The 60307-nt window shown below is 38.3% G+C and overlaps 3 protein-coding genes across 3 annotated transcripts; 2 read left to right on the forward strand and 1 right to left on the reverse strand.

The window, feature by feature from the left end:
* The first annotated feature begins 9075 nt into the window (after positions 1-9075).
* Positions 9076-12018, forward strand: LOC121303078 (homeobox protein Nkx-2.5-like). The gene is made up of 2 exons (XM_041233497.1): positions 9076-9649; positions 10631-12018. The coding sequence occupies exons 1-2, from the start codon at positions 9334-9336 to the stop codon at positions 11212-11214; spliced, it is 900 nt and encodes a 299-aa protein (XP_041089431.1). The 5' UTR covers positions 9076-9333; the 3' UTR covers positions 11215-12018.
* A 16510-nt stretch (positions 12019-28528) lies between these two features.
* LOC121303206 (homeobox protein Nkx-3.1-like) lies at positions 28529-30328 on the forward strand. The gene is made up of 2 exons (XM_041233761.1): positions 28529-28905; positions 29353-30328. Exons 1-2 carry the CDS (start codon positions 28605-28607, stop codon positions 29751-29753), a joined length of 702 nt encoding a protein of 233 aa, XP_041089695.1. The 5' UTR covers positions 28529-28604; the 3' UTR covers positions 29754-30328.
* Positions 30329-47808: 17480 nt separating this feature from the next.
* On the reverse strand, positions 47809-58812 carry LOC121303132 (mitoferrin-1-like). Its single transcript, XM_041233622.1, has 4 exons — positions 58494-58812; positions 51644-51872; positions 49700-49756; positions 47809-49456 (listed from the first exon to the last, which is right to left on the reverse strand). Exons 1-4 carry the CDS (start codon positions 58686-58688, stop codon positions 48930-48932), a joined length of 1008 nt encoding a protein of 335 aa, XP_041089556.1. The 5' UTR covers positions 58689-58812; the 3' UTR covers positions 47809-48929.
* Between the last annotated feature and the right edge of the window lie 1495 nt (positions 58813-60307).

A 60307-nucleotide genomic window follows, 5' to 3' on the forward strand; every position in this document is an offset into this window, starting at 1 on the left:
CAAGCTTACAAGAGTTTCAAAAGAAACAAAAATCACACCAACAACAAAAAAAATAAATGATCGAACCTTATAGATAAGCACAGCGCTGTCCAGCTCGAACGTCAAGCCCCACGTTCATAACATTTAAAACAGCAGAAGAATCTGGAACTGGAAGGCATGCTTTACATGTCAAGATCAGCATTCTGCTTTAAACTTATCTGCAATGTGAGGAGCCACAAAATAAAAATTGAAAAATTATTTTAAAACTATATAAAAAAAAAAAAAAAACAACATTACAACATTATTTTAACTGGTTTGCAGCTGTCTGCATCAGACTGACTGTATGCAACAGGCATCCAACAGTGAATACTCCTGAAGACTAGTGAACACTCATGTGGGAACAAATGCTTGCGTGCATTGCTTTTGTCAATGTCTTGTATTTTCGAAACGCAGAGCAGTTGGGTGTTATGTGTAAAATATCCCCAGTTTCAGGATGCTGGTTTCATCACTAGCTAAGCAACAAAATGGTTGCTGATTAAAACAGAAAGCAAAGCTGTGCACTTCAGTTAACCACGTTCCTCTCTTTACTTGGTTAGTGGCTTCCAAAGAGTACATGAAAATGACAGTGTGTGTCTAGTGGGCAATTGAAATACACTCGGCTTAGTGTTTAAAGAACCCTACTAGTATAATATTCTCTTTGCAAAATAGCATTAAACCTGGTACTGTATGTATCAGTTCTCCTTGTGCAATGTAAAAACATTGAATACAAAAGAATCAATGTGTGCATGATGGGTTATTATTACATTTATGATGTAATGTTGGCATTAATTACAAACATTTCATTGGCTCCTCTGGAGCGTTTCTGCGGCGTTGAAACGTTACTGTTGATTAAACTAGCTTTTGACAGCAGCTAAAGATGCAAGTATCATTTTGAGGGGCAGGACACTTATTCAAAAGCTTCATATTTCTGAGTGTGAGACTAGATACCTCTGGTAATGGAGGTGTACTTTGAGACGTGAGAAACCTGACACCCCTCCGGTGATCTGTTTGAGACCCAACACCATGGCATCGGTTCAGCCCAGCTCAAGGGCATGTAAGCTGTCAATACAGGGACTCATCCTTGCCAGCCAGATGGAACAAAATTAGCTTAACTGACAAGGTTTTCTCTCTTTATAAATGACCCAGTACAGGAACCAAACAATAAGCAGCTCATGCACGCAACCTGAACAACAGACACACCTAAATGAAACTTTGCACAATGCTGCAGCTGCACCTGCCAAACTGCCTTCTTGCATTCTCACAACACACGATTCCTCACGCGTCCAACTAGAAATTCCTATTGCATTGCTTGAATTTGAATTAAATACAATATGTAAAGTATTTTACTGTAGCTACATATCTCATAATCTGATCCTTTTCTGTTGTTGTTAATGATTTACACAGTGTTGTTACTTTGTGAAGGTTCATTATGTATGTGGTTAAAACCACGTTAAGACATGTCGCGTGTGAAATAACATCACTTCGATGATTCATTATTACTGTAGCTAGAATAAAAAAGTACAGAAAAGTCAGCATTTGCTGTGTGTCCTTGAGGTTAAGTGCATGGTACGGTTTTCTATTACCTATCAATTTGTTTGTCTGATCTTTTAAAATACCTATTCCAGATACGGAAATAAGACTTCCTAACAAACTGATTAATTGATGTAATTTATTTTATTTTCTGCAACATAACTGGATGGCTTCGGGCACATATATCTGGAATGTGCACCTCCAGCCTCTCTTCAGTGACTCATACACATTGATCACTTTTTATGGCTCTAAATCAATTGTTTGGGGACCTTTTGCCCCAGTTTATTCTAAACAAAACCAAAGTGGCTGTAGCTCCTGAGGAAATGTCAATCCCATACAAACGAGTCAAGCTGTTTATTCTGTTTGCGGATTATCCATTGGGTAATAACCATCCTGGAGTGCTATGCGCTCTCCAATAAAGCAGTATATTTTACAAAACAGAAATGTCCGTTTAAGATGGTACTTCCCTTACAAGCTGATAAGGGGCGACATGCTCACACAAAGTTACTGAAAACAGAATTCTGCAATCCACTTGGAATGAACGTGTAGACATATATTGCATCTGGTAAATTAACACATTGCTAGACACCACACGTTAATTAAATGTGTCTTTTGGAGCCTACAAACATGCATGAGGAAGATTATGCAGTTTTCAATTGAGTTTATGCTTTGATCCAATGCTTACAGAAAAGTATTTAGATAGGTAGATAGATAGATATATAGATAGATAGAGATAGATAGAGAGTGGTATTTTATTTTTTAGCTTTACTGAGAATGTAAAATGTTTATTTTAATTTAGAGCTGTGAACATTAATATACTTCAAATATTTAAATTATAAAGTAATTTTTTCTACAATTCATTTTTTTTTTTTTTTTTGTATAGTGCTTTTGATCTTAAACCTTTTATTATTATTTGTATAACAGTGTTTAAAACAGAACCATCACCCCTGCATCACACCCATAAGGCAATAGAAACGCATTGTATATGGCTAGCTACAGGTCTTGTGTTGTAATTTAAGAATACCGCAGAACAAAGGCCGACGCGTTTAATGCTTTCTTCTTTTAAAAGCTTAATGGGCAATAACAAGGATTGCTGGTCTGACAGCAACGTTTATACAACGCCACTGCAAATAAATGTTAAGCAACTAAACATTTAGTCTGGAAAAACACAAGCGCCGCAGCTGGGCAGTAAATCTGCTATTAAAGACGCAGAAAAAGAATTTACGGTTATTGGTTAGATGCGTTCCTTCGGTCGTTACCAAAATATCTTTCGTACTTAAGGGAATTTTCCATACAGCAGAATGCTTTATTTAAACATTGTATTATTATTATTAACAATACAGTGGTAGAAAAGACCACACTTAAATAAGCAGGCCAATGTTGTTGCAGTTCCGTTGGTATATATAGGCTACACACATATACACACACACTGTATAGGCCTATAGTATAGGCTATACAATAATTTCTAAACTGGTTATGACGTCATTTTTGTTAATTGGTGTTATTATTGTATCGTTGGCAGACTACATTAATAGTTAGTTGTTTGAATAAAACAAATATGATTCATTATATTATTACTGTTTTATGTTATTTGGAGAGCACAAGGCCGCTCTAGTTAATTGGAAACAGGATTCTGCTGGTAAGCACGCTGGTTCAGCCACCTGAACCTGTATATCGAAAGAGATCAATTAAAGTTAGCAAGATAACTAATAGGAAAAATCCATCTGCCTGCTGTAAAGCTCCCAGACTGTTAATGCAATGTGCTTTTACCTTAATAGCACGAAAACCGCATCCAGAAAACTGTATTTCACATCTAAAGAAACCAGCCTTTCTTCCAATTATATTATCTTAACATGCCAACCTTACAAATCCAATGTACATCTCTTCACTCGCTTGGTCTTTTTTTTTTTTTTTTTTGTTGCCCTCAGCCGTCTATTATTTGTGATGTTATAAATGAAAGAAATAAATTAGTATAATTACTCACGGATTGTGACATTTATTAAAGGTTTGCTTTTCTAAAAAATACAGAAATATACGACACATGTAGTTACATTACTATTATTGCTATGATTATCCCGTCATTACTCCAGTTCTATAGCTGACTTTATGATAAGTTAACCACTTTTAAAATTTAAAAAAGAAAACCTAAAAATCCAAAATAAAGCGCATAGCCGACAATCGCACAGTTGCTGTTTTCAATGAATACATACACAGCGTTGACCGTGTGTGGCCAATGAGAATATACTACGTTTTTATTTTTTTTTGGTTTTGTTTTTACTCGGTCGATACTCGATATTTCTCTCAACAGAACCTCTGAAGATATGACATTCTAATTCTATGCCGATCTTTAAAAGTAGGCCTATGTATTAGAAGCTTAGCTAGCACTACGATTAATGTCATTTATAAATAGTGTGTTTTCCACAGTACTGCACTCATTAACCGATCCCATGTTTATCACTTACAGCTAGCGTCTGAGTAGCTTGGACTGTGACCAATCCACGACACTCTTACCAATGCACTACTTTGTTGCTTTTCTGTTAAAGGCCTAGCCCTTTAAGAAGAGCCTTTGTTGGAAACGTCCTGATATAAACCCTTTTTAAAATCATTTAAACCTTGTGTACAGCCACGTTTTTCTTATTTTACTTGTTTGTTTTCATTTATTTGTGTGCACAAGAGTTATACCTCCTTTCAAACCTATCTATCTAAGGAATACGAATATAGTTTAATAAGATATTATTATTATTATTATTATTATTATTATTATTATTATTATTATTATGCAGTTGCATGAGAAAAGGTGACACAGTGCCCACTTATTTTCGAAATAAGATTTTGTTTAATGACTATGAATACAAACAATATAGAAACAAAATACAATAATAATAATAATAATAATAATAATGTTTATCTTAATATCTATACAAAAAAATGCATTGGATAAGAGCAGATTATATTCTGTTTATTTCAGTTAATAGAAAAATGCATTGATCTTCAAAAGAAGCCATATACATTTAACATATTATATTCTACACAATATACCTGACATCAAAAAAGATAAACCCTGTAAACAATTATACATCTTCCATTGGGTTCACCTCCACTAAGCAATATACCCGCAAAGCCCCACACAGTTACTTAGTTTGATAGTCAAAACTGAAGGACTGTATTAAGGATCCCAACATTTGCATTAAAATCAAACTATACTTAATGGATCACAACATGATTGAAAACAGTCTTTAAATAGCTTTGTGAATATAAACAATAGACAATATATACAAATGAATTATAAAAAAAAAAAAAAATGAGCTTTTTAAAAACAGCTAAATGTATTTATAAATACATAAAACATTGTTCACAAGGATACAAAACTGACACTTGAACAATATGTAATGAACACGCCCACCTCGCCTGTAATCTCAGATTACTTCCCATATCCTAATCCATGACTTAATACACTCATTCCTGATATCAGTCAAGTGTCTGTGAGCAGTTTTGATCCATTTTGCAAAGGGCAACGAATAGTATCTTCAATATTTTCCATTCCCTTTCCTTATACATAAAGACAACCCTAAAAATAGCAGCCTATACTTAACAAAAGCATACTCTATACAATACAGTTTGAGAGAAGATGTACAAAAGGGCATTATAGTGTGGTTGGTGCTGTCTCGCGTGTCCTATACTCAATTCTTCCATGTGTTGTCCAGGTAGGAAGGCAATAAGAAATGGCCTGCAATAGGGGGGCCTTTATTGAGTGGGGCAGGATTTTATCATGAAGTTGGATCCTTAATCTCAATAGGATAGAGCTCATTAAGAGAGGATAAAGGTACTCATCCCATCCCTTCCTGTTCAGCAGCCCCAGCCAAGCATTTCACCTTGGCGCCAACTGCCTCTTCACACCCATCAGATAAGGTGTAATGTTACTGTTTGTTGTTGCTTTGCACACTAATAGTCTAGTGAACTGAGAATCAATGTAAATGCGTGTACAAAAAAAAAAAAAAAAAAAGTACACCCTGGACATCACAGGGCTAATCAACTGTATGAAGGAATAGAAAACACATTTGCCACATTGTGTGCTAATGTGGCAGGGTACGACAAACTAAAAGAGAAATAACTGCAAGGTATTGTTTTTTTTTTTTGGTAGCAGTCTCCTTTTCCTTCTCAAAATAGTTACATGTTTCTTTTTATTTCTCATACAGGAATGCATCTGTATTGGAAAACTCTGTTGACAGGTATCCACACTAATTACAACAGCAGATTCCTGGCACCTGCTCTTTTCAAAAATCCCTAAACATTTTCAGTACAAATTCTACAGTAAAAGTTCTCCATTACCAGTGGCAATGCCAGTCTAATTGTCTCCCAGTATTCCTGACACTTAAACAATGTAAATCCAGTATGATAAACTTAAATCAAAATGAAGATAACAATGATGTCACCTGATAATATATTGATGATATCACATGTGAGCTCCCACTGACATCATAAGCATGGGTCACTGGAATCCTAGAATATGAAATGCATGCTATTTGTACACATGCTTATTTCACAAGCATGTAAAACTGCTCAATTCAACATAATGTTTACCATATGGTCTGTTCTCTATAACCACTGCAATAATACTCCTCAGAACAAGACTACAGAATTACATGGGTTGTTGTCGTATTAAATATAAAACAGTTACACACAAGGTATAGCTGTTGTTCAAGATATGATAAACTTGTGTCCTGTGTTGTCAAAGTTATGGTAAAATGTATGATCACATTCTGCATTTATATATATATATATATATATATATATATATATATATATATATATATATATATATATATATATATATATATATATATATATATATATATATATAGATATAGAGAGAGAGAGAGAGAGAGAGAGAGAGAGAGAGAGAGAGAGAACTGGCATATACTATATTATTTCATTCCATTTCAATCTCAGTCATAAGCCCTGTTTAGACCCTTGGAATATATAATTAATGTTTGCATCTAAAAAGATTGCAATATGCAAACAAATTAATAGTAGATGAAACATTAAGTTCCCTATGTAAAAAATAAAAATAAAAAGATAAAAATGAAATACAAATATTGTGGGGGAATCTGGTCTTCTGAAGATCACCCCTGAAGGATACATTTAAAATATTTGTTTTGGTCAAAGTATGATGAAAAAAATAAATAAATAAACTGGATGTTCCCATCAAATACTTAAAATCCCACCAACCACCCATAACTATAGATCTTTTGAAGACACTGCGCTGGAAGAACGTATTTGTTGTGATCAGTAATATTAGTGTAGGCAGAGTCCCTTACACTGTACAGTACAAACAAATACAGCTTCAGCCGACTTTATTTTCAGATATTTTATTATAGTGCTACTGTCTAAATGCGTTTCAAATATAACATTTACCACCAATATAAAAACAATGGTCGAGGAAGTCCTAATGCTAAACGCCTTTGTTTTAGTTTACCACATACACAGGACTGTGTTTTTGTCGCTGCCTTATCACTACCACCCAGTTACAAAAATAAAGGAATCCGTAAAAGTACGCTTGTAATCTATGGTAAATCCTGGTATTTCATGTTTAAAATACATTTGTTGAATGGATTAATATATATATAATATATATAATATATATATATATTAGATTATATATATATATACCAAAGACTCGGCGATTGGAACCTGAAAAAAAATTATTTTTAAATACAAATTTCGATTAGCGTTTTTCGTTTTCCAATATGTTTTTATATATATATATATATATATACCATATACACACACACACACACATATATGCAAAGACTCCCCAAAATGTATTTCCCAATCTTCCTGTCTTTTCTGCGGTTTTTGTTTTTCCCGGAGCAGGTCTGGCGATGGCTATGTTGTCACCGCTGACAGCAGACACCAGTCCAGAGTTCATGCCAATGAATTTTAATTGAAATGTATGTACTGCTTCAAGATATAAAAGCAAAACAGAGGAATAAAACAGATAAGGAAACAAACTTTTTAAAAGAAGCGTTCGCGTCTGAACCAGTTAAATTGTCGATTTGTGCAAAAGATCGCTCTAAACCCCCCCCCCCCCCCCCCCCTTTGATCATGTAAAATACAGTACAGTAAAAATAGCATAATTTGTGATATCGTTTTATTTAATTACACATGTCTGAGCAAATTAAGTATAACAAGTTCAGGAAGGCACGCTTTCCTCCTCAATCTGGATAACAGCGTCAGCTTAACTGAAGCTATTTTATTTTTATTTTTTTTGCCTGCTGAAAATCAAACAATATGCCAATCTGAACGCATTGCTCTCACAAGAATCCACAAAAAAAGGTCATTATTATTATTATTATTATTATTATTATTATTATTATTATTATTATTATAGGTTGTTTCCTTTAAATTCCAGTTCAAATAGTTCTGTTACTTCAATTCCATGATTTAATATACTGTAAATATGTCTGTGAAAAAAGACGTTTTCTCTGAAACGTCCTGAAATACCTGGTTGTATAATCATTTAAACAGTTTGGTTTAATTTGTGTACACTGCAGTTATTATACTGGCTTTCAACCCTCTCTCTCTCTCTCTCACACAGGGAGAATATTGCAAGAAATGGTACGAGTATACTAATTAAAAAGAATCTGCAGACCTGTTTTCATTGGCATTACGGCGGCACTGCGCTTGTATGGTTCGCGTTGCTGTGTATTCCACGCCGATATTTATTTACTATGCGCTCTAGCTGTTAAAAGCAGCAATTTCACTAAACGAATGCGCTTGCCGTCGTTGTAACTCTGAGAACCTGCGAGGTGGTCCTTATCCCCTTTCTTATCTGCGAAGTTTAGCGTCTATAGTAGGCCCTAATGTGATAATAATGGGGGTTACACCACTAAGATTGGGGTTATTGCCCTCCCCCTCCATCTTTCAATTTCTCGCCTATTGTTTTCTTGCGAAGTAGTCTGGCTCCTTCTCTATCTGCCCGGGCTGTCAGATAGAAGAGCCCTCGATAAGTAAAACAAACACTGATCAAATCAGGGGGCGCACAGACAGCCAGGCATCCCAGCCTAACACAATCCTGCGGAGATGGGAATCGGAAGTAATGCTTCTGCTTCATTGTTTTAAGCGATTTTGGATACGGTCCAGAATTCCAGGCACATTCGCATTTGCACATTTGGACGAAACACTGCATTCAACTTTGCACAATGCATTACACGTTATAGAATATAGTCAGCAAATAAAAAAAACTATTAAAACACATATAAGCTTGGACCATTTTTAATGTGTCAAAAAAATGTACAGTGCATTTATATATACTATCGCTCAATCTTTCATGAAAGTCATGTGGTAGTTTTGCAGCAGCTAAGAGCCTAGGTTTCTTTATATTTTCTACCTGCGGACCACAACCAAATATTATAAAAGGGCGTGGTGGGAGCGAGATACAGAATTAGAATTGATGACATCACGTGCTCCCCAGCCAACCAATGCCCACCTGAGGAAGGTACTTCAATGAGACCGGAAAGGTACGCGCAGACCTCATTATGGGGCACTACACAAAGCTTGTTGGGAAAGTTAATGAACGGGCAGGAGATCCACATTGCTTGAGGAGCAGTACAAAAAAAACAAACAAACAAAAAAAACAAGCATATTTACCCTCCAAAAAGCTTGGCACATGTACCCTAGGTGGAGCGGGTTACAAAACAAGAAGGTTCTACTTTGGGCATAAACAAAACCACACAAAAACCGAGTCCTTCGTTTTATTATTTACTTTCCTTCTCTACCTTTGCGATGCTTCCGAGTCCGATCACTTCGACTCCTTTCTCGGTTAAGGATATTTTGAAACTGGAGCAACAGCACAATTTACGTGACGCTTTCCAGCCCCAACAGTTTCTTGTGAAGGACTCGGACCTGTCTTCCGCGCAGTCGCCTTACTGCGCACACGCCGCAATTACACACTCGGACGCGCTCCTTCACAGCCCGGACAGGCTCGATTACACTGCCGAAGAGAATCGTGTGAAACGAGACTTCAGTTCAGACGAGTTTGACATTTTTAGGGGTACCTGTGGCTCTCCAGCAGAAGAAATGGATGCGAACGAGGAGCCGGGTAAATGTGTTACTTTAATTGCATGCGGTTTCATCGCGAATCTGAAATTATTTTAATCTGAAACTGACATGTAAACATTCCAGATAAATAAAACACAACGACTACATCACAGCAATAATAATAATAATAATAATAATAATAATAATCAGTATAACTTATTAAAGGGCGTTATTGAAAAGAATAAAACAATATAGGCCTATCCCCAAAATGGAAATTGTATTATTTTCGATAGGAACCTCTTAAACTTTCAACCAACTAGTGTGTAACTTTGTTGACCATTTCATACAGGGTAGTGTTAAACTTTTTTTAAAATCACCAATGGTTGGAACTGTATTTTTGTTCCAATCTAAAACGACGGTGGTAAAAAAGTATACATTAGCTCCATAACTAAACGCTTAACATATTACAGTTTACACTTAAAAATCACTTTAAAAAAAATTAAAAATACTACCGTGAACCCGCGTAACAAAACACATTATAAACTGGCATATTTACAGAAAGTTATCAGTTAAAAAAAAAAAAAAAAAAAAAAAAAAAAACAGAAAAAAAACACATTGCTGCATTACGACATTTTTTCCCCCACATGAATGTATAAATAAGAGATATTTAAGATACAACCAAAATAAACAACATTTGAGTTTAGGATAATACTATATGCCCTTATTACAAACCGTTTTAGAACCGTCTGTTTTTATTGCATGCTTCATATACAATGATACAACCAACAAAAAGCAGATCTATTAACACCATGGACGCAATATGGAAGAATAAATCCATAAATATGAGAAGTCCGATATATTAAATTGTATGAAAAGTATGATTGGAGGTTAAATAGAGTCGTAATGGCTTATAGTTTATTTTCAAAATGTATAATTCACCATTTAGCGAGCATGTGAATAACAATATTTATTAACGTGCTTGAAAATGTCTGCTGCCAGCTACACAGCATGTTTCTTACATGTCTTGTATTAATTGCTATAGGAAGTTGCGGCCTGGGTGATTCTCCAAGCAGCGGCGCCAAAAAAGAGGATGACTTGGCCGACCGGCCCCAGCACAGACAGAGAAGGAAACCCCGAGTTCTGTTCTCTCAAGCGCAAGTCTTCGAACTGGAGCGGAGGTTCAGACAGCAGCGGTACCTGTCGGCTCCGGAACGGGAGCACCTGGCCAACATGCTGAAACTCACCTCGACCCAAGTCAAAATCTGGTTCCAGAACAGGAGATACAAGTGCAAGAGGCAGCGGCAAGACAAGAGCCTGGAGCTGGCGGGGCACCCGCTTCCACCGCGAAGGGTCGCCGTGCCAGTCTTGGTTCGAGACGGTAAACCCTGCCTCGGAGGGTCCCAGACATACAATGGCCCTTACAACGTGACAGTCAGCCCCTGTCCTTACAACACTTACTGTGGCAGCTATAGCAGCAACCCGTACAGTTGTAGTTACGCAGGGGTGCCCACGGTGCCAAGCGCGGCACCATCTGCGGGCCATTTAATGAACATGAATGTAAACATGGGAAGTATTGCGCACCATCAGGGGCAACAGGCGTATCTGCAAGGGATCCGGGCCTGGTGAGGTGCGCTTAATCACAGAACAAGAAAGAAGTGTTCTTTAACAAGAGTATAAAATATATTTCACGGCGAACCAACTCGCAGTTGATTTGAAGGTTCAGACAAAAAAAAAAAAAAAAAAAAAACACACAGCAATTTGACCGCACTGACTTCCAGTTTAGACCACGTGGATTTCTATGTCATGTCGTGGTAGTAATAGATGTATATGTTGTGAAAGTGCACGCGTTACGGTGGTGCTGTCGTGACATGAGACGTTTATATTCACACAAGCTCGTGGGAATTGTCTTCTGAGTTGAAGAATTGCTACAAACTGTTTTGATGGCGCTTAAGGTCCACTCCGCCCATTTAAAACAAGGACCGGCAAGAACCTTTGAACATATACAGATATTCTTGCAGTAAAAGTGAATTACATCCAGTTTTATAGCCGTTGAAAGTAGCGACATTTTCCTTCCTTTTTTATATTATGCTACCCATATAATTGAGTGAGCATCGCTTTTCGATATGGTAAATGCTGTAAAGACGGCCTGGGTTTTTTGTGTTTATTTTAACAATTGTATACTTCACCATGCCACAGAATCCAATCGATCTTCTCGTTTTCAAATGTAAAACTGTATTATTTATCTACTCTTTGTAAAGAAAAAATGTAAATACTTTTTTTTTTGGTGACATTTGTACTTTTCTATAAAGAAGTCTTGTCAGTTTACATGTTGCTGGTTCAATATACTCCCATTCTGCAAAGTAAAAAACAGAACACAAATGTTAAACACTTAGTATATGTATCTACGGGAAAAAAAATGGTTTCAAAGTCTGATTTTTTTTTTATATACAAGATCATGATATGCAAATATTAATGTTAAATAAAATACATTGTAATTATAATTGATTTGCCTTTTGCCCTTCTTGCCGTCAAAGGTGTACAGGAAACCTATTATTCAAACTTGATATATTTTGACCCTAGACAGTAGCGCTGTCCTGCACTGACATTTCAGCAAGACGGCTTTACTGTCAACTTTAAACATGAAAGTATCCAGCAGATAGCACTTGAATATATAGCATAGCCTTTGCTATTTTAAACACTAATGTTCTTTGGAATACACGTGTTTCTTGTGAAATACTGAACAGGAACCCTATAGGCAACGCTGGGGTTCACGCCACAAAACATTAGACTAATCCGGGATCACATAAAATACATCCTAAATCAATAATTAAAAACAAATCATTTAAAAAAAAAAGACAATTTGCGTTTAATGTCCGAAAATATTCGCTTAGTGTCGGATTATTATTATTATTATTATTATTATTATAATAATAATAATAATAATAATAATAATAATAATAATAATAATAATAATAATAAAATCAAATGCAATTTCTTTTAGTGTAGGCTTTTGTTTACTGTATGTAACCTAAAAACCTAATGAAAAAAATATGACTTGCAAACCTAAATTAAATTCTCAATTGGTTTTAACTTCATGGTTCACTGTTCAAATGCGCTCATTCAACAAAATTAAGAAAAGCTGAAAATTAAAATGTCCACGTGATCACTCTAGCCCTATATCAACAAAAGCCTAAAGCAACCGATACAAGTTTGCAATTTCTGGCAGGGAATTGTGTTTAATTTTCACATCACGGTATAATTATGTTAAACACACAGTGAGTTGACAGATAGCTTTTGATTTGTAAACTGGTTAGACGCCCGGTTCTCCTGGTTTGAGTTAATGCTTCACTGGCGCTCTACAGGTCTACTGATATGCTGGGTTTAGTTTGCAAGCTCAGATGAAAATGGATAAAGCCAACATTGCATATTTGAAGAAAAAATAAATAAACAAATAAAACTATCAAACAACCATTGCTGTTCCAACGTGTTAAAAAAATACAGCTGGGCAAAGTTGCAACTCGGCAGAATTAGTGATACAGAATTAAAAATGATACCGCAGAATTAGTGATACAGAACTAAAAATGATACCGCAGAAGTCTACCAGAATCCAGAATAGTACAGTGTTTCATGTTAGATTTCAGTTTCTCATCTGTTATTGGAACATTACAAAGCTGTGTGCAATTCAATACGTTAACGTAACATTACTCAACCGGTTTCATTCGACCTTAATGAAGCTAAATCAGTTAATTCTATAGTGGAGTGTATATGGCTTGTTTATTAATGTTAGTTGCGGTGTATGTGTTAGCGTGAGGAAGTGCAGGCACAGATGGCTGATAGGCCTCCAGCAGACTATATTCTTTAATTCAGAACGATTCGTTGGATAATTTTGAAAACAAAACAAAACAAAAAAAAAAGATACACAAATTAAAAGTAGCGTTTATGAAGCAAACTGATTAGGAAAATAAAGCAGGAGTTTTGTTTTTCAGTCGATACTGACCGTAATTTCATTATTTTTATATCCAATGTTCTGTTAAATAAAATAACAAAAATCAATTACTAGAAAATATTTATGGCTCGTAAGGTTTTGTAAATGTAGGCTTAACCAACAGTGAGTTCTATCTAATACAGAGAGTAGGGGGCTGTGCGATTATTCATGTGTTACTATATATATATATATATATATATATATATATATATATATATAATATATAATTTACGCAATGCGTGACTTGATGTATAGCAACGATGTTGCACAAACCGTGAATCCTAGGTCCACCGTACAAGTAGTTCATTAATAGATGTTTATAATATGAAATGTAATTCGATTAATAAAGTTATATTATAGGCTATTTGTTTCCCTTAGTTACCTTATCCGAATCGTCCAAAAGCGGTTTTAGAACACCTGTCCACGGGGCCACATCTGAAAAAAAAAACAATGCCCACAACAATAATATCATGACTAATTGCTAATTAAAGATAATTATTGCTTTGGTGTATATATGAACAGAGCATTAAAAAAAATGTATGCTTTAGTGCCAGAGGTCCCGGGTTCACGCCCGCCTATGTGTGGATTCCCTCGCCCTGTGTGATGCGCCTGCCTGCCTTGACTTACATAGATACAGTATGAATGCATTTCGATATTTTATGTATCTGCATGTTTATTTAGGCTTTAACATGTTCACTAAGTTTTAAGAATGAAATGCTAAAATATAAATAGCGCAAGTGTGATATCACGAACACAACGCGCCGAGCCGATGAAGAACCTCGCACAACACGCGTGGTTGAAGTAGTTTAACACTGCAATTCAAATGGAAGACTTTTTTTTTTTTCAATGCTTACCCCATTACCGTTAAAGACTGCTCAGTATTTATCAAGATTACCCATGACTTCACGTTAATGTTGCATTTTACCCCCTGAAAAAATAACATTTTACTCTTCGTGCTAGTTTGAGAGCACGCTATTCCCAGACCTAACCCCGTATCTGGAGGCTGGTTGACAGGGTATAGCATATCATGACTCTAGCCTTGGCGTGAATCACCTGTAAACACCACCTGAAAATTCGGTAATTTTGGGTTCGCGTATTATCAATTGTCGAGTTTAAGTACATATGTTATAGCGTCTAAAAAGGGATATGCTATGCTAAATCAATTTGTTCTTCAAACCTGGATGTTGAAATTTAAATGTGATACAAAATACAAAAAACACAGGCATTTACATAGCCATGAGCATTAGTAATATAAATGTGTGTGTGTATTATATATATATATATGTATATAATATTATATATATATATATATCTATATAAACAACGACACACACACACACACACACACACACACACACACACACACACACACACACACACAGTGGCTTGCAAAAGTATTCAGACCCCTGACCAATTCTCTCAGATTACGGAATTACAAATGGTAAATTGAAATTTCGTTCTGTTTGATATTTTATTTTAAAACACTGAATCTCAGAATCAATTATTGTAAGGTGACATTGGTTTTATGTTGGGAAATATTTTTAAGAAAAATAAAAAACTGAAATATCTTGCTTGCATAAGTATTCAACCCCTGTGCTGTGGAAGCTCCCAGTTTCAACCGATGAAAGAAATTGCCCAAACGAGGACAGAATTACTTTACCATTGGCCTCCACCTGTGAACCATTAAAGTTGCTGTCACATTTTCTGGATAAAAACCCCACTGTTGAAGGATCATTGGTAAGGCTGTGAATCTGAAGGAAAATGAAGACCAAAGAGCATTCTACAGAAGTTAGAGATAAAGTAATACAAATGCATAGATTAGGGAAAGGGTACAAAATAATATCCAAGTGTTTGGATATCCCAGTGAGCACAGTTGGATCAATAATTAAGAAGTGGAAGCTGCATCACACCACCCAGGCACTGCCAAGAAAAGGCCATCCCTCAAAACTCAGCACTCAAACAAGAAGGAGACTTGTGAGAAAAGCCACAGAGAGGCCAACAATCACTTTGAAGGAGCTACAGAGTTCAGTGGCTGGGAGTGGAGTAATGGTGCACCAGTCAACCATATCAAGAGCTCTGCATAACACTGGCCTGTATGGGAGGGTGGCAAGAAAGAAGCCGTTACTCAAAAAGTACCACCTGAAAGCACGTCTGGAGTTTGCCAGAAAGCATGAGAGTGACCCAGCTGTGATGTGGGAAAAGGTTTTGTGGTCAGATGAGGCAAAGATAGAGCTTTTTGGCCAAAACTCAAAGCGCTATGTGGAGTGTAAACCTAACACTGCCCATGCCTCAAGACACACCATCCCTACAGTGAAGTATGGTGGTGGCAGCATCATGCTGTGGGGATGCTTCTCATCAGCAGGGACTGGGCATCTTGTTACAATTGAAGGAAGAATGGATGGAGCAAAATATAGGAAAATACTGCAAGAGAATCTGCTTCAGTCCGCTAAAAAACTGAAGCTTGGGAGGAAATTTACCTTTCAGCAGGACAATGATCCCAAGCACCAAAGCAACACTGGAGTGGCTCAAGAACAAAAAGGTGAATGTCCTACAGTGGCCCAGTCAAAGTCCTGATCTCAATCCCATTGAGAATCTGTGGGACTATTTGAAAATTGAGGTCCACAAGCGTCGTCCAACCAACCTGAACAACCTGGAGCAAATCTGCCAAGAAGAATGGGCCAAAATCACTCCGACACTGTGTGCAAAGCTGGTACATACTTACCCCAAAAGACTTAAAGCTGTTATTGCAGCGAAAGGTGGCTCTACCAAATATTAAAGTGTGGGGGTTGAATACTTATGCAAGCAAGATATTTCAGTTTTTTATTTTTCTTATATAAAACCAGTGTCACCTTACAATAATTGATTTTGAGTTTCAGTGTTTTAAAATAAAATATCGAACAGAACGAAATTTCAATGTACCATTTGTAATTCAGTAATATGAGAGAATTGGTCAGGGGTCTGAATAGTTTTGCAAGGCACTGTATGTATATATATATATATATATATATATATATATATATATATATATAATATATATATATATATATATATACACACACACACACACACACAATATATGTATATACACATATATACATACATATACATTTTTTCGTTTAAAAAAACCATAAGACCATATCCATTGAAATGGGTCGTTTTCCTTTAATCAATCAAGCTGGTGTCAAACAATTCAGCCATGAATGGAGTTAGCAGTAAATCCGAACACCTCGGTGCGATTGTATGTCACTTTAAAAGGATTGTCCTTTTAAAGGATTTTGAAAAGTAAAGATGATACTTAGAAAAATCTGGCCTTGCACGTCGATATAAAGCTCAGAATATGAGGCTTATTATCCAATAAGCCAGGGCACCTGTTAACCTGAATGGTGCGGCTCTAAAACTGGCACACACCGGATATGTACATCAAGATGTAACCAAAGAAAGCCATAGACAATGTGTTTGCATAACACTTGTGTGCCGCTCAGCGGTATTTAACAAATACCAATTATGACAAGTGAACACAGAAACAATGTCAATCCAGCTGATAAGAGAACTCTGTTCTCTTTTAAATATGGGTTGCAATGTATATACATAAAACATAGGCCAATAGTGTATGCCTATAAACAGTTCTGAGAATTCAATAAAACAAAAATCAATGGAGACACTTTAATTTTGGCAAAACTAATACAAGGTACATAATTAAACCGATATATGGTAAATAGCAAAATATATAGTATACCCTGATGCGATATAGCCATCTGAAATCTCTTTATAATTTCGAATAGATCTCGACATTGATGACATACAGCCACCTGAAATGTATTTGTATATAAAACAAATAACCACTAAATCAGATTCTTAGTCTATTTATATACTGCTGTCCACATGCTTGCCTTGTAGACTTGATGAATTACAGACAGCATTAAAAGCCATTACCTGAAATCAAACCAAATGGGACAAAGTTCCTCTTTCGATTGCAACCTGCAGGCATATAAACACCATTCATAAGGGTGAACCTGTGGCTAATCACTGTTAAAATATTTACACAGACACACACAGCTTAGCTGGGATCCTACAAAACCAAACCTGTGCTTGTAGCCTCTTTAATCCTTCACTTAAACATGTATAAACCCACACTGCGTTAATACTGGATCGGTCAATTCAATTAAATAAAAAAACACGGCACCTACAGGCTGTTCTAGAACAGAGCTCCTCAATTCCTCCTGCAGATGCAGCAGATTACCTTTATCTTCAGGGTCTATTTCACACACTGCGACTTAACATCTGCTTACCCAGTTAACATCTCAGACCCTTCACCTGGGATAAGCCTCTGGGCAATGAGATCCATTGAAACCACCCCAGCACAATTAGTGGCCAGGCTGATTGCATTGTTCCCAGTTGCTCAGGATGCTACAGGACCAGACATAGTGGAGTCCAGGCCACTTGAAGGCTACAGATTATCTCTCCCTGTTGGCAGTGGCTCCAGTCACCCTTGTGAAAGGTTTGGTGCGGCATACTGAACGCACGGTAGAGCAGTAACACCACAGAGAAACTTGCCAAAACTTGCCACTTATTCACTTGGTTAATCTGTGTTGAAAGGTGAATTACAGAGGGAGAAGGGCTTTTTCTGTAGTACAGCGAGATCTCGATTACGCACCAACTAAATATACTTTAATGGGTTTTGTTCTTACTAACGGGGTGGTCTCACTACTCAAGGTACATTCCACTCCTGGTAACAAATAAGTTAACAAATTAAAAAAGTTCTTTGTTTGATACATTAATTTAATTAGCTAACACTTTAACTATGTTCTTCATATTGTTTATTTGAGTTTTCTTTCATGCAAACTGTTCAGATTTGTATTTGCATTTTATAAAAGTAAGATCCTGAAGCACTGCTATATTGTTAACCAGTGGCCTATAAATAAATTTGGAGTCATATTTACTGCTGCACAATAAAAGCACAAGTTACATCAAGCTGAACATGAATATGCAATGACTTCACATTGCCTTTTTCTCTCCAGATCACACACGTGATCAGAATTTAGCAATGATATGCAGATATGAAAGCCAATGGGTTTTTGCAGAAGGAAAGCATTTGGGATCATCAGTCTCTTATGTCAAAACGGAAACTACACAAAGCCATGTAAGCAGAATTTTAAACAGAATAATCTGAAGATGATACCGACCCGAGGCCACAATAGCTAGACTGCTCTTAGCTAGTCAGACTCGGGACGGACAGACTTCTACAACAAATTCTATCTTCTGCAATCACATCCAAAATAAACGACTTCCTTTCTGTGTTTGGCGTTTGAAAGATTGCTCATCTCCACCCAACTAATCCTTTTTCTAAATAGGAGCATTGTGAGTCATGAATCCTGTCAATTAAAACACGGTTTAAACATTTTTGTAAGATTTTGGAACTATAAGCCAAGGGGCAGGGGGGGGTGTTAATAGCCTGCGAAGTTCTATTCATATCACAGTTTATTACATCAGAAGATCTCAGAGATGTAGTTTGAATTTTGCCTTTTGGTTCGGATTTTCTTTATGACTTAAAGAACATTTTTTTTTTTTTTTTTTTTTTTTTTGCATTGTCAAGCGATATCCATATTGCTAAAACAGGTCCAAAATAGAAATGCTTTGCTTAAGGTGGTTACCAATTCCAATTGTATTTCTCATTTTTAATATTGGAATATCATATAAATCTCAAAAAGCAAGAATGATTAAGACTGTTCAAACCTCAACAGAAACTTATGTCATAAGTGTATCTTATTGGTCACAAATGCAAATTACTTGGGTAAGTTTAATATTTATTAACACTATTCGGATATATATATATATATATATATATATATATATATATATATATATATATATATATATATATATATATATATATATATCTATATATATATATATATAGATATAATCTATTTTTATATAGCGCCTTTCATAGTGGACCACCATCACAAAGCACTTTACAAGACATGAGACTAGGGTGTGTGAACCATGCATCACTTGCAGAGTCACTTACAACGTCGTCTCACCTGAAAGACGGAGCACAAGTAGGTTAAGCGACTTGCTCACGGTCACACAGTGAGGCAATGGCTGAGCTGGGGTTTATAGGAGTCACCCAGTGTGCTTCCCACAATGAAATTAAATATAATCAAAGTGTCCAGGCTGGCAGAAGATTGCATTAGGAATTCCAGCACCAGATTGCCCAGTTACTGAGCATTCACTTAGCCAAGCCCCAAAGCCACAGGAAATAGGGTCCAGACCGAGTTCAACAAGAACACAGAGTCTGATTAACTCAAACAAAATGGGCTTGAATTCAAACATATAAAAACTCCCCATGCACAACATTAGGCACAATGCCTGCATAGCAGAACCACCGAGATGCACAGTACTTTACTAACTGCAATAAACTAATTGTAAAAAAAAAAAAATATTTGGAGATATTTATAATTAATAGTATAATTTGGATCATACTACAGGGAAGGAAAAAAAAAAAAAAAGCACATGCCTGGAGACAAAGTAACCCTGGTACCGCACCAATTAAAATATTAAAAGGAGGAACGTGTGATATTTAGTCCAGAGGCATTTATGCATGGTGGGGTATTTTTGCTACCTTTTTGATGCAGTCATTTAGAAATTATTTCACATGAACGGATAGGAACACGGTCAGGGTTCCCACCGAATCCATTTCGAGCAGCGTACATTCCGATGCTGTCCCAGTTGAAACGGGACTGTTCTGTTTACTGCGGCCAGTGTAAGTAACACACCTGTGGGAGCAGCACCCCACGTGCCATGTACACCATGAGAAGGGAGTCCAGGGTGCTGTTCATGTGTCAAGCACCAAAGAACTTTCCAGTACAGTGATTGAAGGTCCTCAACTAGTAGCTTTGTTGATTCCTTTTCTTCCCACCAGTGTTTTTTTTTTTTTTTTGTTGCCACATTTAAAATCTAAAACCTGATTTACTACTACCTCCAGACAACAACAAGTGACAGCAGATAACATGCAGTGTATTTACTTCTCACTCAACAATTAAAATGCCTCAAAATTCCAGAACCACTCTTCAAAACTATTGGCTGCTTTTCTTTCTTTTAGAGACATCTTGTGGGAAGTTTTACAGCGATTACAATCGAGATTGCTTGTACTGGTCCCTCCATAGGAGCATCTGTCTACCGTTAAAGCACTTCACTCATCGGGGATGTAATGGAGCATAAGGTCTGCTAACTATAAACATGTCCTTGAGAATTGCAAAAAAGTGAATAGTAGCTTACCAGCATACTGGTAAAACAAGACTATTTATAAACACACTGCTGTTTGCTGGCAAACTGCACTTGGTCCTGTTTTTGCTTGCGTTAAAAAAAAAAAAAAGAGAAGTACCCAAGTTTTGATATGCAAGCACTGATGGCTTTTTTTTTTTAATTTGCATGAAATGTATCCAACTAAAAGCAAGGTCGTGTGAAATAAAAACTGTTCAACCAGGAAACCATGAAAATGTCTTGTATATTTGATGAAAGGTTCAGCTGGAAATGGTGACAGACATGGTAATGCAGTAACCTGCCACTAGAGGGAGGTAAGTCACTGCAAACAGCCGCCAGTGAGATAACAAAAGACTTCTCTATTAAATAAATGTTTGGTATTCAGCTGACTAATGCAATTTCATTCATCTTTATTTATTGCATACAAACTGTAAAGCATAGTGAACATTACTACTACCCCCCCCCCCCCCCCCCCCCCCCCCCCCCAGCAATTTCCAAGACCAGCAAGGGCCAGAAGACAAAAGAGTCCCACCATTCTCAAGAACACATTGGATATTATTACCGTGAGAAATCAAGGGTCACATCACTGGTGTTATTTTGCACTTGGTTTCCTCTGAGTGTATTTAACAGCACTTTACTTGGTTACAGCTTGTTATGCAGTACATTACCCCTGCATTGTACAGACAAAAAGGTTTGGCAAGAATCAGTTCTGCTTATAGTCCAGTATATTGCTCTTTTTAATTGTTATTTTCCATCTGTCCTGATTTTCAGTTTTAAATGTTTTTCAAATCCCATTTTTATTACAAACTCCTTTAAACCGTGAAATCCACTGTGGCTGAATCTAACTTGCCTGTGGTTTGTGTACATCAAGAAATTAGTGATAGGATGTGCCACACAGTACAGTATGTGTGATGCAATGGACAAATCACAATGCACCGCCTGGTGGACAAATTCAATATTAACAATTATGCAGTGCTAAATGGGTTTAAAAAAAGGCTGGCCCGTGGTATTAGCCTATATGTATTTCCACTTAGAAAGCACCAAGCAAATAAATAACATGTATTTATTCCCTTTTCCTCCAAGGTTTAACATTGAGGGAATGACAACTATTGGCGATAGAGCACTAAACTAAAGCAGGCATGTTGTGATACAGCCCCCTTATTTTCAGAGAAGTTGTTTTTACAAACAGAACATTTAATTAATCTTTTTATTGCCCAAATACACAGAGGAGGGTAACTGAAGAAATGAAAACTGTTATACAGACGGGCTGCAACTGAATTACCCCCATCATAGGGAGAAGAAGATATAGATGCTTTCAGGGATGCATTTGACAAATCTGATAAACCGCAAGCACCCACCATGAAGCACTTTAGTTTCAGCTATAGCGTCTTGAGACAATTTAAAAAACACAAGATAACATTATTTGTTATTTGGCCAATGCAAAACAGAGCAGGCAACAGGAAAATATTAATAGAAAATAATAACATAGAATTTTAGGACCGAGAATTGGGGAAAAAAAAACAAAAAAAACGACATGAACATAATCTTTTATTTAACATTATATAATCAAAGAAACTGCAAATTGATATTGCAAAAGTCTACCGGAAGCCATAATAGTAGTACCGTATTTACCGTACCGAATCAAACTGCTACGCAATGGGAGTCTTATTTCTGTCACTAGTAATTGCTGCGCTGTCGATAACAGCCAAGCCACAGGCAAAGTCCAGACAGTGAATGACTGTGGGAAGATATTCAACTTGGTTTTCAGTTGAAATGTGTTCCACTTCCCCTTGGAAACCAGCCTCTTGTGAAGCAGCCCGCTTTTTACACAGGTTGACAGGAGAGTGACGGGGAATCAGGTGAAAGCGCAGAGTGGTCTATACTTCTGAAGTGCATGAAAACAGTTCTGTATGTAGCACGGTCTCTTCACCGCTATCATACTTCTACTGCAGAGAAAGAGGAAATAAACCCAGAGAGACTACTCGTGACTTCATTCTAGTACACTCGAAAAGTCTTCATTTAAACGCTCAACTTGTCACTACTTGAGATCCCAGTAATTACAACTTAATGTAGCGCTACTGACTCACTGCAGAAGTGTCATCGGACATTAGATACGAAGTAATAATACTACCCGTGTAGATTCTTCACAAAAGCTTTTAAATACAACTAAAACATCCGTGTGCTAGTGATATAATACATACGCGAGGAGTGAGGGACCAGAGCAGTTAATCGATTAATGGATGTTTAATTGAGGCTCACCAAATAAGCTACGACAATTCAAAATTAAAGTGTAGTGCTGTGTATCCACAAGAGGGAGCAGTGCACCGCAGGTTACCAGAGCTACAACAATACCTTATTGTCTTAGGCATTCCCAGTACAGATTTCACTGCAAGTTTGATGGCTCATTTACAAAATACTCTTTGTCACTACAACTGGCTACTCTTAATGAGCAATATATATATGTTAAAGGTATTTAAGCAAATTGAATTAAGGCTCTGGCTCCTAGCCCCGTATGTTAACACACGTCGTCGGAAAATCACGCTGGAGTCTCATGGGACTCCTAGGTTTCATTCCGAGGTCGTATATCAATACGTGTACAAAATATTGTTTTATCCTGTTCTCTTGTGTACTCAACAAAGGAGTTCCTCTTTGAATTATACAAACTTCATTTCGACAAAAAAAAAAAAAAAAAAAAAATTCAGGACTGAAAGGGTTAAAAATCGACCTATTAATAACTGTAATGTGTTTAATCAGTTTATTATGCAGCTATAGTCACATATTCAAAGACGGAACAACGTAGGTCTCTTAACTAGAAGATAAGGAATTGCACTATTCAAGTCAAGTGCCACATTACTAGTAACATGTGTTGGTTAAGAATTTTACAATTGAAGGGGTCTGTTATAACGATCTGAACACTGGGGTATCAGCTGTTAGCATTGCTACACTCTAGACAAATACAACACAAACAGGCTTGCAGAAAAACAGGGTTATTACGTCGAAGGCGAGGCTATTAAGATGGGCCGCTGCTTGGATCATTAAAATAGAACTCGATGAGTTTATTCGAAAATACACTTTGCATTCCAAGTAAACAATCGTCCGAACGTCTTTAAAGAACCGCTGAGCTGAAATACTTCATCGAATCACTGAACACTGAAAACTGAAAAGCAAGCTGGCTCAGAGCCATCAGTGAGAGAGCCAGGATACATTTAGTTAAAAAAAACACAGAGTTTAAGACATATGTCTTCCTGGACCAAAAGGTCAAACCCTTCTTCAACAACTGGCGTTTGGTTATGCTGCTACAGTAATATGGTACACACATGGTCTATGGACAAACTGGCCTCTCAGCTGATAATATCATTTCAAACTGCCTCATTCAAAAACTACTACATTGTTTGAGTATAAAGTACAGGGATGGAAGTAAGACTCCCGTTGCATAGCAGTTTGCTCCATTGCTGGTTTTACTGCGAGTTTAATAAGACACACCTGAGCTGGTTGCCTATACTCCATGGCTAATCAAGCTCGCATTAAAACCTGGAATGGGTGAACCTGCTATGCCATAGAAGTCATGTTGGACAAACTTAGAATCATATAATGCAGCTGCCTACCAAACGTAAAGCCAATATCTCAAAGTGGTCTTACTAATCTGGAAACCGGAAAGTCACATAAACACAAAAGCAGCCTTATAAGGTCACAGATGAAAGAGAAGTTGACAGTTACATTTTGCCCATGGAGTTGCCATACTACTGAGAATATACAGCTGGCTTCTCAGGAATGCTTAAATATGGATATATTATATATACACAATCAAAATGTTCCTTGTTTAGGTCCAGCACAGTATATTATAGAAGTGACCAGGTCCAGGAGCTTAGACAATCAGGCCCCTTCTAAATCTACTCTGAACTGACTGCACCTTTACAACATGAAGAAGTCACACTGGAGTCTGTTTCCAATAATCTGGATAACAGTGATCCAGATTTTGGAATCCTATATTCTGTGATTGAGATTACTTTTATCTGGATGGTTTTGATCCAGTTTTTCAGAAAATATCACTCCTGGATTACATTTATCCAGTTTACAAATAATCACCATTACAAAATTACTTTCTTTTTTTTTTTTTTTTTTTTTTTTTTAATTCTCAATTACAAAATCTGGCTCACTTTTATCCAGACTACAAGTTTTTTTTAAAGCTGGCCCCTGGGCAGTTACCGAAGATAGTTTACTGAAGGTAGCTCTGAATCCTAGGACTGGCTGCACGGCTAGCATGAGTTTCAAGACGCGTTTACAGGGGAGCGAAGAATGTGTTTGTTTCCTCCGAAGCACTATGCGTCATCCTAATTGAGACACTGCGATGGTGTTGTGAGGAGCCGTCCGATTTTCCACTCAACACAACTTTCCCTGGCCTGTCTAAGGAGGTCAACTCTTAACTCCAAACAAACAAACAGTTCACAATGTGTGTTACAGGTGAGGCTTCCCTGCTAATCTATTCAACATATTGCACAGGAGACCCCCCCCCCCCTCCATGGCCACCCAGCATGTTTTGGCCCTCAGAACTTCAGGAAGTCATGCTGAATAACTTCATTCACTTCCCAGAACATGGGTCTGACACAGAGGGCAGCCGTGAAAATACTACAGGGATCCTATTCCCTAATAAATCTGTCACAAGGGGTTAGATAAGGATTGCAGGAGATGCAACCAGCTCAGCGGAGTGCAATCCAGTTATTATCTGTACAGACCGTCTTATCTGTGGAACTGAAGATGAAAAGCATGCCTTTTTGGGGGTCTGCCTAGAAGTGATTGTGCTTAAATAATATAGGAGTTGTTGAAGAAACGTACTGCAGATCTGCAACAATCTCACAGTAGGAAAGGCTGGAGAATTAGCCCACCGACTATCACATCATCATTCTTTAGGGTATATGATTTACAGCTATTAAATAGTCTGCTATTGATGTGTAGGTTCAACCCACTATATAGCAACCATGCAGTAACATCCAGTGCTGGTAGCTGGCATGCTGGCATATTAACCTAGCTTCATTGCTTATTAGTTATTTATTCCACTCACCTCTGCAGCGCTCTTGGTGTAGTGATCCTCATGCTGCTCCCTTAGCACCCATCTGTCAAATCAAACAAATAGCATCGCTATTAGAGGGGGATCTATGAGGTTACGGGTTCAAATCTTAATCAGGGTTAATGCTGCCAGACTCAAGTCAAAAAGTCTGTTGCAGATAAAATACAGTTAGAACTAAAAAAGGTATTGATTGGGCAATGTAGACCTTATCATAAATGCTTTATATATATATATATATATATATATATATATATATATATATATATATATATATATATATATATATGATGTGGTACACTGGCAATGTAACCCTAATAAGATATTTCTTAGCTATGTCTGATAAACTTTGTAGTTACATTTTTTGCATTCTTTCCCTTGAATTGCAGGCAGACCAACTGTAACAAAAGCAAGTAACCTCGATACTCTGTAATGACAAAGAAATTCTAAATAAATGAAATGATAAATGTTGTGACAGGCCAAGTGTTTTTAAATGTCTTCAGTGTAACAATGTACAAGAATTTCTACTTATCCATAAACAGTGAATTCATTTTAAAAAATGCAATTACTTTATTTAATAATTAACAATTCTACAATAAATTCGATTTACACCCATGAGCTATAGCATGCATTAATCAAAAGCCATTTATTTATTCAACAATTATGCCCAACATGTGACATATTAACCCTATTCAAATACTGTGTATTCTATTATTTACAAATAATATTTAGCTTTTTCTCCACATGTTTTGGGTGATGTCTTAAACCGTATCCCTTCCCCTTTACAATATTTTGTCCAGAGTGTTCTGGTGTGTGTTTCAAACGGTCCATTGTTTAATCAGATCCAGTATTACACCTGCGCGTCTTTCAACACACAAGGACAAAGTGCGCGGCGCTTAAACTCGAGGCGTGTACTCAAAATATCACAGAGAAAACAAATATACGCACAAATGAAAGGGATTGTGTACCGAGTTGAAATGACTTTATAATGAGATTTTTAAGGCAGAAAATGAGAAACGGTAAAATGTAATTGTATTTTTGAAACAGATATTTATAAACAAATACATAATTATTTGTAAACAACTAATATATATGAAAAGGACATCACACTCATAAATTTAAATTAAAAAGCCATTTCTCAATTCGAACATGACAAGCTTCGGAACGATAGGCCATTTGTAAGCCAAAAGTATTCTTCCTGTGACGCAGAAAGAACACATGAAAATCATTAAAATGTTTAAACAAATCCACGAATAAATAAATCCATCGCTGGTATCTCTTTACACATAACTCGGGAAAAGCATGGGACGAAAAAAAACCTTTGTGGATTCTGTACACAACCGACTGTATTACAATTACGGCGCTTCACTGCATCGTTTACACACTTATCGTAGTCAAACATGAGTTTTCAACACTGGTCCACTTCCTTACCAAACACAAAGACAGCATATACCTACAATACAGTACCTGTATCCGGCACAGCAAAACTAAAAGCGTTGGAATAACGAGAGGTGCAGAGAATAGGCCTTATCACTACACTGCGACTGCACGTCTACAAATGAGCATATTATTATACTGTGGTTTTATTACAAGCCGTCACAGTTTAAAATACACCTGAATTCAAGTTATAGGAAATCGTTAAACCTTGTTTTGTATCAGTAAACAACAGCTAGCGAGGTCCCGGACTCGTGGATAAATTAACCATACAACGTGGGTCTGCGGTTATAATAATCACCGGTGGAATCTGAATTAGCTTGTTAGCTAATCGATGCCCACTTACTGGCTCACTGCACTTAAAGTGGCACTACACTACACTACACAGCACAGCACACACACGCACAGCACAGCACAGCACAGCACAGCACACACACACAAAGAGTCTTGCTGTTTAGATAAAGCATCGCTTATAGCCCCCGTTAACTAGGAGTTAACTACCTTGTGCTTTTTCGTCTTGCTTCAAACCATTTTCTTAATTATTAAATATAACTAATCAATTATCTGTACAGGCATATCCCTTCTGTCTAAAAGCCGAACATAACAAAAAATGTTACATACACACGCACACACACACTTATTATTATTATTATTATTATTATTATTATTATTATTATTATTATTATTATTATTATTATTATTATTTAGGGCGACTTTCAATTGTTACACGTCATCACATTATCAGTTATAACATTATAAAATAGCACATTACAGGTCATCATAATACAGACTATATAGATAGATACAGAAAAGGTGCGCCTTTACGCACAGACATTGCAACTGTACTAAAAAAAAAAGAAAAATCACATTATAAGTAAGTTGCTATATATATATGCAACTAAACAGAATGACTATAGTTTAATCTTTTCTTTATCGTTTAATTAATTCAATACCATCACTACTATAAATAGGTGAAATAAACCATTACAGTATATAAACAATGTAAATGCTTGTTTACTCTGTAACTGTAATCTTCTTTGGCCGGGACGTTTAACTACATGTGGCGCTGAATAGGGCCACAGACAGCCAATCACGAAGCGGTGTAGCTCCGCGTCCAATAGGGACGAAGAAGCTGGTCCGGACTCAATGTATAAAGCAAGGTGAAGCTTTGATTAAAAGTAAACGTTTAAAGACACTCGTAGTTTTAGGGGAAGTAAATAGAGGCGTACTTTTGTCTGGAAGACAAAATCGAGGAAACGTGTGTCAGGAAAGATGTCAGCTTGTGTCAGACCTTTGACGTCTTTTCTCATCCAAGACATTTTGGCAAACAGGGAAGGCGTTAGGTTTCTCCCCAAAACCGGCAGCAACCGGGGGGAAGAATTGAAAACTATTCGAGAAGAGCGCTCTGCCGCTCCAGACGCAAAGTTACCTTTTGGTTCGTTTGAGCGGAGTGGAGAAAACGAGAAGAAAGAAGTGTCAGAAATTGTCCAGGATTTTAGCAAGGTTATAAAAACCGACTCGGAAGAAATGACCGTAACAGCAGCAGGCGCGTCGCCGCCTCTCGAAGGGAAAGGTACAGATACGCTTAACTGTTCTGAATGAAACTGTGTTTTAGGCTTGGGTCGTGTTCACGACTAAATATAGAAACGCATCTGAAAATAAACAAATAAATAAAACGCATGATTTGGGGTCTTTTATATGTTAAACACGAAAGTCTGCAGTTTAGTATACTTTATCCGATCCCGTATTCTGAATTGGAGGTTATTTTGTTCATTTGGATACTAATGCCTGTTGAAATAATAAACTGTGCGTTACATACCTTTCTAATTTTAGATATTTACGCTAGCTTACCTTGCAGTAAGCAAGAAATGTTTCATAATAATCAATACATTTTTTTTTATAGATTAGCTTAATTAATTTAGTTTTCTATTTTAAACGTATTTAACTATAATAATGTTTAGTGTGCATTTACATGTTGTTATTATACTTTCTGATGCATGGCGTTGGTTTCTTCTCGCAGAATGGAACAGCTCGTCCTTTCCCAGTACACCAGACCACATGAGACAAGGCGTGTCCGCCAAACAGAAGCGCTCCAGGGCCGCCTTCACTCACCTGCAGGTGCTGGAGCTCGAGAACAAGTTCAGCCACCAGAAGTACCTGTCGGCCCCGGAACGAGCCCACTTAGCACACAGCCTCAAACTAACCGAGACCCAGGTCAAGATCTGGTTCCAGAACAGAAGGTACAAAACCAAGCGGAAGCTGCTGACCGCTGAGTACGGTATGGACCCCCTCCAAAAGCAATCGCCGTTCCTGCCCACAGAAGATCTGATCAGAGCGTCCCTGCTAAAATCCATGTACAAAGCCTACCATTATCACCCATACCTCTACAGAATGAGCGCCTGGAGCCCTGCCGCGTGGTGAAATTGAAAAGTTGAACTTGTATTTCATTAACGAATACAAGTAGAAATTAGTTGAAACAGACGTTGTGTTGCTCTTTAAATGTTTTGTCAATTATATTGTCGGTTTACCAGATCTAAATGCATGCATTCCTCTATAGAATAAGGTCGTTTTTTTTTTTTTTTTTTTTTTTTTTTTCAAAAGACTGTATTTAATGTATCTGATGCGAGCTGGCAACCCATTGTTTGCACTTACATTAAGGTTTGGATAAGAAGTTCTTATTCTTTTTCGCATTTTAAAGAAGCAGTCGTTTTAACAACATTTCTAATAGGAAATGCTATTTCTGTTCTGCTCAACAGTACACGTAACTGCTAAACAATGAGTAAATGTATTTATTTAAGTAATAATTGACCAAAGGCTGTTATACAGATTTGGAGGAAGACAAATATTTGACATGGACTTTTCTATATTAGAAATATTTATCAAGCTGGAGGTTTGTTTTAAAAACCAATATTTAATGTTTATTTTTAATTTTTAAGCTTTTCAACTTGCAAGCTGCATTATCTGCTGGGGATTAGCTGTGCACACACGATGTGTGTTTTTACACTACATCGGCCGCTATTGAGTACTACCGTACTGTTGGATCAAAGTATTATTTGTTTATTCTGCTTGTAACACGTTTGTTCATGGCTAAACCCGGGGTATTTTCGTGTACGAAATATACCGAAAGTCGTCTGTCACATGTAGCGTCTACCCCTTCTAAGTTTTAAAATTAGGAATGGTACGTGTTTTGTACAAGCTCTTTGTAATATTGGGTTTTTTTTTTTAAGTGTGTGTCTACTGTCATTTTGATATATTTTTAAAATAAATAAACCTTTTAATATAGAATTGATTTGTGTAAACCCAAAGGCATTTTTTCCCTGGTGAATATGCTCTTCCTCGTGATTCATTTTCTTGTGTGTGCAGGGTGACGTTTGCACAGGTGACAATCAAAGAAACAAAGTCGACGAATACCGCAACACAACAGCAGCCACTCCTTGACGATGCTGCTCCATCAGAATGAAAGAAAAACACGCGGGTTTCTAGACTTCCCCGTTAATGCCCTTTCAATGACGCTGATAAAATTGCCATGCTTCTCATTAACTGAACTAATAAATGATTAACCAAGGGTCTCCAATCCTGGTCCTGGGGGGCGGTGTCCCTCCTGGTTTTTGTTCCAACTGTGCCCTAAATTAATTTGACCAATTATTACCAATTCTTGTTCCAATGAATTAATTTAGGACACAGTTGGAACAAAAACCAGGAGTGACACCGGCCATCCAGGACCAGGATTGGATACCTCTGGATTAAACGTTCTCGCTTTTGGAACTCCTAGGTTGTTTACTGGTGTAAGGTCTTGTAATATGTGCCAACACCTCTAGGTGGCAGCAGTGGAACCATTAAGATCAGGGGTCTCCAACCCTGGTCCTGAAGAGCCCCTATCCAGCAGGATTTATAGGTGTCTTTACATCATCAGTGGCTAAATATCTATAACACCTTGACTAATTAAGCCAATAATTGGTTCAATTGAGTAACTGAGAGATTAGTTAAAACGAAAACCAGCAGCCACAGTAGCTCTCCAGATCAAGGGTTGGAGACTGATCTAGGTAGCACTCTACTGTAATTAAACAATCATCTATAAGGAAGCTAGCTCAATACGAAAGATAGCATGCCAAAGCAGAAAATAGTCCTTCGAGGGAGGGAGAAAAAAGTTTAAAATAAATAAATAATTTGTACAAATAAGCAGCTAAATAATGGGGGTTCTCAAACATAAAAAGCAAAGAGAACGGTAAGCGAGTGAACGTGAACACAGTGGTACTCAACTCTGGCCCTTGAAATCCATTCCAGTCCATGGTCTTTATTGCAAGCAGCTCCTAAATTAGTTAATTTCCACTCAACAGCTTCAATGAACTACATTACAACCTGCTCGGTGTAAAAACCTGAACTGGACTAGATCTCAAGGCCCTGCGTTGAGTGCCACTGCGTTAGCATACACAGTTCTGCATGCGCAACATGGACACATTCTTCATGGCCGAAGCAGCAGCTGGCCAAGCGGCCACTTTCCATGCACCGGCATGATGTCTTCTAGCAACGCTTCTCTCCAGAAGTTCAGTAACAGCTGCCCAGCGCTACCTCGGGTCCGGTGTGGGGCTGTCTCAGTCTCCACCCAGCCCCGCAGAGTGGGCTTGTGTAGATTGGTTCTTAGTAATAACTGGAGCAGGCCTGCAGGGTATACAGTACACACGTCTCTATGCGTTTTAAACATGAATATAATTAGGACAGTGCTTTGGCAGTTCTATAGAACATCATATTTGTATGTCCTACCATTGCACTGATTCGTTGTATGACATTACATTCAGATTATTATTTTCTTCTTAGCAGACGCCCTTCCCCAGGGCGACTTACACTTGTATACAAAATAAAATACAGCAATAAAATAGGATTTAAATTATCATGCCAGTGGTGAGGCTATAGGTGTTAGTTGTGTAAAGCATTCCTTCAACTGTGTATTGAGTTCCGGCGAGCCAATGCCCAGTGCTAAGATTTCAGCTTTTAATTTGTAAGCATTTTTAAGACTGAGAGGTTATGATTTAATCATAACTGTGTCTGATATTTTACAAAATGTTTTCCATATGATTCAGCTACGATCTGACTTTGATCAGATGTGTTTTGTAGAAACCAGTATAGCCTACAGCAAAACAACAATAATATTAGTTTCAAAACTTTAACACATTTGCAACATAAAACCAACTGTATTGGTATCGGCTTAGTGTTTACAGACAGGTACACATTGGCAAGGACCGTTCAAAATATTTTATATTTTTTTAAAATAATATTTGTATTCATATTTAAGCGAGCGTAAATACTCATTAATCAAAGTGCCACTTGCAATGCAAAGTTTGTTTAGCGTGCCAGATTGTCAGTTTGACAAATTTCGTTTTGAGTAACAACATACCTTATTAGACCCCGCTGTCGTGGCCATGTGCCTAAAAAAGCAACTCGGCCGAAAGAGAATTGTTTCAGAAATGTTTCCACAATACATGGAGGCATAAACATCGTCTCATCGATGGCACTGCTATAAATAAAATGAGCGTTTCTTTTAATCAGACTGTATATCCTCAAAACATGTTATAATCCTTTGTTTAAACTTAACATTGGCAAACTTTTCACTACAGGTGTCCACACACACACACACACACACACACACACACACACACACACACACACACACACACACACACACACACACACACACCAGTGCCAGTTGTAACACGTGACCCCGTACATAATTAGCTGAACTATATTTGGGCACATGAATCTTGCACTGAAGGAAACAAAAGGTTCATATATCACAATTGTGTTGTTGTTTATTTAATTATTCTTCAAAGAATGTGACATCTGACCCCACCCCCGTTACAAGTGACCCTGGCTGTGGGCTCAATTATAACATCGGACAACTTACATTTCAAGTATATCAGCTCTTAAAACAGGATAACTTAAGGGATTGGTAGAGGACAGATTTAAGTTGTTTGTATCAAAGTCTGGTCAAACTAGTTCTGTGCGTAATGGAGAGAAAGATTACAACGGTCCCCGGTCTCCCCTATAACAGAATGCAAGCAAAAGCAAGGTGTGTTACACGTTATTAAATGTAACAATAAGGAATGAATTTGCAGCCGCTCTAATGAAGTGTTAGTGTATAGCGCAGTATCTAATAGAGGTTGGAGGTCAGAAAGTGCTGGGAACCCTGTTAGTTTTTTCTGTCATGTGTGGAATGTATTAACCGCTGTCCAGCAGCAGTAACCTTTCCAGAACATCCTAAAGGGTTTCTAATTCGAACTCCCCTACACGCTGTAAACAGAAGTGCTGGCCTCCCTTTCCTGCTGCCCAGAGCACACCGCCAATGCGCTCTGACATTTATCAGAGTGCATCGAAGTAACCCACTCTGTGTTCGTGGCCCCTTATTAATGTATTAATCGACCTGCTCTGTTTCAAGTGCTTTAGACAGGAAAGGAGTGTCGGCAGCGGCCCCTTTGAATTGATTGGAAAGTCATTGAGTCTTTATATTACGCCAGCATGCAACTCGTTTTTGGGACTGTTTAAAGGTACACCCTCCTTAAAATCACGTTAAAGGTTGCAGTATGGTTTCTCTGTGTTACTTATTTCTTCCTTTGCTTTGTGTAATGCAACATTGGTTTTTGTTACAGCTTTCCAGCTGATCACAAGCTACGTCTCCGTCTGTCTTCTAATATATATTAAATGGTTTTGTAGAGACCTCTATGAATCTGACTTTTTAACAATTTTAAACAGTTTTTTAATGATGGCCAAATACATAATTAATAACACTCAGACTTATTAGCTTATGTTTATTATACATTGCAAAATTGTGTCAACTTTAAATAGCGTTATATGACTCATCCTGGCCCGCTGGAGACCTCACTAAGGTGCTCCAATGATTTGCATAATATGAACACTCGACAGTGCCAGATGGATCGATATCTGTTTTGGTGTTACTGTTTGCTTTGATATTGCCGTTTCTGCTTGGTTTATCGTGCACTGTTTGTACAGCCTGCTTACTGTACATCTGACACGCTCTGCCTGTAATAAATAAAGGACCGCTACTAGTGTGATTACAACAGCAGCGAGCAGTTCAGTTAGGCGCGCTGTTCTATTCACCGTTTGCTCCCCCGGTGACAGTCAGTGCTCACAGAACTGTTAAAGTCAACAGGTGACGCCCAACGAACGGTTGTTAAACTCACAGATGAGCCAGACTCACCGGGCTTGAAAGAGGTGAGATTCACTAAAAACCTGCCCCATTCGGCAAACTGCTGACCCGTTATGTTCTAGAATGCCGCTGCTAGGATCCTTAAAGCATGTATTAAAAAAACACACATCACCCCTTCATCACACAGGTCCGGAGTACCTCCTCAACCTGCTGACCCGCTATGTCCCTACCCCCAAGCTGAGGTCCTCCGACTCTGGCCTGCTTGTTATTCCCAATCAGAAGTGCACCACACTTGGAGAACCCCCGTTTAGCTTCTATGCTCCGACTCCTTAGAACTCTCTTCCAGCTTTGGAGTGTGAAGCTGCCACCGTCGCTCGCTTTAAATACTGTATTGTATTATGCTTTCTTTTTAATGTATATCATGTATTATGCATTTCTCTGTATTTGAAGTATTATGGATTTTCTTGTTCTTATTGCATCTTGTAAAGCGATTTGTGATGGTGCTCCACTATGAAAGGCGCTATATAAAATAATCGTGAATAACCAATAGTTATCGTTTTTGATGTTACTTTCAAGATGAAGGTTGATTCTTCAGACAATCAGCTAACCACACCCCCTATTAGTCCGGTTAAACTGGTCATAAATGATCTGTCTAATTCAAAGGAAATTGCACCCTTTTAGAAACACATAGCTTGACAAATAAATATACTGCAGGTGGCTGTGAATTGTCTTAAAGGAGGACTGTCAGTTTTTTTTTTTTTTTTTTACCTCCCTAGGACAAGAAATTGACAGTAGCCTCTGCTAATGCATATTAGACACACTTCATGGCTGAATTGACATTGTTTACCATAACATTGACTCTCTGGTCCTGTACTAATTAACATGCTCTTGAGACTGTCCAGTCCCTTCTGTACACACAGTTACAAAACCCAACAGTGAAATGCCTTCAGTTTGATTCCTGGGTATTGTCATGGCATGACTCGTGTTAAGCCTGTAAATCTGTATGCGAAGGTTTTAAGGTCATGAAAGGGTCAAGACATTCCACATCAAAGTTCCCAGCCAGTAATTCACTGTACAGTATCTGTTGTTTTAGCCAATTCATTGTGCAGTTACAGACGATTTTCTTTAATGGAATCGTTATTCAAATGTCATTATTGAGGTGAATTTTTGAGAAGTTTGAGTGAACCTGTCGTGATTAAAACATAACTATAAAAGAAAGTTTGTTATATTTAAATATTAGACCACGACCACCACGTGTTTGCTTAAGATAAAAAACAAAACATATTTTCAATATATATATATATATATATATATATATATATATATATATATATATATATATATATATATATATATATATATGGTGGTGTATGAGTCATACATTTAAAATGTCTAGCTTTATATTACACATGGTGAACAGATATCTGATCTATATGAAACATGTATAAACATATATGTTATGTAACTTTAAAATTCCGCGACCGTATGCAAACAATAAATTCAGCATGTATTTTGTTTCCATTGGTAGACCTGCAAATATAAGTTACAAGGTATAAAAAAGGAAACAAGCGATGTAGCTGATGTCATGCACGCACTCATTATAATCTATAACAATGACATTCTTTCAACAAAACGGCTGCCACTCCAGTGTGAGCAGCCTGCTCTGGAGCAGCGTTTATTTTTTAGTAAGCTCGTTACACGAGCACAGTGGCTACAGTGTGCCTGGTCCATATAGCTGCCATACCAGCTCTGTGTATAACGCTAAGAGACGAGTCTGATCATAACAAACATGATGCCTACACAGACTGAACATGTAGATTTCTACTAGGAAAATAACAGATAAAAAAGTAAATTTATAAAACACACACACACACACACACACACACACACACACACACATTATTATTATTATTATTATTATTATTATTATTATTATTATTATTATTATTATTATTATTATTATTATTAGCAGCAGCAGCAGCAGCTTTATAACATTGACAAATAACTATTATGTTTTCCAGCTGAATTTGTTACCTGCAAAAGAAAATTATAATCAATGTATTTTATTTATTTATTTATTTGTTTAATGTTATTTTCAGAATTACATTTGTCGCACACATTGAGATTGAAAGGGCTGCGGAAATATCATGGATAACTTACTTCCAAGTTTTTGTTGAATGAAAAAAAAAACTTTTTTTTTTTTGCATTGATCTTTTTGTTCTATTTCAGATTCTCTTTTCTTTTTCTAAAAATTGGACAGCCTCTCCTTGTAGGTCGCCATCCTCACAGGGATCCAATTTTCACTTGGCTTACGCGCTGTTTAGGCGCTGGAAGGAAGCTTTACGCACCAACTGAAGCCCTTGTTCCAGCGAGTAAACAGCACGTAACCCCAGTGAGAATACGGCCGAATATTTTGGCCGAATGACTGAGAACGCCAGCTGTCTCTGTAGTTTATTCGTGGGTGTGCGAATAAACAATTTGTCGACCTAAGTAGCTAAGTCTGGTACTCTGAAGAAGTTCCCCCTACATTTGATGTATAACATTAATTATATTATTATTTATGTCTCTATCTGGCAGACTCCTTACGTGATAACATCTTGGTTTCGTTTTTACACCAAACTTCTTTCAGTTCCAATAGATTTTCTTTTATATTTGGGCTACTGTATAATAATGTCTTAGAATGCATTTTATTTAATTAAAATATTTATTTTTTGTTTATCAAGACTTTAGCACACACAGGGAGAGCTTGAGAAAGTGCAAGTGAGGGTCAGCAGGTGAAGGAAGCAATAGGCTTTGTGGATTGTTTTGTGGTGTGGTTTTGGCCCAAACAGGGACCGTGTTTTTATAATTAATAAATTGATTGTTAATTGTACCTGGTAACGCTCACAATCTGCTCATCAAAAGGGCACGGGTCATTACAATATGCTCATATTCTGTACCTATTATAAGATTTCTGTGCATATTGAACTGAAAAGAGCTAGCCATCTTTATCTGGATATTAAATGATAAGTTTAACATTCTTCTAAAGTGACTTGTATTCAGTCTAGAGTATATTGGGTTTTGTGCACATTGTTTAAAACTAGATTCAGTTTTCTCTACTCATTTGAAAGATCAGGGTGATTTACAATGTAGAAAACAGGTTTTTAATTATGCTCCAAGTCATATCTCTCAACATCTGCAGGAGTGCATGCCCGCTGTGGTATCAACAACCAAGGAGACAGATAAACATTTCAGTCAGGTTTCAAAATGCTACTGATTAGATTACTGAGGTCTGCACTGTGAACTCGTACATTTTCTAAACAAAGAGTACCCACAAATATATAGACAGACAGGGAACACGAATGTATATGCATACTAAAATGGATTTTAAATATGTTGCAAATGATTTCTGTTTCCAGAGCCCTGGGGCCAGAGTGGAGCTTGTCAGTTTTCTGTGCACAAAAAAAAAAGTCTGAAAAGAATGAATGAATTTACCACAAAAGCTCTTAGGGATCTTAAAGTTTTTATTCTTAGTTTTTGTAACATCTACAAAATAGTAATACTAAGTGTTTGCACAATGAACTCCTGTCCAATATTATGTGAATCCTTAGCAGGTCTGTTGGATCAGTGGTTTTGGTTCTTGGTCAACGGTACTTTGAGAAAGGCTATTTTGACCTATTTGCGATAAACAGGTTTACTTCAAATGCAACAGGAACCAAGTTCGTACCTCGCTGATTAATTCTACATGTTTGTATTCAAATCCGATTTATTGGTTCTACTGCTGTCGTGAAGAAGCCAAAAAGAGAGGTTCAGTATTCTATGACCTTGACATGGAGGTCAAAGGTTTCCCACTCTCCTTGTATATACTTTAATCTACCTGTATGACAATCCAAAACCTACTTAGTTTGCCAGTTATGGAGTGTAAAATTAAAGCATGATTTTAGTATAAAAAAAACTACTATGACAGTCAAGAACACACTTTACTGATTAGAGGTTGTACAGCCGGAGCCAGATAAAAGCAGCTAGAGCAGCAGTGTAGAGGGGTTCTGGAGCTGGAGCCAGCCTGGAGTTTGCAAAGCCAGAGCACGGCCAGCCCTATCTCAATGTATACCTGATGCCGTTTTGATGGCTTCACCTTTAGGTATCCATGTTTGTTTATCCTTCTAGCTTCTAATTATGATTCACTTTCTTTTGTTGTACTTGCCATGCAACACAACACCCTAGGCTTAGAGTGACTGTATCTCTGAACCGAGTCCTGCACGCTAGTTATTTAAGTGTAGTGAACCATCGGCTGTGCTGTTTGAAGTGCTGTGCACTAAGTGAATGGTTCACCTAAGAGGAACACTGGCTCATTAATAAACGTGTATAACCATCAAAGCAAGTTCCAGCTTCTTCTTTTTCAAACTGTATAAATAGCATGAAAGGTGTTAAGTTCAGAGGTTTGAGTTGTGTGCATTTTTTTTTTTCATCTGCCATGACATGTCAAATGTTCTTTCAACTGCAAGATTCATGTCATTTAATAGTTTTGCTAAATATAATTCTATTACTGATACTGAAGATATGTTTCCAAGATCGCTCTCTGTCGAGGTTTCAGTCGAGTGGTGTCAGATCATGTTGTAGGCTGCAAAGCATGTCACTCAAAGCAGTTGGTTGGTTAATGATGGTGTCACATGAAATATGGTTCCCCCTGCTGGACTGAAATCTAGTGCCACTGTGAAAATAGGTCCTCACCTTATGGTCCCCCAAGAAATATGTTTGAAGTGTGTGTCTACACCACCTTTAAATCACAGGTTTGAATTGTTGCAGGTTTGTACTATTAGGGTTCCTATATATTGACTGGGGTTGACCTGTATGTAGGGGTACAGGAAGTGAGAAGGAGAGCGAACATCTGAGTGACTGGGTGAGTGACTAGTTAACTCCAGTCTTTCATGTTCCATTGACTCCCACATTTTACTCAAAACCATACACGTCAAATCATATTGCAGCAGCAGTGACGAAACAAAATGCTTCTCCAATATTACTGGACATGAAATAAAATCTCATCTCATACGCCTTACAAGAAATGACCACTAGGGGGGTGTGCAGATGTAATTCCTGATTTCCTGCCCCTTTTAAAATGGTGACAAAAAATGGAAACTCTCAATACAAAACTACAGAGGGGACAGCTAAACACCACCAGTGGTCAAACTACCTCACTTCCGAAATTCAGTTCTTTGTTTTGCTATCTGACTTACACATCGAAAAAAAAAAGTGAAATACTGAAAATAGTGAATTAGGAAAGAGCCCTTACTATAAAAACCTGGCCTAACCGTGAATTAACCAAAATCATGAACTAAAAAGAGATAACCGTATTAGTATTTCAGAAGCGTTCGGTGAAAAAGGAACTTTTTTTTCTGGAAGCGCTGTTTCCTCCTCTGTATCACAGATAATCCACCAACACAGAAGCAGCACAGATCTGAAGACAGATACTCATCTTGCAGTCGTCAACAGCAACCTCCCACAACCTGCCTCTTTGAGACTGATAGCAGCAATCAGATAGCACTAAGTAAAGGAAGGGCATTTGATCATTTCATGTTTCAAATTCTTAGTATTATTTCTGGCAACCAGCTACCAGTATGTTTTTTTTTTAGATATCTGTGTAGGTACATTGAAAGCCAATTAAGAAGAATATAGGAGTCCTTGTTAATATGTTCAACCACACACCCCACAGAACAGAACAACACAAAGTCTATCTGTCTCGACGAACTTGCCTTTCATACAGAAAGGTGCACTAACAAGATACGGATATAGATTTGAATCACCCAGACTGGAATGGCTTTGTTTACATGGTGTATATAGCAGTGCCCAAAAGTACTGGCATCCTCCTACCTTTTCAATAGAAAATGCTCGGTTTAACTGACCACTCATCCATCTGTCTGTATGTCTGTTACGGGTGTGGTTTGTCACTGAACAATACTGAGGCAGACACAGAGCATTGGATGTTGATGTGCTGCATATGGGCGCAGATTTAATTAATTAAGGTGCTGCCACTAGGTGAACAGCAATGGTAGTCCTAGTGTCAGATTCAATAAAGAAAACAAAACCAAAATTAAAGTTTGCCACACAAGGCAAGTGCTAGTCCCACTAAAAGAACCGTCATGCTCCAGGAACCTACTTCTCTACGCAAACCAACACTCTTTGGGATCAACATCCCCTAAACTCATCTACTTCTGGGCTCCTGGAGTCTAGGTATTCTCACAGCGACTCCTGCCTCTTCAAACGGCAAACGGCTGGGCAGTGCCTTCATGAGCACCGTCTTGCAGTGGAAGGGTTCTGTGTGGTAGTTCCTGGAGAGCAGACGCTCTCCTCCTTGATGTCCACAAACACAAGTTTTCGCTCAGCGCCCGTCTGTAGGGCTATGGCCGAGGAGTCTCCTCAAGATGGGGCGCAGACGCTTTTTGGGCTCCGCGCAACCTTCCCGGGCACGCTCCCCAGCTAATCAGAACCTCCCAACGAACTCAGCACCGGGCGAGCCCACCTGCTCAATTAGTTCCTTTGCAACGCGTCTCCTGTGGCGCGTCCCAGCTGCCTCCACAAAGGCACACATGCACTCCAGAACCAGCAACAGGGTCTGCAACAATGTCACACTTACATTTTCGCATATGAAACTTGGTCATTCTTATTTTACACTATTATGTTGATTTATGTCAGGGTCTTCAACATTTTCCTCGTATGTTGCGGACGTCCTGAAAAAAAAGTATTTTCATATACAGTACACAGAGAATATCAATGTGAATAAGAGCATCAATTAAAGCGATTGTAACTAACAAAATAATTTCTTTGACCCAGAAGACACTGCTCGTGTGAAATGAAGTGTAGCGGAGCACCTGGGAAACAAAGAGTAGAGACTGAGAATGTTCTTTATCCTATAGTAGCACCAGATAGCGTGTAAAATAAAAATACACGCTTGCTATTTTTAAGACCAATGCAGTGCATAAAGTCACGTCAGTCCCAAGTAAGTGAATGGATGTGATTATCTGGAGCGTCACCAAAAGGCTTTTCATGGCGGTAGAGAGGAAGGAACAGCACTGAGCTCAGGAAAGCAACAAGGAAGGAAAGAAAGAAAAATTAAGCTGCAACAGTTTTAATAAATAAAAAAATGGGGTGTAATTTTACTAAATTAGTCTTAAAAGCTCTCAAGAGAGATGATCCTTCTGGTAAATGCTGAAGGAATTAGAGGCGGTGTTCACTGAGCAAGTCAGGAATCCAGAACACAAACCTGACTGCCAGCAATGACACCCTATCGAGAGTGTACCACCATTCATAGCTCTGAAAATGCTCTTAAAGCAGCGGTCTCCAACCCTGGTGCTGGAGGGTCGCAGTACCTCCTGGTTTTTGTTTAACTACACTAAATTAATTAATTGGACCAGTTAGTCTATTAACAGCACTTAAGTGGTCCAATTAAGTAATTTAGGGAACAATAACCAGGAGGGACACCGGCCCTCCAGGACTAGTCGCAGTACCTCCTGGTTTTTGTTTAACTACACTAAATTAATTAATTGGACCCAGGAGAGACGGAATGCGTAAAGTGTATATATATATATATATATATATATATATATATATATATATATATATATATATATATATATATATATATATAACAGTATAAGAATGTAAGCCACAAGCCTAAGTAATTTACTTAATAAGTCACCCTTTTTGGAAACTGACCAAAATATATCCCTTGACTGATGAAATGTCAGTCCTACCATTGACACTATTATGTCAATACCATGCTGCACAGGGCAATAACAATAGAAATGAAAAGAATTGAAAGCGAATGAACCCATCTTACCTAGCACTCAGTGTTATTTGAGATTTCAACTTCGTGTAGGTCAGCTCTGATGGGAGCTGCTCACCACTGATACAATCACAACTGATGGGAGACACGGCGACTGGAGGGATGTTGTAACAGTGTGTCTACAATTGTGCTTTGTACTGCAGTGCCACTACCTTTCCATTGAAGATCATGTGTACACAAAAGTAAAGGCACAATATAATACTGTTTCATGAATTATCTGTATCTCCGATCAATCTCTAAAGCCTCATTGAGTTTTTCTAGACAGTGTGGTCGTGAAGTCTTACCACTAGCTCTTCATAGCTGGCATTGCTGCAAAAGAAAAACAAACAGATATACAAGAAGAGATGCATTGTTAGCGTTCAAATATGCCATGACTGGCTGGCAAAACGCTTACTGCCCTGCTGATAAAGCCCTAGGAGTCCTCGGAGAACAGATTCATAAACTCCCAGGTCAAACAGTGAAAGACAATAACGTTGCAGTACCAGCACAACCATCCTATCAGTTGATATAGTTTCACATCCAACTGATGCTTTATTTAGATACAGCCAACCCCCTATCATGCATTGTCCTTGTTGCCCAACGTTATGACAGAGCGAAGTAGACAGGCTCTGTATTGTGTGATCTGTGCAGCGCACATCATTTACTTTCAAAGCCCTTTGATGCTGCTCTTATCTTGAAAGACAAAGTAGCAACTGGTAGGAAAGTTTACGAGAGATAAGGTGATTACAAAAGGTTAAGGTAAAACAGGGGCGTTGATGTAGAGAAATATTAAAACCTGGAATCTAGGAACCAAATTATTCAGGAGGTTACCTTTAAAGCTTCCATGTCCATGTTTCATGCTAGTGTTTTAAAGTTTGAATTACAATGTGCAGTGTTTCTCAACTCTATAAAGAAAGTTACAGCTCTCAAATTAAAATGTGAAAATTGTATTTCTTTCTATTTAGTGCCTATATTATTGTCAAATGTTGTTTTTTTTATTTTGGTGGGGGTGGTTAGAGTTAGGATAACCAAACTACATAGTATGCATTTTTATAATTTGTTGGGCTCACAGTATGTTTTGAAATCATTAAATGGTGGCTTAATGGTTTTGAATGGCAACAGATGTTTTCTTTTTTTTAATATTATTTAGCAAAGCACAGGGGAATATTTGGTTCTTTTTCTTTTATTTATTTATTTCCTGCCAAGTAAAGCCAAAACCATGATGACACACATTTGGGTAATAAACAAGAAGCTGTGTGACAGATACTTGGGGTCAGTTATCACACAAAGTGAGTGCAAGGCCTGAACTGCAGTGTTTCAAGACGATACATAATGGTTCAAACCAAAATCGTGGAATTTGAAAGGTACTTTTATTTTCATGTAGTGTTTCTTAAACAATTGTTCATCAAGTACAACTACATTCAATTTCCTCTGAAAGCAGGGTACAGTACGGGTTGCAAAGGCTTACAGGACACAGTAATCACTCCAGTCTGTAATTAACTCCTGGAACAGCAATTGAGACAACAGTAAGTATCCCTTAAGCTCAGGTTTTTCTTCTTCAAAACCTTTAATTAAATGGATATTGCAATGTATAATTCAGCATGTGCGGATCTTTTTGAATCGGTGGTATCAATATTCTCTTTCTCTCATGATCAGATCTGTCTTGCCAGACCCTGACAGATCTTTTAGATTTCTTTCTTTTTAACTCGACTCTGGCTTCGTCCATTAGATCCGAAAGGACCGGAGTAGCTGTTTGACATACACCTGGTCCAGTAATCACATCGAGTGACTGTAAGGCTATTTTTCCCCTCAAGATCAATACCCAGAATGATCAGGTAGCTTCCCCTTGAGGCACATGGGAGTTTAGCTGGTATCAGGTTGAATATCTGTTGCACAGGGATTGAACCCACGCTGTGGAAGCCAGTTAAAAAATTAGAAGTGAAAATAAAGGCTGGAAATATTCACAAACTACAAGTAAAGTTAAGATTTTAAGTTGAAGTCATGGATCCTTTAAACCCAAACCTCCACGCACTGCAAACAGACTGTTGTTTTGTATTGTGGCAATAGCACACCCTACTGGAAAAAACACGCCATAAGTTTTATCCAACAGTGATGCACTTGCTTCAAAGTTAGGACTCTGGAGGTGTTAAAAATAAAGAAATAAAGAAATAAAAATAAAACACACATACACACCAGCCAAAAGCATTTCTTTACTAGTTGTCTTCACTCTAGTGTTATAACTGCAGCAGCAATATAAAACCATAAAACATCTGTATTTTAAAATTTCTTTAAAATTATTTCAGACTCCAGATGACACTATATATTTACAAGTCTTATTCCCGATCCTCGTGTGCGTTATACAACAGACAGCAGCAAAACAAATCGCATTATACAAGAAAACAAATAATAATAATAATAATAATAATAATACACACTTTATCTAAAAGGACGAAATGTTCAGTTCATATGTTAGATTTGTTACAAATTAAACATTTGCATAATTCAAACATAGTCTCCCACATTCCTTGCTCCCGGGACACAGGAGAACACAGTGAACTTGCACCTTGGTCCTCGTTCCCCAGCTCCAACACTCACGGACTGAAATGGAAAGGCATTTAACATTGGAATTCAGTACACTGGGAATACATTCATTTTAAAAGGACTGGACCCTTTTAGGACTAGACTTTTGTTGGCTGGTTTCACAAACCTGATTAGCACCTTGCTCATCAGGTTCTGTGAAACCAGCTTTTTTTTTTTTTTTTGTATGTGATCCCAGCCCCAAATGAATAAAGAGCATCGGTAGTGAGCAGTGGTAAGGCAATGGTACACTTTTGGTCATTGTCTCTATTCATGTCATTTTACACAATCATCAAGGCTCATTCTTAAAGCTCCAGGTTGCTTTTTTTAGGAACATGCAGCAAACTAGCGACTTGCTGATGAACAGACTTAACAAACCCAGCATGCCAACTAAATCTCCATACAACAACAAAACACTGAAAAAAGGTTCCTGTGCAATACAAGGGTGAAGTTCAAAGCCTGTAACAAAAATTGATAGATTGCGGGCAGACTCTCTTTTCCACACTTGGCCACACTCTGTTTTCCACACTGCGAGTCGCTCGGTGTGTGCTTTCACTTTTGTTTTCAGCCTGAAGTTGGAAGCAGCGTCCCTGCCTCTGTGTTTCAGTGTAGCATTGTTTGAGAAGGAGTTTCCTTTACAAAAGGAAGCATGTTGCCATCTAGTGTAGTATTAATCAAAGCACAATTCTGACCTTTACCCGGTCACTTTACTTTCAGTTTTGGTTTTCAACAGGGTTTCTTTTAAGAGTGATGCCCACTTTTTTTTTTTTTTTTTGTCTCTCCAACTCAAAAACAACAGATCGCAACGGATACGATTACAGGATTATTAATGAAAAGAATAGAAGCAGAATAAAAGCCATTAATGTCCCGGAAATTGATCTGTGCCCTTTTGATCGCCTGTTTTTTCCAATTAGCAAATAAGCAGTCTTTGGTGGCTTACAGCGAACGAAATACATTCTCCGGGTCTTCACTGTCCACATCATACACTTACTACAACTCAGTGGAAAGACGATATAGCGTCATCTAGCCCTCTGTGCGTACTGCAGCATACACATTTAATGCAGAATGAGTGTCTCTGAACATCATTTAAATATAGAACATAATTTAATTAAAAAAATAAAACACAGACTGTTTAATTGCAGAAGGCTTGATCTAGAAAGGAGAATGCAGAGCAGAAGCATCTTGGAGGGGATGATTATCCCCTTAGTGTGCGCTTGGTAACAGAATTCTGTTATTCGTTAACAAAGTCAAGTTAGGGTTACACGACAAGGAGCAGAGCGTACGGTAGATCACGCCTGTCAGCATTTATCACAGGACTTGTTAGAAACAGCAGCGGAAGCTCCCTCACTTTCACAGTACCTGGAGGGGGTAAATCCTCACGAGTCCCCATCCCTTCCAGTAGCTTGAACACACATATTATATAAAATTAGTGAGCAAATGCATTAGAACACCCCATTACTTCTGTTTTCATTTGCTGTGCATATGAAATCCAACCACTGGAACTGAAAATATTGGAAAACTGTCACAATAGGCAAATGAGCGATGGTCCAATTTAACTGATGACTTTAACAGAGCACACGTGCAACTCATTTAAAATAGTAGGAGAAAAGGAGAAGTTTGTAGAACTTTGTAGAAGTTGTTTAAGATGCCTAATTAAAGCACCAAGTGGTCTATCATTTTTACACACCAGTGCCTATTGTTTCTATATCACTGATTACTGAGCGGAAATTGAAATTCTCCCACCAAGAGGTTTTCTTGCAGGTGGGTGTATATATAAAAGATATAAAATGTTCCAATACATTTGCACACGACTGTATGAACTTGTTTATTCATCATGACCCAATCTTGACCCCTAGCGATCACGGAACACTAAACTGACCCACTGAACTGTGTCCATTGACCTTTAAAATACTGTATTGGTCCTGTCCTGATCAATTTTTGTCAGTCAAGGTCATGTGGCATGATGGAGGTCAAGATCAGGCCATCAGAAAATAACACCACTGGGTATGGGGGGAGAAAAAAAGGAAACACCTGCCATATGCAGCACATACTTGTATAAATGGGTGAACATGACAGATTCATTTGTAATGCAAATTGCATGCTTTTATATTCTGCGATATATTTAAGTTGTGTCAGTAGCAGTCACAGTGGGTAAGAAAGCTAATCTGATGGACTGATACTGGGAGGACAAGCCTTGACTACAGAAACAAACCGAGTGTCTGTTTAACACGGTTTTAATGAACACTCATTAAAATTGAATTCTCTCTAGATTTCCACTCCAAACTCCTTAACCTAAAAGAACCAGAGACGGTAATCACTGCAGAATGGTCACGCATCTCTTAAGAGCAAGTTGCTTAAAAACTTGTGGCGTCCTGCCAATTGCGACACTGCATCCTACTGGCAGTGCTATGGGAGGTGTTTCCAATTTTTAGTCCAATCCTTATACATTTGCATTTAAGCGTACATGACTAGCTTCAGATCTGCACAAAATAGCGGCTGTTTGGGTTCAAACAGACCAAACTGTAACCAGCTTTCAAGCCTCCACTCGTTCTACTGCTGCAGGCACGTCAGCAATACAACACATTGCACCAGAGAAGACTTGCCTGTGAGCTACAATCCACCCTATGACATGATAGTATCTTTTTAATAAGAAATTGTGCGTGTTTTAAAACAGCAGATCGTCTTGCCTGCTATGATTTTTTCACTTCTCTCGAACGTTAATCCAGCTTCCAACTCGAGAATATAAAGTAATGAAGTGTAATGTTTTTTTGTTTTGTTTTGTTTTTTTTTTAAAAGGGAAACATGATGAGGTACTGGTTACAGACTCGGGTGAACAAAGCAGCAGTCTGAGCACATGTCAGCACGTAAACTTGTTTCGTAGTATTTTGAGAATATATATATATTATATATATATAATATATATATATTATATATATATATTTTTTTTTTTTTTATATGTAATATGTCCTTCATTTTGCATCATTCAGGTCTAAATTAAACTGAAATAGCTAATTAAACAAATGGCAGCAACAATCCATGCTTAATGGAAATTAATTTACTCAAGAAGCTGTAGGTCCAGGAATAGGTAAACTTGAAATCAATTAACGCACCAATTATTTTGTTATTTTAGGTCTTATAAAGTCTGGTTAACAACTTCCTTTTCATTTAGTTTTCCTCATCAGGATAAAACGATCACGGTACGTAATGTAAAAAAAATATAGGATTTAAATTGTGTAGGTTACTTGGGAAATATACAGGCATGTTTGTGACAAGAAAAACAAAACCCTATGGAAAGTCTAGGCACTTTCTAGTAAACGACAACTAAAAGGAACGATATTTGCTGGTAATCTTGACCTCTTAAAAAAATATAAACTAGGTGTCCTACCTTTGAAAGATTGCAAATAGAAAAACCAAAAAAAAAAACATATATGCCAATATAAACACATACTTACTGCAGGATTCTCTCTGTAGAAACGTTCAGAAACTGGGCTTTCTATTATGCCATTTCTGCTGATACACAAAGTAAAAAATTGTCCCATTTGGTTAAAACTAGGTAAGACAGGATTATTGATAAACACCACACCCAACGAAAAAAACAAAAAACAAAATTGCATTATGGAACATATTCAAATTGAGCTCCGTCTTTCCAGTTAGCTAGGGCATTGTGCAGATGATTGATCGTTCTGATGTTTCTTGTTTTGTTTTTCCCCCCTCACTGTACCCACGGTGCATTGTTTAAGAATAAACCTGCATTCTTATCAAATAAATCCTAACACTAACACACTGCATATAGAAGGCTTACTGGAGTGCTCATTTGCTTATGGCACAGTAATGGTGGGTTCATCAGTACCCTTGCCAATCACTGCACCTCCGTACAGAACAGACACAAGCAGAGGTGCAGATCCGATTAAGTTCTGCAGAGTCAGGGGAAAACAAGAAGTAAAAAAAAAATTAAAAAAACATTCTTGTTGAAAAACAGGGTCCCAAAAACGAAAAAGCAGCTCAATTTGCTCCCTATTAGCAAGAGCGCTTAACTGGTTTCGTTTTTTTGCCCCCCTTTTCTTCAGAACGAGGATTCGCCGCTCTTCTCCAGGTTGTGCTTGCTGAGAAAGTACTTGAAGAACTCGTAGACCGACCAGGCGATGGCTGTGGAGGGCATCTGGAAGATGATGCGAGCCTGGGCCCCCTTGAAGTAAGCCGGGATGCCTCCCAGCTGGTACACCGTCCTGAAAGCGTTGGCCATCCCGGACAGGTGGCCGCTCACGTGGGCGGAGTTCAAGGCGACGTTCTCCTGCGTGTTGAGCAGCGTTTTGCAGACGTCCAGCGGGGTGGTGGCGGCTGCGGCCACAGCCCCCGCCAAGGCCCCGGAGACGATGTGCGTCTGGGGCTGGTACTGCCGCCGCGGGTTCAGCTGCTCCTGCATGAACTCGTAGGTGATGAAGTGCAGGGCCTGGAAGGGGATGTTCATGGTCAGCTGCGTGGTATAGCTGCGGTAAAAAGCTGCCAAGCCCTCTGTCCTCCTCACCGTGCGAATGCAGTCCCAGACGCCCTTGTAAGGCGAGTTGTACATCTGCATTCTCGTCTTCACCACTGCGGAGCCCCAAGAACAGAGATGTTAAGGTTTGTTGGAACAGTGTTGGAAAAGAGGGGTGGGGGGAGTGCACTGGACGTGAAGGGTCATGAGGATGGAAAAAGAGAAAATGAAAATGAAATAAAAATTTTCCCCCAGCACATTTCCATGTACTTTGACTCAGGCCTGAATGAATGACAGCATACATTACTGCAAGCCTTTCACTCAGCATACTGTACTATCACACCCCTGAATCACATTACCTTCTGCCGGGTTCATCACTGCATCGTGGAGCACTGTAGCCATGCTGCCAGCAATGCCTGGAAATAATCGAACACAAAAAAAAAAAAATCAACACTGTGCACTGTTATTGCCATGCAAACACATCTGTAGAACCTATGTATGAAAAGGCAGCCGACAGCCAAAAACAATAATACACCGGGTGAAATTTTGCTTTGCACGAAGCAGGGATGGAAGTAAGACTCATTGCATCGCAGTTTGGTCCATTCTGGTTTTATCATGAAGTTTAAAAATAGACAGAGCTTGTTACACTGGGGTTAATCGAACACATATTAAAGCCTGGAATGGGTCAAACGTCTATGCAATGGGAGTCTTACTGCCATCCCTGATAAAGGTGTTTCAGTTGTGCTTGAAAAGACGACTGTGTTTTTGTTCAGTGCAATAGATTTGTAGGAGAGTCTGAACATTATCTTTTGCTTCGCAACTCTGACTAAACACGCAGCTAGCTGCAGAAGCCTTGTGGCCAAACAAACATTGATGTGGTTTGCATGAAAGATTCCTCTGGGTTGGGAGGCAGTGCTCTCTTTCAAAGATTTATCATCAACTCATTTATGATAGTGGGGAGGAAATGGGAGCGCTCAAAAGTACAGGGCGTTTTTATTACTGTAGCAAGAGTAAAGGTAAAGCAAAATAAAAAGAAGCTCTTTTACAATGCTTGCTTTTGTCTGAAGGACCATTGTGCTCTAATCATTTATTCAAATTAATAAGGTAAAAACAAATCTTGCAATAATCTCAGTTCTGCTTTATTCCTTCCACTCATAAATTACTTTCACACTGCTTGTCTGTTAAACTGGGATATTTAACTTGCAAGAATTAACACAACTTAACATGGGAAAGAGGAAAATGTAAGCCAATGGTTACAGAACAGAAGTTTTAGATTTTTAGTTCTTGCCTGTAATCCAGAACAGTCTTGTGCTCTAAAGAGGGTGAACAGGAATAGAAAACAACAACAGACACAAACTTTTTGATTAACAGAACACAATAAAACACACAGTGTGGGGACTTGAGTAAACTGTGATCTGGGCAGCTGCCAACGAGGACGTGGAATAAACAGCATTGGTTTAGTTCAATCTCAGCACAGACGGAACAGGACCTTTCATTTCGCTTGCAGTGTTGCTACTGCAACCTTAATGCAGTGCCCACCCTGCTGTAGCTAGCAAAATGTCTTCTGACAGTACCACTCTGTTTAATTAAACCCAGACACTGGAGAGGATTGTATTTCAACAGCGGGACTTGGCGCAGAGAATGCAGCTCGTCCTCACATTGCCTAGCCGATCTGCCTAGGAGGAAAACCGAGCTTGTAAACAATAGGTAGAATTCAAGCTGCTTTACTTACAGCTTATGGGTGCGCTCAGAAAAGTAAAACGTATGTTAATGTTGACCTAGCAGTATGAACTAGGGGATAAAAACACTTCTGGATCTATGACTGCGGCGCTGTTCCTTTTCAATGGAATCATCGTGATTTAAAAGGAGTAAGCTGTTGTCGGTTAAGGAGCTTGCACTTGACAAATCGAGCCATGCACCTTGGTGTGGACATTCACACTGAAGTCAATGGCAGTTATGTGGGAGCTGCTGCAGCACCAACATTCTGATCCGAGACATTGGGAGCTATTGTCGGCTTTTTTTAACACTCCAGAAGTGTACATGCATCTATTGATTCAAAAGAAGAATGGCAAAACTGAAGCTACAAAACTAAACAAAATTGGGCATTTCGTTTAAAAGTTAACTTTAAAATAAGGTGACATTTAGAAACCAACACAAGACGAGACTTCACCTTTGGATCTGCAATTCAAAAGATGATTTGGAAATAAAGCACCCTTTTTTTTTTTTTTTTTTTTTTTTTTTTTTTTACATCAGTTAGCTTGAGCGATGGTTTGCTTCTTCAATTAGGGTTATTTATTTTATACCGTTTGCGACGTGGCTGTTGCCGCCGTGCTTGATAATGTCACTCAGGGTCCACTTCATTTTCTCGTAGCAGGCGAAGTAGAGTGCGTGCGCGGGCCCCGCCCCCAGGATGGTAATGTTCATCCCCCTCAGCGGCCGCCACACCCCCTCAGTGCGCACGATCCTGCGCAGGGCTTCATACACTCCCCGGTACTGCGCCCTGGGGTCGGGATACAGACTCTGCATTCGCGTCTGGAGAAAACACACAGCAGTACAAAATCAACACCGGAGCCAATGCGGTTATTCAACTGCATTTCCTTGATGACCTTAGACCCGCTTTGTTTAACCGTTTGAACAAACAAAGTTGAGCAGACAAACGTTTCGGCTAGTGCCTTCTTCAGTCTGCTTATAATCTGACCTAGTTTAGAGGGGGAGTGGTGCATCTCTAGCAGTGGAGGCAAGGGGTGCAGTGCCTCCTCCAAATTTAAAAGTGAAAATAATATATAGTTGTGTAGTATTATAATATAATAATACTCGAAAACAATAACAAAAATAAAAATATTGTCTGAAATGCAAGAAAAAAAAACGACAACCATTGATTCAACATGCCTATATTAACAGCAGTTCTGACTCCTCTCTGTTATAAACTCCTACTTGTTATGAACATGCAGTAGCAGATCACGTTACTGGATCCTCAGCCAATGCACTATCCTGCACTATTATTATGTCATTGTAGCTATAACCTCTTGTAATCCTAACATGTTGCATCCTAGTTCATATGGTATTCTAGTAGTATTATTACTTGCACTTACTGTAAACTACACTGTATTTAAATATTCATCTTTCACTGTAACCCTGCACCCCTGTAACACCTGTAGTTGCCTTGCATAATAATAATAATAATAATAAATAATAAATAATAATAATAATAATAATAATATTGAAGAGTGTTGTCAGACCGAATGCAATAATAAGATTCTACTGCTGCTGAAAGTTTAAGGTGACCCCAAGTCCTCTGCCTTTTTTCTGCTTCCCCACTGTTTTTTAATTTCAGCCACCTTCCTATCTAGCACCATCAGCCCCACCTAAATTAGTGAGAGGAACAACAGCTCTCTCCATCGTGGAGTTTAAAGAGACACCGAAGAATCTGCCTGCAATTGCTACTACTGGACAATACATGTGCAAACACACGTTTATTTGCAAGGACGTACTAATGTAGATGTCTTTATTCACCACAGCTATCAGGTCACTTCATCAGTTTCCAGTATTTCCGGTATCCACACTCTATACCTGTTGCAATGAAATTCAGGCAGGTACTGTAATAGAGTAAGCCAAGTCAACACCTGCTCCACTTACCCCAGTAATCCATGCACTTGAAAGATTTACTCAGCATGTAGCGGGGGGGGGGGGGGGGGGGGGGGGGGGTGAAAGTTTTACAATGCATCTGTCAAATGCAGGTAATTAGTTATAATATCGGTTCAGCTCTGAGGATGAAATGCACACAACACAGCAGGTTTTAAAGAATGTGCCATAACAACAACCAGAAATATAAAATTGGCACAGAGATTTCAATCCACTTTATGGGGAGCTTTACCCTAATCCTGTGAGCGCTGTGAACGGTAGAGCACTTTCAAGAGCCTGTGTATTTCTTAGTACATTCTTCTGATAGGAAGCCCCCCCCCCCACTGGGACAACGTTGGGACAGTTGAGACTAACTAGGGAGTCATTATGAAAACATACGTACAAGAAGTACACCACGCTGGTCCTTTTCAAATGATTTTGCAAGCAGCAATGTACAGAAATGAAATGCCGTCTCTCTGAAATGAGTGAGTATCAGTTTCATTCTGCTGGAGTAAGTGCGTGCTAGGCTGGGGATGAATTCCCACTGGCCCGGGTGTTTTGTTAGGAACGCCTCAGTGTTTCTGAAACAATGGGTACTGAACAGAGAACAACCAAACACTGCATTCCAATGACACACAAGGATCTGACATACCAAAAAAAACAGCATTCCCGTATTACACTGTGCCACTGCTACACACACCCAAAAGTATTATCCCATCAATAAAAAAAAAAATAATGTATACTGTACTAACTCTCTGAAGCGAGGTGGTTTGAATTTGTGTCCTCACTGAAAGTGTGATTTTGTCTAGAGATGTACCGTTTGCTCCTGTACAGTAATTCATTTACCATGGCAGAAGAGCGAGCCAAGAATTACAGTTGCAAAATCACCTCAATTCAGAAATCAGCTTTGTACAGAATAGTTTGGACATCTGGTAAAGGATGACTTGCACAGAAAAAAAAAAAAAGACTATAAAAATAAGACACATACGGTAATACGATGTTAAACCGCTAAAAGAAATGAGTTATAAAAATCTATCCTTTTATCTAGCAATACACTCCTTGAACCATTATAAGGAAATGAAAAAAGACTTCCAGTCGAAGCGTTCGTCAGTTTTAGTGCCAGTAACCTTGTCACCTAGTAGTGGGAGCGGCACCTTTCTTCACTATTCATTACATTGTAACCACAAATAATAAGAGTGCGTTCCGAGTCTCTCTTCCTCACCTTGTACATTATCTAGAGATTACTGGACGCCTTACAAACAGCTGAAGAGCTCCTTTGAGTATTCCTAAAAAGAGTTCAAAGTTTCACGCAAGAAGTGCCAACTTTACCTGCCATTAAAAGAACAGGAATCTTTTTGTATTCAAAATAATGAGATTATGTTGGCTTTGTGCAACTCATCAGCATAAGATCACATTCCTTGATGCAAATGCTGTAACCCTGCAGCCTCGTAGCTGTTGTCTAAATTGCTATTTCTGGTTTTTCACTCCATCTTATTTGTACGATTCCTTATGGCACACGCATCCACAATGATTAGAATTCACATCCTAGCCTTTTATTTAATGCAATATGCCTGTAATTAATGTATCTGCATTGTTTTTTTTACTGTTTGTATTAATGTACTATGCCCTGTATTTCAATGTATTTAATGTATTATGCATTGTTCCTCACTATCTTGTAAAGCGCTTTGTGATGGTGGTCCACGATGAAAGGCGCTATATAAAATAAAGATTAATACTGATTGATTTTTATGCAGTAACCTTAGTGTGTGTGTTCTGTAATTTTATAGTAATGCAATAAGTTTTAGTTCAAATTGAAAGACATGGGGTTACACCTTGATTATGCCACACTTTTTTTTATAGATTTTAACAGGGAATAAGCCTCCTTAAAAAAAAAAGGTAAAACTGCGTGGAAAACACAGAAATTCTGCAAAGTCATGCACAATGAACCATTGTCTCTGTTGCTTTACTGGCACCAAGTTCTGTACCAGGAAATAGATTACTCATAGGCTTCTTGCACATAATGACACGTGGGTAACCACCAGTACGATTAAAAATACAACAGAATACAAATAACACAGTAATGGTATGCTTAGATGATTATTGGGTTTAAGCTTTTTGTTCAAAGTGTAAACATCAAAAGGATCAGACATTTCTAAGCATCAGAGAGATGTATTTAGTAGTCTTATCTTACAGTTCCAGCTACCTGTATATGCGCAGGATAAGTTCCCCGAGTAGGCACGGCAAAAAATATAAACTTTTAAAATCATTCATTTAACATTTCACCACTAAATGCATTTGGCATGTTATCCTCTTGCTTTCTCGTTTAATCAAACAGTTTATTTCAGTACATTCTTTAAAAAAAAAAAAAACAGGGATCGCTGTAAATTAGCGTGGAGTTTAATTATACAATTCCGGAATGTCGTTGCGCCCACTGATTTTAAAACACCGGCCAGCCCCTCCTTGCGATGAGTTCATTATTATCTGCAGGAGAAGCAGCATAGGCTGGTTTGATGCCAGTCACAGTTGATGCTGCCTTAGAAAAGGGTGGGGTGCCAGCAAAACTAGCAAAGGCACAATTGAGTTGCATGACAGACAGTTTGCTAACTGGCATCTGTTCCAGCAGCGCAGAAGTGCGCCCACCCAGTGCCTCCATCGGACTGATTCCTGCCAATCAACCACAAGAGTATGCAGCGGCACTGCGGCACGAAGCTCAAGAGGTAGAAATTCACCAAAACAGTCATTGAGGGGTAATTTTTTTGCCCCCTTGTATGGGATCTCAATTGTGCCTTTGGTAGTTTTGCGACGTGGGCTACCGTCCTCTGAGGAGACAGTACAATGAAGCTTTCTGTACTTAAGCAGTAACTACAAAGCACATCTAGTGTCTGCTGAGTCTGACATCAATGGAGCCAGTCATTCAGCAGCCTCTGCTGAGCTGTGAATGGGAGACTTTGTGACATTACCTTTCCTAAAGTAGCTGAACTGGTTAAGATGGTCCGCCTTTAAAATAATGTGAACTAACAGCAGATTTATCATTTTTAGGGTGCTGGATAATCAAGCACCAGTTACATCATTACAATAAAACTTCAACAGCTACTTAAATACAGTAAAGGGGGATGTCTTCACAGCCACAGAACAAGCCCATGTGTTTTACAATACTGAATAACACTGTGTGATGACATCTCCTCCCCACTGTATTACACCTTCATAAGACAGAAGTGAAAGAAAATAAAACCCACTATTGCACAAGAAATGTCTGTTGCTCATCTTTAGGTCACTGATGTTGTCATATGTAATTTTTTTTCCTTTTCATTGATCACTGGCTCAAAAAAACTGAATTAAAAAAACAGACAAAGACAATACTACCAGAACACCATCAGCCTAACTTTTGGTGTTTAAATTGAAAGTTTAAAAACATAAAATGGAACCAATCTAAGAACAACTTATACAAATGTACACACAACTAAGCCTATGGCGTGGACGAGAACTGATATTAAAACCTGTAGCTACTGGACTTTTTAGGGAACACTTGAAACGTGGTGCTGATGTGGCCCTGATCTTGTGACTTCGTAGCAAATCTCCATAACGCAGGAGGAACCAAACAGTCAGAGCACTCCGTTGAAGGGGGAGCTTTATTAGAGGCAACACACTGCACAATGGTCAGCTGTCAGGAAACGCTGCAGAGACATGATTGCCGTGCACATGTGATGAAGGCACCAATCACGCCACCAGCGGTAGTACAGAGGGTGTGCCTGAATGTCATGCCACGCTACTCCTATGTAGTCTGCAGCGTAGGCACAGGGATATAACGTCTTTGTAAGGAATCCCTGAAAGCAGGCATCAGGCAGGTGAACTAACTCTGCTTAATGTGCAGCATGGTCAAGAACCACTGCAACTGTCTCTCTGATTGAATGCCAATATTGAATATTGACTGATTGATTGATTGATACTCTATACATTTTTTTCCAGATTAGAACACTATAGTCTAGCAGGGACACATTTGCAGCTTATCTGTGATTTACCTTGCTTGTCTGTGAGGATTTCACTATGCTTTGACAGCAGACTGCAGGGATGGAATTAAGGTTCACACACACAGTCTGATCCGTTCCTGGCTTTACTTGGAGTTGAGCAAGTCAAAATTTATAAGAAAACTGGATAGTTTGTTGTTAAAAGCTACTGTAGCAATTGTCTCCATGTACATACAGGATTACCTTTGTATCAGATGCAAGGGATGCTGTGAGTTTGCACAGTTTTTAGTGTCAGTGTCCCCCCCCCCCACCACCCCACTCAGTTTTGTTATCTGGATTCGATCATGTGTACTGTATATTAGGAGTATTACCACTGCACCCTGTGTTCAGTCGTTTGTGACAAACACAAGTCACACGTGCTTTAGATACAAAATATTTATTAGAGAATGCTGAGTATGCAAGGACTGACAATACAGAATGACAACGATTATAACTTGGCATCAAATCTAACTTATCTTGAGGACTCGCTGCCTGGCCGAACGGACGAGGCAGAGGACCCCCCCCCCCCCAAGACTATAACTGTATATTTTGAAAAAGGTATGGAAGGGGAGGTGGTGGGTTACGATGAAATCGAGATGCAATGGGAGATAAGTGAAGAGGGTATATATATTACTAGCAATCTCGGTTAGCTAATGTGTGAATTGAATGATTGAAATTGGTGACGCAGCACTACTCAGTGTTTTGCAGTTATGGATGAGATCTGAAAACTGTAGTTTATATAACTGTCTGATGCAGCAACTTTTTTTGCATGCTGAAAAGCTCTGAAGTTGGGTACAATTTTTTTTTTTTTTTTTTTTTTTTTATCAGGGTGGTGCTGTGGTAATACTCCTTAGATACATACACATGACCAAATCCAAATAACAAAACTCAGTGATACAAAGGTAATCCTGTATGTAGATAGCGCCAATTGTAGCTTTTGCAACTATCAACTTTTGTTATGTTTGACTTGACATGCCACTCGCCTGTACTGTATGCACAGACTCAACATTTCTGTTAACACGTATTCATTTCTATTTAATATTGTCGACTTCACGTGTTTGTAATTATGTCCTACACAAATGACTCTTATACTTTGTTCAGTGTCCTAATGACTTTAGGCTGACATTGTCTTCGCAAGCTAGCATGACTTGGCAAAGGTTGCCGACTGCCTTTACTAGTTCCTCCCAATCTGTCAAACCGGTCTGCACCCTAGGACGGTAAGCAGTTAAAATGTGAGACTGCGATGCAACTTACAAGACAGTCACCTGAACACATTTCCGCGAGTCCAATTGCAAAAGACACGCAAGACTGCATTAGCACTGTAACTTATGACAGCCCTAACTAAATGAAATGCAATAAAAAACACTCTTTTTTTTTTAGGTTTGCAATTTAAGGTTATAAAACTAAAGTTCGGTGGCGATAGCGAACAAACAAACACCTAAGCTAGTTGTGTGTGTGTGTGTGTTTTCTTCAGCGGTCAGGCATGTGAGTGCATGTGTGTCACAAACATGAATCCACGCTTCCTTACCTTGACAGAGTCCACCGGGTACATCACCGTGTGCTCAAGAATGCCCGCAACGGCCCCCGCTGTCATTTGTGTCCCTAAAGAAACGGTGAGCGGCAGGCTCTCGTAGTCTACCACGTCCACGGTCTCTTCGTCATTGCTTTCGCTGCTCTCTGCCATTTCCAAGGCTGCTACAACAGTGTCAGTACGCAACTCCATCCCAACTGCTTCACACACTCGGGCAGCTGCCACTGCTGCTTGCAATGCCACCGCCGTGACGTCATTCTACCCGGTTACACAACACCCCCGGCGAGCCAATCAGAATAATCACACGGAGGAGAATTCGAAGCAAAGGCGGTGATATGGCTTTAGTGACAGTGGAGGTAACCAATAGGATTTTTTTTTTTAAAAAAAAAAGGCTCGATTGCCGGGATAAATCTATGACGTCACTACTGCATGGCAAGCGAGGGTGGAAAAAAAAAAAAAAAAAAAAAAAAAAATAGGTGTTTTGATCGACCGACGTTTTGACCAATTGTAAAATTCACAGTTTGGGTCGCGACCAATAAGGAAACGGGTTCGGGAGATCTTGTCTTGTGCAGGTTACAAAAAATCTCAACCCTGGGCTGTGGGTTGAGATTTATATCTATGTTACATGTGTGTAGATATGTGAGTGGACGTTTGCATTGCAAGATTACACATCATTTGTAAAACACACACACACACACATATATATATATATATATATATATATATATATATATATATATATATATATATATATATATATATATATATACACACACACATGTGTGTGTGTGTGTATTTTTCCATTTATTTTAATAACATATTTGAAGTACAGCAAAGTTTTTTTCTAATGATAGCACTTTTAATAGGACCAGCTGAATTATATATATAATTACATATATACTGTAAAAAAATCGTCATAAAAAACTGAGTGGGAAATATTGTATTCCATTTGTTTAATTAAATCATGTAAGAAATTAATCTGCATGTCAGTGTTGTGAAAATTCCTTTGAATGTTACTACTACTACTACTAATAATAATAATAATAATAATAATAATAATAATAATAATAATAATAATAATAATAATAATAATAATAATCATCATTCAGCAATGTGCTTTTGGAGCCCCAAGTCACTTAGTTTGAAAGTTTGAGAACAGAGTTTCCAGTGTGTTCCAGTGATGTGGTGCTAAGATTACAGATACAAAGCCCCGCAGAATGGGTGTAACCAGGGAGCTGTCCTTGTGTTATGGCAATGGTTTGGGTGGGTCTCACAGATTAGGTGTCCCGGGCTAACTTTATCATAGGACACCTGCTGGACTATCCAGCGGGACAGCAAAGGCGGTAAGACGGTGACTCAAAGATAACAGTCCAGCTGCAAAGTTCGTTGTTCATCTTGTCCAGTGGCCTTCAAAGTTCTTTTTTTCTTGTTGTTGGCAATGTGCACATTTGTGTACCTCTCATACTGTTCCGAGCATTACAGTTGCTCTCTTTTGACATTTAACTGATTACACATTCCAAAATGTTAAATAAAATGTTGAAAATGAGACCCACTGCACAAAGGGTTATTTTACAAACTTCTTCAAAGTGTTGCAGAGGGGTAAAGTTTGTACTTTCGATGTACTCAGATAATAAACGAGTTGTGAAAATTGGTAACAAAAGAACAGAATTCTTCACACAGGGCCGTGGAGTGAGACAGGGCTGCAGTCCGAGCCCAACACTGTTCAACATCTACATCAATGAGTCGGCTGCAGTGCTGGAGCAGTCTGCAGTCCCTGGTCTCACTGTACACGATACACGAATTCGTACTCT

This window comes from Polyodon spathula, chromosome 31 (genome assembly GCF_017654505.1).
Source record: "Polyodon spathula isolate WHYD16114869_AA chromosome 31, ASM1765450v1, whole genome shotgun sequence".
In the NCBI taxonomy this organism is placed as follows: domain Eukaryota; kingdom Metazoa; phylum Chordata; class Actinopteri; order Acipenseriformes; family Polyodontidae; genus Polyodon; species Polyodon spathula.

What these genes read in the sequence shown, in the direction of transcription:
- LOC121303078 (XM_041233497.1), top strand. Translation starts at nt 9,334, where the DNA reads ATGCTTCCGAGTCCGATCACTTCGACTCCTTTCTCGGTTAAGGATATT. An exon ending in GGATGCGAACGAGGAGCCGG is followed by an intron (nt 9,650 to 10,630) that starts GTAAATGTGTTA and finishes TAATTGCTATAG; the next exon opens with GAAGTTGCGGCCTGGGTGAT.
- LOC121303132 (XM_041233622.1), bottom strand. Translation starts at nt 58,688, where the DNA reads ATGGAGTTGCGTACTGACACTGTTGTAGCAGCCTTGGAAATGGCAGAG. An exon ending in ACCCGGTGGACTCTGTCAAG is followed by an intron (nt 51,873 to 58,493) that starts GTAAGGAAGCGT and finishes TGTTTTCTCCAG; the next exon opens with ACGCGAATGCAGAGTCTGTA. An exon ending in AGTGATGAACCCGGCAGAAG is followed by an intron (nt 49,457 to 49,699) that starts GTAATGTGATTC and finishes GGGGCTCCGCAG; the next exon opens with TGGTGAAGACGAGAATGCAG.
- LOC121303206 (XM_041233761.1), top strand. Translation starts at nt 28,605, where the DNA reads ATGTCAGCTTGTGTCAGACCTTTGACGTCTTTTCTCATCCAAGACATT. An exon ending in GCCGCCTCTCGAAGGGAAAG is followed by an intron (nt 28,906 to 29,352) that starts GTACAGATACGC and finishes TTCTTCTCGCAG; the next exon opens with AATGGAACAGCTCGTCCTTT.